This window comes from Prosopis cineraria, unplaced genomic scaffold (genome assembly GCF_029017545.1).
Source record: "Prosopis cineraria cultivar Desert tree isolate PC_DT_omini unplaced genomic scaffold, ASM2901754v1 PC1, whole genome shotgun sequence".
Classification (NCBI taxonomy): Eukaryota; Viridiplantae; Streptophyta; class Magnoliopsida; order Fabales; family Fabaceae; genus Prosopis; species Prosopis cineraria.
The window spans coordinates 9,111,436-9,183,451 of NW_026555332.1; the positions used below are offsets into that span (position 1 = coordinate 9,111,436).

Below are 72,016 nucleotides of genomic sequence, written 5' to 3' on the forward strand. Positions count from 1 at the left end.
GTTAAATAAAAATTTGATACACTAAAGTTTTCTACATTTTGAGGGAAAATTTAAGAGTTTCTTAATATTTTATTGTATTGATTAATTTTTTTAATCTAATATAATATAATCAGACCAACATAAAATCAGAAAAACTACATGAATATTTATTAATATAATTTTTGTTTTAAAAAATCATTATCTATAAACATCAGAGGAATAAAAAAGGTTGAATGGAGATGGATAAAAAAGAAAGGGAAAGGAGTAGTATGATAAAATAAAAAAAATTAGATATACATTTAACTCTATTATTTAATACCCAAATTTAAATCTAAGTTTTAAAAATTTCTAAAGTTACATCGTCAAAATTCACATTCACCCATTTTTAGGAAACATATTCAAAAAATTCATTTTTTTTTATTAAAACATATCCAAAGAACTTTTTATATCCTAAAAATGCAAAAATATTTTTAAACTGTAAAAAGTTAACAAACCAAACGAACCCTAATTTTGTTTATAGGGATGTTGCTAGCATTGTACGTACCCTAAATAGAAAAGCTCACTTTATTAAAGATTTTTTTTTTTTTTGCATATTTGATCATTCACTACCTTGGTTAGCTAAAAGGGGTGAATGATGAATGATTTTTGGCTCTCCTTTGCAGTTTGTTGTTTTATTTTGATTATGAATGTATTTCAGTTTTCACTGAAAAAAAAACTTACTCTTAAATTTTACTATCCAAATAAAATTTTATTTATCAAACTGACTTTTAAAATAAAATTATCTAAACATAAATCATGTTAATGTTACTGATTTTTATTTTAACTTCATTTTGCAAACTTAAATTTCGTTCTAACTTTAATTTTACAATTTTGAACACAAGCAAATTGCTTGCCCCATGAACGCCCAGCAGGAAGCAGGGTGGCATTGGTTTGATTAATTCTAAAACCAAACAAGTCAACATTTGAAAGTATCTGACTTTCAAATATCGAACCGAGCCAAAATTACTCATAAAATCGAGTTTAACCAAACTCAAATAATTCTTGGCCCAAAAAACTTAGATAATTCAATCTGATACGGTTTCGTTAAGTTTGATTTTGCGCCAATTGGGATTTTTTCATTAATAAAAATACATTTTTACTTATTTTTTACAATTATTTCTTGGGCCAAAAAAACCCATTATTAAATTCAAATCAATAACATCTTAAAAAAAATAGGTTCAAATGGTAAAAAAATTCATTTTTAAAAAAATCAAACATAGAGCAATCCCAATAAATGAGAACAATAAAACATTCAACTTTGGAGTTGTCTGATTTTGTTTTTATTTTATTTTTGAAAACACTTTTGTAAACCACGTTTTACAAATTGTTTGTCAAAATAAAACAAAGGCAAAAAAATTATCCAAAAAAAACAAAAGAAAAAAATATTTAATTATCTTAATTTAAAAATAATTTTAACATTTTAAAATGATCGATGGTAATGGTCAACAATAATTAATAATAATAATAATTTATTATAGCAGTTGATTGTGATAACAGTGATTATTAGTCAAACGGGCCAACAAGTAATTGACATTATTGATGATGATAGTTGGAATTGTCAACAATGATGGCTAATGATGATGGGTGAGGATGATACTTAATAATGATGGCTATTGATGGTAATTAATCTTGACAATGATGGTCAATAGTCAATAATTATTAGTTAATAACAATTAATGATGATGACGATCAATGATAATGGTTAACAATAACAATTAATGGTAATAGTTTGTCATGATTAACAATGACCATTAATAATGACTAGCAATAGAAATTAGCGATGGTGTGCGATAATTGTGAGGATTGGTGACAGTCAAAAGCTTTGGATAGCTAAATGTAATATTTTCTAAAAGCAAAGATAAGTAATAATAATAATTTTAACATTTTTCTATTTTCTTATTTTTAAAAAAATAAAAACAATTTTAGAAATCACTTAAATGCATGGAAAATGCTATTTTTGTTTACAAAAAGTCGAAAACACAATTCTATTTATATAGAAGTAGAGCATATGTAATTTATGGAAACGTAAAATGACATCTAAAACAGAATTCCAATGAACATTGCCTATCAACTTCAACATGTCTTGCATTTCAAAAAATACACATTTATGTAAACTCGGTTCAGTTCAATTTATTTAATTTTTTAATCTAAAAAACCGAACCGAGCCATTTTAATTGAATTATAATAAAAAATGATTAAATTTAAAGACAAAATAAAGTAATAAACTGAACCAAATAAATCTAATTTAATTTAGTTTGATTTTGATTCAATTTTCCTCACCCCTATGGCGTCACATCTGAGTCCACAATTAGCTAATATAAGTCATTTACATCATTTATGAAATGATAAAGGAAAAATATAGTTGTTCATTCTTATATTTTAATGTGTTTTAATATTAGTCTTGTACTTTTTTCATTCCCCAAAGACTCTAAAGTTTCATTGTTTACAATGTTACTTCTTATAATTTTTGTAATGTATGCATAATTTTGTTAATTTTATTGTTAAGATGGTAAAATAATGATGACTTGGATATTATATGAGCAAAATAAAAATAGAGAAAACTTAAAAGACTAAGAATATTAAAATATATATAAAATTTAATATTAAAACGCACTAAAATACACGCACCAACAATTATATTTTCTCAATAATAAACAAATTAGAGACCAAACTTGGCCAGGTCCTCCCAAATTTCAATGCCAGTCTTGGAGACCCAGTAACATTTTTGTTAATCCACAAGCCCATCTTTGTTAAACCCAACAAAAATTTCTGGGTCATACAACACCATTTTATTTCTACTGTTGAAGATCAAGCCCATCTTTATTGATAAAAATTTGCAACAAATAATGAATCTATGAGTGGAAGCCATTAATTGTCATCAACAGATTGAGAAACTATTTATTCTTCGGAAATAAAACTTGCAGTAACTCCTTTTCTATGATCAATTTTTTTTAAACTTTTTTTCACCCCTAACTTAGCCCTTTCTCATATAAAAGGAAGACACACTTATACCTACGTGTGCACACAGACATGTCAATGTTGAGTTTGAACCCAGTATCTCTTTCAAAAAAGGAAGGTGACATTACTACTAGAATAATTAAACGTTTACTTACCTCTTTTTTTGCTTCAAGTTAAAAGTTAACATCACTTAATACACATGATAAACACACATTCTAAGGAGTTGTTTGGTTGTTGAAAATAATAAAAATAAAATGGATTTAAAAAGATTTAATCTGAAGCTAATATCTTGGAAAGCAACATTGGCTTCTCCTATACTCAATAGATAATCGACGACATAACACCTTAATCCAACTCCAACCATTTAAGCAAAAGAGATAACATATATGAAAGTAAATGGAGCCCTCTTAAACCTAGATGGATTAGACTCAACATTGACAGCTTAGTTAGTACTAATGGCGGTGCTGCTTGTGGAGGCATCATTATAAATAACAAGGGTAATTGGATTAAAAGATTTTTTAAATATTTTGACTATCACCCTGCATAGCAACCTAGCTCTTAAGAATCTTGAAAGGTCTCAATCTTTATTAGAATGATAAATTATCCAACATTAACGTCTACCCTGATTTCATAGAGGTTTTATTACTTATTAATTGCAACTACTACGAAAGCCATAATCTCTATGTGATTATTAAGAAAATTAAAAATCTCCTCTGAGAGATTGGGTTATCACTTTTAACCATGTTTATAGAGAAGTCAATAAATGTGCTGATTTATTGGACTATAAAATATCACGTGAAAATTTTGATATTTTTATCTTTGATAATCCACCCTCAATTGTAAAAGCCTCATAACTTTAGACATAACTTAATTTTAGTCTCTTTGCACAATTTTCCTATGACCTTGTATTAAAAAAAGGATTAAAAAATAAAATCAAATGATAAAAATTTAAAGGAATGATAGATCAACTGTGTTCATAAGGGTTTAGGGGAATGCATAATTTAGTTCACAAAGTTAAAAGTCAAAATTCATAAGGTTTTGGCAACTGTGATGATTCTTATAATTGTGATATTGGGTTTTTCCACAAGAAAAGATGATACCAATATAAATATGCAATTATATTACCATGCTAAAATGCATACTTTATTTTTATTTTTATTCTTCAATTCATTTCATTTCTATTTTTTCAAGAACTAAACGGCTCTCAAGACTTTGAAGTGAAGAAAATGATATCATTGACTCTCATTTCTTTAATAAATTCAAGACAAAATTTGCTTTGCGGGTCATGAATATGCACTAATAGAAGTCATTTTTGTGGCAATATCCCATGCAAATTATTGGTCATTTGTACTTAGAAATCATGGAAATGTTAAAATTTAAAAAAATAAAGGGAGCATTGGCCATTCTAATACTCCTTCAGTCTCGACACCCACAATCTTCACCTCACCCCACTCATACTATTGCATAATCCCATCGTCAAATGTGATTTTGCAATAATGGAAGGTGGTCTCCCCATATTTGAGTGCGGTAAATGCTACTCGTCTGGTTAATCGAGGTATGGTATGTTGCGAAAGCTTGATCATAGTTGTTGAACATCATTTTGGCAAGCACCATTGGAGTTCACAAGAAGTAGATTTTGCATTGAACTACGAGTTGGGCTCATTCAAGTTGTGCATTGCGATTTACTTTCATTATGGTAGAATCAGTTTAGCTCATTGATTTCAACCTTTGTTGTTGTTGTGTTTGTATTGTGAGTTATATGTTGTTTCTTTATTTGTAAATTGTTGCATTTTTGCCTATGAAGAATTTAAAATATTGACAAGTGCCAAAACCATAATAATCATAGCTCTAGTGTATAATCAGTAATCACTGATCTACAATTGATATTTTAAGGAATAAAAGCAAACTTATGCTATAAGTGCAAAAAAAAAATTAAGAATAGCATTGAGATTGATATAGCTTTGGATTTAATTTTAAATTTAAAACCTCACATTTAAAATTTATGTATTTAAAATTATTTTTGGAATCGTGTAGAAAATTTTAAAAGAAGAACAGAAAAAAATTAAAATTCAAAACGAGAATAAAATATTGAAAGTGAAAAATTTATCTCTACTTTTCAATCAACGAGATATGAATAAACATAACAAAGGTAGTAAAAGCAAAAAGAAACTAGAGGTTAAAGTCACTGGCTCACTAAGTTTGGAATCAAATAAAATTATGATTGTAATGTTCTTTTGAACCTCCTCTAAAGCTCTTACAATAATTGCATCGAGATGTTGAAGGCTTTCATAGCCTAGCATTATTGCTAGTTGAATAATATAATTTGGGCATGAGCATTGTAAGGTTACCCTTATCAATCTACAACTTAAATATATCTCATTAGATAATTATGGGACTAACCAAATAGATTATCCACCTATGGTTAACCATTTCGAAAACATTTTCAAATCAAGTTGTATTTTTTCTTAAAGTGAGATCCTAAGTTTAAAACCATTCAAAATTATTTAAAAGACATTAATAAGTCCAAACAAGTTTATGATAATTACGAAAGTATAGGATACCATTTGGTAGTCAAAAGATTCAAAATTAGTTGAAAAACAAGTAGGACTATATAGAAGAATGCATTGTGGCATGTCATTTGTTGTGCCTCGAGGTGACTTAGATGTCTACAAAAAACTATTTTTATATACTAGCTAGTAGCACACGTTTTACTCTCAAATAATTTCACACAAAAGAGTTAAACATTCAAACCTATCTTCACACTTTCACAATACATAAGGTGTCCAGAACCTAATACTTATGCCAAAAGCCATAACTATCACTTAGAACACACTCAATGAACCCTAAGACTACCTCTGAAACATACCATGTGCACTATATAACTCTCATACATCATTTTCAACTCTCAACTCCTTTAATATCAAAATTGATAAGGGAGATCTAACATTACATAAAACATGATATTCATGCTCAAATAGTAATTTTAATTTATTTTAACACTTGCACTAAAATTTGGGCCATATAAAAAGTTACTCAATATTGTGCAATAACTTCAAGGCTCCAAAATGCAATAAATTAGTCATGTAAATTACAAAGTGCAAGTAAAGGTCAAAACATGATCCTAGCTTGCAATATCATCATAAATTACATATTATAATATAAAGTAGGATGATTTACAATAGGAACAAGATTCCTAAACTTTTGAAGCTTTTCCCTTTTTAAAGCCCAAGCTAGAGCTTGAAAATGTTAAGAAAGAAGAGTGAATACAACCACTCAGTAACCAAAGCTCATCTACCCTATGCAATTGCATATTAATTGAAATTTTTGAAATAAAGCATATATGAGGTATATCAACTATTTAACGATTTCACAAATATCTCTGGTTGTGTTTGCATAAATCATCATATTATCATAATATCCTCATTTTCCACAAGACATATCATAAGACACATTGTCACAATATTAACAACCATGCGACAATAGCACAAATCAAAAACAACAATATACATTGCCATAATAATAGCAACCATGTAACAATAACATAATTAAATATCACGATTTATCACAAACTTAACAACTATATGACACATTAGATAATATGCATGATCAACTAACCTTATATCTCCTTTATACATTATAATTGAAACCATGAGCTATAAATTAAATAGGGCTCCGTTTATGTAAATGGATCATCCAAGCTCACCAATTGTGAGGAACTACTCAGTCAAAGATCTATACTCTTACTTTTAACCATGGCTTTTTCTATTATTAAATTTCTAGATGTTATAAACCTAAGTTAGTCTCCTTAGGGAACAAGTAGAGACAAGTTAAGTTTAAGTCCCTCAACAAATAATGGGACAATTCCTCAATAAAAAGTGAGTTAGTGGTTACTCCTCAATTCCAATAAGTGGTAACCAAGCTAGCTTTCAATTCCAATAATAAATAGCCAATACCATGTGAATTTTATCACTATTCCTCCCCTTAAGTGAATTCCCACTAATACGATCATGTAATGGCTCGTGCTTATATATTTTCATATATGTACATGTAAATATCCAACAAGCTACAACTTGTGAGCATTATGTACAAATCCACACTATTCCACCATAATGATCAACACATATCTCCACATATCTCCATATATCATCATTTCATCATAAATATAAACTATCACAACGTTCCATGCATCACAAATTTATTTCTCATTTTATCATGTTCACACACTATTGAATCTTCTAATCAATACATAATCTTAGATTTTGCATCATCACATCAATACACGTAGTCATGGATATTTTATCATTCCTTTCAAAATTAAAGAATTATCGAAGTCCCATTTGTTCCTTTCAAAAATTGTTTCATAAAAAACATTGTGAAATTTCATCATTCAATTGAAATGCATAATAATTTAGAAATCCAAATCAATTAACACACAATTACATGAAATAGGTTTTGACTAGTTATCTTAAATTTTTGAGTGGTCAAAGATTTATCCCTCAACAATTACTTCCAAAGCTTGCTCCCAAGTCAAATTGTTATACTAGACGATTAATCTACAATCAATCAAGTCCAAAATCATCAATATCACCTTTCTCAAACTCTTAACTTCTGTTTCAACACTTAAACTACACCATAATATCAACCTCTTGAAATTACTCATAACCAATAGGTACATTAGCTTCAATTAACTACAATTAACTCATATAAGCTTAAGTAATATTGATCACAATATCCAACAACCCAAATCATCATCCATATGTCTAAGGTTATCTAAAATTCAAGACCTAACTTATCAATCTTATAGAAACTTTAAAACTAAAGATGGAAAGCTTGAATAACTCTCTTTGGTTCTAACTATCATCAATAAATTTATTAAACTCCATTAATGGTGTCCAACCTTCCTCACAAAAAAATAAATATCATTTTTGTTCATAATAAGGAACCCAAATTCAATGATGCTCAAAATCATTAATACTAAGTTTAGATAACTCAAACAACAACTATCATTAATTCCATTTAAGTCAATGAATTTGGACTCATAGCTCTAAAGATATGAAAATCACTTCTCTAACTCAAACCCCTTACTCAAAAATTTGTCAAAATGAAAGAGAAAGGAAGAATGGAGCTTAGAAAACTTACCTTAAGGGAAGAATGGAACTTAGAAAACTTACCTTAAGTGATTGCAAGCTTCAAAATGCTTCTAAATTTTCATAAAATTGAGCCTTATTAGAGCCCCAGGGTGTTCCCTATCTCCCTCTCTCTATCTTCCTCTTTCTCTCTAAGTTTTTAGTCTAATTTCATGATTTATTATTACCAAATTTTAGTCATGCATTGTGGTGCATGATGCACGTGCTATGGTGTGTGGCATAGAGAAGTCCTCCTTTCATTCCTGGCTTGATTTACCATTGCACATGACACATAGTCATACTTCTTTGGTTTCTTTCCTATTTTTGGAACTATATGGTCCGATTTTGCTCTAGACTCGATCCTAAATGTAATGACCTAAATTTTAAATTAAATAAATTTACTCAATTAATATTTTATTTATTTGTTTTAACTTTATAGCAAGAAAAGAGTAGTAGTTTATTAAAACTTGTAATATTCTTGAGGGTCCATAGTTTGAATTCTACTGAATAAAAGTCTAGTTTTATTTTGTTTAAAATTTTAAGAAAATTTTGTGCCCCTTGTTATAATTTTTTTTGGCCCTCCTTTGTAAGTATCCATATGCTGTTTCTTGTAATTTTCTCATTTATTCTTTCCTTCTATAAAAAACAGAGCATTCCATTTCTCTTTCTTCCTTCACCAACCTAGACATGCTTTCCTTCTCTCCTCCTTGTCTAATTTCTCTTCTTACTGATGAGCTTCTCCTTTCACCAACAGCTTCTCTCCTCACCGTTAACCTTCTCCTCTACTCACCGAAGATGCTGTCGTTGGGAGTGGTAGATGCTGAATGATTTTTTCTATCTTCCTTAGTTGCTACCGTGCAAGTTCAATAGGTGTGTATATTTATTGTTCTTCATTTCTTTCATTATTGTTGGTTGCCGAGTTGAGACCTTCGAACCCCTTCATTTTTTATTTAGTATTTATTTCCTTCAAATGCTGTTGAATTAGGGTCTGTTAGCTCTGTGTTCGTGGCTGCCATAAGAAATTCCTTGTATCCAACAACTTGTCTTCTTGCTTCTTCTTCCTTAGCTACTGGAAGTAAGACATTTGTGTATAGTAAGCTTGATCTCTTTCCTCTTCGAGTCGATGGTTGTGCTTTTTTCTTTATTGTTGCTATTGCGATTTGTTTGTGAAATTGAGGTGTTGTTTTGCTTGATACTATACACCATTTTATCATGATATTAAGTTGAATATTGATGATAGAATTAATGTTGGTTGTTGGTTAAATTTGTTGAACACCTATTGTGAACTAAACTTTGATAAATGCATTGAAGATGTTCGTGAAAATGTTAAAAGATTGATATAAAATTTCCATAATATAGCTTGAAGGAATATGTGTAAGTAATGGCTTGAGTCATTGATGGGAATTTTAAAATACCAAATTAGGAGCAAGGATTACATAGGATCTTTGTATAGTACTTTATTAAGTTTAAAGGAAGCATAAGAATAATTGATATGGTTTATTATGATTTATGATTGAGGATGGGTTATAAGATATAAGGATGAATTAAGATTTGTTAAATAGTTTAGTTTAATTGACTCAAGTATATTTAGAACTTGAACGAAGACAGTACTATCATAAATATTACTTGCAAATTAATCATTGATATATTGTGTAGTATGAAATTGCTTATGATTTGATTTATATTACGTTTCAAGGTATTTGAACATGAAATTTGGAGGAGATATGATTATTTAATTTTATAGTAGAGCCTAGAAAAATTATAAATGCAGCTTGAGGAATTATATGCAATCATGTATCACCTAAAAGGAAATTGTTAAACTATTTGATACTTATGATTTTATTAAGTTTAGAATAAGGGTTGTGTTTGTGGTTGAAGTTGAATACTGCCAAGTATTGTTGAGCTTCTTGATAAAAATTATTGGAGGGTTCAATGAGAGTTTAAGAGATTAATGAGAAATTTAAAGAGTTATTGAAGAGCTTGAATGTTAATTTTGTTTGCTTATTATAAGAAGGAAAATCATTATGATAGAAGGATTGTTGGTTATGTGCTAGGACATATAGGCCATTATTGAAGTAAGCAAAAATTTAAAATAATCAAACTATAGAGATTTTAAAAACCCTCAGGTGAGTGAACAGTGTCTCAAATAATTTATTACAAAGTGTTTATAAAAATTTTTTATTTAAATTTTTATATTATTCCTTTATAAATTGTATAAATATTCTTGTTAATCCTATTTTATGACCTTGTTTTTATATTAATTGGTTTATTATAGAATCTGCTTTATTTTTATTAAGAATTATGTTATTGTTAAGGAATATTCAAATCTAGTGCATTATTAACTGATTATTTATTCTAAGCATTTATGTGGTTTAAATTTTATAATTTATATGACAGCAGTAAACACAGTGATTCATGCATGGAGAAAAATTAAAAATAAAATTTGATAGTTGAATATTATACTTTGAAATAAATGGTTTTAAATGAATGTTTTAACTCCTTGCATGCTTGATTTAATTTAGGAGATTGAGTTTAGAATACTGAATGCTAACGACAATTTTAATAGCCCTTACCGTGTCATGATACATTTAGCTAGCATGGTGCATTAAAGGTGATAGCCCCATGTGCCGGCCAACACATGTGGAATAAAGGATGTAGTTTCGTGAATATAATCCACACCTCTTATTCGTGAGCTTTATGCCTGTGTTTATTTTTGTGACTTCTTGCCATGCCGAATATGTTATTTACCCTCGTAGACTGTGTGTTGATACTAATTAATTATTCTGATTAAGTCTTGCTAAAGAAGAAATTTTGAAACTATTTTCTTTAAATTTGATTTCAAAAAGAAAACTACTATTTTTACTATATATGGACTTTATATTGAGCAATATATATATCCCAATATGTTTAAGTATGTGTAGAAATTTAATAATTTGAAATTTTAATAATTTCTTTTGTATTTATGTATTCAAGGTTTATATTATTTTTAATTGATTATTTTAGTCAATTTATGGTTGACTCATTGATTGCTTTCCATTATTCTCTTTAACTGTAAATTGGGACACTACTCACTAAAAAAATTATTATTTAATCTTAAATGTTGTAGCTAATACTATGCCTCTTATTGATCATTGACAGGTGCTTTTTGGACATTGAGCATTTATTTTGATGTAATTATGCATTATATCATACAATAGTAATTCAGTGCTCTTTATATACCATAGTTAGATCCTAATATTATTTTGTTCATGCATAATTTGCTGATGTGGAGCTAATCTCCTTGGCTAGATAGGCTGACAAGTTTAGTGTTGTAGAAATTTCAGAGAATTCAAATTACAAAGAAAACTTTACTAAAATTTCTACAAAGTATTTAATACTTTACAAACTAAATAATTATATATTAATATTTCAGTTTAATTTATGGTTAATTAAGGTTTATGGAGAGTTAATTTATCTCAAATTCTATGCCGATCATTTCTTGATACCAGGGTGTGACATTAGAATTAAATCCAAAGTCCAATATATTCATTAGCCATCTCAAACCATTCTCTAACCCAACTCCAGTTAGGTTTTTAACGTGATTATTCCTTGCTCAACTCAATTAAATTGGTTAATTGAAAGGTTAAATTTTAGAATGTCATAGGCGCAGCCCCGTAACTCATTAAAAAAAAAACTTAAAATGATAACAAATATAATAAAAAATGAATTTGAATTTAAATTCATAAATTTTCATATATTTAAATAAAAAAATTAACTTATATCTAAATTCAAACATCTATTAGTTCAAACAAAACAAGCAAAGGAATTCACATCCAACTCCTACTATTCTTAGCTTTTAAGTAGATCAGCAAGTTAACATAATTTATATTAAATTTTAATTAATATTAATTGATGGTTTATTAATATTTATAATCCACAAGGTCAGCAGCTAGTAGAGACAGTAGGTCATATTCAGCCATATAGGGAAGTTAGGGCAACGCTAGGTGATCCTTCCACAACTATGATTCATGCGTAACTGTGTCCTGCCCGTTTATTTATTTATTTATTTTGGACGTGTTTATTATTTATTTATTTATTTATTTTCGTGCTTATTTTGTTTGTTTGTTAATTATTTATATAGCTCATCACAGGCTGGCAAAAACCTGCTTTCTCATTTTCTTTTGCATTTTCGTCGTTTATTTGACCCTCTTTTTTTTCGGTGCAAACTCTTCTTTTTATTTTACATATTTTCTAAAGTCTATGAACTATGTAGGTTCTACAATTGTCTTTCAAAGTTTCCCCCTCTTTTACTGTATAAGAATGAATTGTCTTGGCAAAAAAATTCTTGATAAGAATCTCTAATTAGATCTGGTAATATTTACATCAAATTCAGTTAAATAGTCATATAAAAAAATTAAGAGATGTGAAATTTTTTATATTTTATTTAGGTATATAAAACACCTTTATTTATTAAGTGATATTACTACGTAAATATAATTTCTAACATAAAATTGTTGCTACAATTTTTTAAATAGAATTTTAAGCAATGATTAATTTCTCTCATTTTTTTTTTTTTAAGATTTTGGAAGCACGTAAATGAGCGATTAGCTCCTAATGTTTCGCCGGAGGAAGAGGCTCTAATATTATTAATTGAACGGACAAAGTCATATTATTGAAAACATACTCACAAGTCACAACATGCTTTAGTTTGAATGGCGGTGAGGGCTTTTTATATTAAATTAATGGTTGAGAAGTAATATATTTATCTGTAATTCGAAATAATTGAAAATGAAAAATAATCTATAAAAAATATCACTTCGTGTCCATATATTTTAATTCTGTTTTGTTTTTAATTTCTATAATTTATTTTTCATAATTTCTCATCCCTTTTATTTGTTCTATGCATGAAATGTTAGTTCTTTTATTTTAAAAAATATTTAAATTGACCACAAAATAGCCTAACAGGTATTAATTTTGCTGAGATACAATTTCCTACTTTTTTTTATGCCCTTCTTCATCTTACTTGCACCCTTTTCATTTTAAGAAAGTGAAATTTATTTTTTTGTTTTAAAATTTATATACATATTTTAATTTTTATTATCTTGACTATGTAACCAGTACTGTGATAGAGTGTTTTAATTAATTTTAACTAGAAATATTGAGTTGGGTGGGAAAATTGGATATTCTTTAAGATCTTTAATTTCAAACATGTTGGATATAAAATTTATTCCTAGAGAAGGAACTATTCCAATTGGGAGTTAACAATGTCAATTCAATTTAGGCAATAAATGGGTCACATGCATGTTTATATTGAGTGACTTATGATCATTTGTGGCTTTCTATATTCTTTATATTTCATACTAATTAATTTAATATTGATACTGACTATATATGCTATTATTATAATAGAAAATTTATGTTTATATGATTACTGTTTGTTGTATCATATATGTTTGATTGTGTAAATAGAGAAAATTAATCTGCTGGTCCTTTAGTTTTTCTTGATTTCAAATTAGATCTCTATAATTTATTTTATCTTAATCAAGCCCAAAAAGTTGATTGACTAAATATGTTACTCCATATTAGTTAAAATCCTTAAATTTTTTTTACAAAGTAAGTTCTTTTGTATTTTTAAGATTATATAACTTCATAATTAATTCCATATTTTTATAATTAAAAGTTTATATAATTGGGCTATATTTTCAAAATAACTTGTATATATAGAATTTTAATAAAAATAAAAAATGTAAATATTATTGTATTAAATTAATTTTTTGGCTAAAAGTATTAAACCATTTCTTATAAATTTTAAATTTTTTTATTTTGAAAAATTTAATGATTAATTAATAATTTTTAGACCTGGAGGAACTAGTATATTTAATTAATTAGTTTGATTAATTAAATAAATTAGTTCCTCCAGGTTTTCTTAGAAGGCTAAAATGGGAATTTTCTATGTATAGAAATTATAATATAAAATATTCATGATTTTTTCTTATTATTTAATTATTTCTTATGCTTTCATTTAGTTAATATAAACGTATTTTTCAAAATAACGTATTTTTATTCCATTTTATTTTTATTTTACTCATCAATTCGTAAATTGTTTTTTGGGTTCACGCTCTAAATTACAATCTTGACATCGCATGGACAAGGCAACGTGATCCCAGCACAAGAAGGCTAACACGCGCGCGGGGTTAAATTTTCACCAATGCGAGTGAAGAGGAACCATTATAAAAATTGTTAAATTAAATTTGATAATTTTTAAAATTATATATATTTGGTTTGAATTATTTAAATCTATAAAAAAATAAATAATAAAAAAAAGTAAAGAAAAGAAACCCACTCCACACACATGCAATTTAACGTGAATATAATATCATTTTTAATTTTTTTAGACTGTACGTATATAATTTTTTCATATATATGATTCAACGTTGAGTTGAAGGCTGTTATTGACTTTTCACTGCTGCCATGTGATGCTAGAAGGCAAACATTACCGGCCGTACAAACGTTTGTTGAGTATCTCAGACTCACCAATGGAGCGTCACTTCCACGCAAACATTTGGACCAAATTTTGCCTTTTTTCTTTTGCCATGCATGTTTGGACCAAATTTAAATTTGATGTATTAATGAAGATAGATCATCTCTTCGTATGAAAAAAAAAGAGAGAAGATACCTGCCACTAAAAAGTATTTTTTATAATTTTTTTAAAATTTAAAAAAATATCTCTTTTTATTATATTTTATTGTAAAAAATCATGTAGTCCCCTTAAAAATTAATTATCCAAATAACAATAAAAATCTTTTTAACTAAGTCTCATATCACCACTTAAATATAAACTAATTTAATTTTGTGATGTTTTCATCCTCTAATCTTTTATATGGGTGATCAGTATTATACATATATGAATTAATAAAAAAGCTTTTCCTATCTCATTTTCTCTTTATCCTGTTTTGGCATTTTTATTACAAAAATGATGCCTTAATTTAAAATATCAATTCATTTTTTAACAAAAATAAAATAATGATAATTTAAATACTAACTGCTAGATGACTACTCATATTATACTCGATTCATACCACCTAAATATTATGATCTCTGTATTTGTTAATGTTAATATATAATTAGCACTTCATAAATATATTTAATTTTTAAATAAAACTGATAACTAAACCCTTTTTATTTGCTTGCCTGGGCAATACTATTTTGTAAACAAGATAATTAAAATAAGCTATTATATGAATGAAGTAAAGTATAATAAAATATTTTATTTAATCTTATCTTGGTCACATTTAGATTATATTATATCACTACTTATATATATGAGCAGTGAGTTTTTCTTGTTTTCTGTCACAATTGAAACTTGAATTAAATAAATGTAAAAGTGTCAAATATGTAGACTGTAGTTCCATACGTGCTTGCTTTGAATACTTTAATTTAAACTCAATCTCATTTATTTATTTATTTATTATTTTTTAAAAATATAAATGAGTTAACTAGCAAGTTAACCTACTGTGGGTTCAACGCCCGTCCCGTATCTAATTGAACTAATTTTTTTTAATATAATCCATTGCTTTTTTGCAAGTTGAGCCCACCAGCTCTAGATAGAGGCTTATAAGTAGTGTAAGAACTTTCAAAAAAGATGAATTATTACTCATATTGATTATTAAATATCACATTATTTAAATTTTTATTTATTTATTTGAACGTAATTTTTATTTTTGAATACTATCAGTATTTTTTTGGAAAATATTGCCTTATAAATTAAGATAATTTATTTTGGTTTTAGGCCTTTTACTTAAAAAATAAGATGTGCTTTCATTAACCACATATCAGTTCTTATTGCATTAGTGAGCCCTAAGCTGACTTGTGTTATATTATTTATATTCTTTTTCAATTCATATAACTGGCAAAAGTGTAGAGTAAGAAATTATTTTGAAACGAAGAAAAATAATTGATCAATGTTAATTAATTAAGTTGCCATAGAGAATTTCAAATAGTCAAAGTAAAATGTTGAATTTAATTTAAAAAAAAAAAATAGGTTCAAATATTTTCGTATAGCTCTTTGTAAAAGTGACAAGGCAACTCTTTTTTTTTTTTGGCAAATAGTGACAAGTCAACTTTAAGTCTAAATGATATGACAGTTCATTGACAGTGAGTATTGAACATACAAGATGTCGTTTTGTAATGGTCTCTAAAGTGAATGCCCAATTGCTAGAAACTTGCTTTAAAATCACTTTGAAAATATTTCCTCTTATTTCAAATGAATTATCTGGGCAACAAACTTTGGTAAGTTTTAAGGCATATGGATATAATTTTTACTCCAAAAAATCTATTCAAAAAATTTCTAACAGTCCATTTGTCAAAAGCTAATTTATAACACTCTTTACAAGTTATAATCATTGGCGACAATGATCCTATATAATGAGAATTCAAATTAATTTGAACGAAAAGTGATAATATTTTTAGAATTCTTAAAATGACGGGTGATGGAATAAATTTTTTTTTCTGAATTTTAAAAATTGTTTGGATAATATTCTTTTATTCAGAAAATTCATTTAAAATGTTTCTGAAAATTCATTTGTCAGAGTTGATTTGGGTTTTACTCTCCAAAAATTACTCTCGACCTTTAAATAACTTCAATGTTAATTTTCAATGATACAAGTTACTACTTTTCAAACAATATTCAATTTATCAAACCTAGTACTTTTTAACAAATCTATTAAAATATAAATTTTTTTAAGAAAATACTAGAGCCTCCTAGGACCTTTGAATGTGGCGCGCGTGAAGGAAATGAGAAGTGATAAAATAACAAAAACTCTCAGGAGACACCACACTGTTACAGAGAGAAAAAGGACCATGAGAGCTGTGAATCGGTGTTGTGGTGTCACTCTGCATCCATTTCTCATGTATATGTGTGTGATCACGTTCCTCACTGCTTGATCCCCATCAGCGCCTCTCTCACAACTATACTCTTACCTGTCAGCCTCTCTGTCCTCTCCTTCTCTTTCCCTGTCTCTCTCTCCACCCTCTTTCCCACTTCTTATTTAATTCCCTCTTGACCATTCTCAATTTCTCATTCTCGTCCCCCCAACGTGCACGCTAATTCTCTACCTCTTGGATCCGTCGCTGATTCCCTTTGTTCATCGGAGAACAATGCCGGAGATGGTGGTGAATGCTGCTGCTAATTCCAGCTCCAACGGCGGTGCCGCCGTTGTTAATAATGGGCATCAGTTCGGTGACACCACGCTCACCAAAGTGTTTGTTGGAGGACTGGCTTGGGAGACTCCGAAGGACGCCATGAGAGAGCATTTTCAGAAGTACGGCGAGATCCTCGAGGCCGTCATTATCTCCGATAAGGCCACCGGCAGATCCAAGGGCTATGGCTTCGTAAGTTTTGATTTGTTTGTTGAATTTTAATTCGTTGATCCTGATCCATTTTTGACCATTCATTGGTGGTTCGATTTACTTCGATTTTGTTGCTTACTGTTTTCTTGATGGATGAATCTGTATTGTGTTGCTGTGGCATTGATATGCAGGTGACATTTAAGGAAGCTGAAGCTGCTAAGAAGGCCTGTGAGGATCCTACGCCGATCATCAATGGCCGCCGAGCCAACTGCAATCTGGCTTCGCTCGGCGCGCGACGCCCAAGGTCCACCAACACTTCGCCGCCTCGTCAACAAGGTATGCTTGATCACTCTGCTGGCTTCAGCTTTTTGAGAGAAAGCTGATCGGCATGGTGACAGAGAGTCATAGTTCATAGAGTAGAGTAGCAGACAAAACTGTTGTAAATTACGAGATATCTTATGGGATTACTAGTCATTTTACTGCCCCTTTTCTTTTTTTTTTAATCTGATTCATTATAATTATTTTTTCTATAATTTAATTCCCTTCCTCAGTTATTAAAATGTAGTGACAATCCTAAAACTTTGAAAATTTAGTAGTTACCAGCATTCAGTAATGTCTTTTTTGAGATAATACTATTCAGTAACGTTTAGCTAAACACATTATTGAATTTTGAATAAAAAATATTACCACGTCCAAATACTATTATTTATTTCTCATAAATAGGTTGGGAGGTGATAGTATAAAAATTATTTCGATAATTAAAAAGGTAAAATAAAATAGATTTTCTGTAAACAATTTGCTATCTGTTAATATTACGACTGTGCAATAATAAATAAAACCATTGTCTGTGGAATGCCATTTTTTATTTATCCTTCCAGCCAGTCGCTAAAAACAAAAATGGAAAAAATGAGATTAGATATTTAGATTAGTATTTTTCTTTCTTTTAGAAAGAAGGTATTTTTGTAATTATGGTCATCATGGAGGTCTGAAGTTGTGATGTTGACAACGAAGGATCGAACGGCGGAGGACAAAGGAACGCCCAGAGCGCCCCACCACCGCCAGCCAATCACGTCCAGTGGTATTATCCGGTGGGGTCACCTGCTTCACATTTCCACCATCACCACCCCCATCAGCCAGTTCCTCTCTATGGGTATACTTTAAATTAATTAAATTTAATTTTTTTTACAATTTTTTCTTTTTTCAAAACAACTAATTCTTTGATTCCTCAAATGATTAGTCTTGCTATTGAGTTAAAAAAAAAAAACAAATAATTCTTTGATTCTTTCATTATATATTGTATTTTACCAAAAAAATCATATTTCAATTTTATTTCCAGGTATACCCCAACGTACATTCCAACTGACATCAACTACAACCAGGTATGGTATATTTTGATATTTTTCATTTTAATATTTGAGACTATATTTAATTTGGAAAATTTTTATCCGGTGAGAAAATAAATTAATATAAATTTTCTTGGAATATTTTTTTAATATCAAACCTTATTATGCAATTTCACAATTAAAAAATTAGATGAGCACCCCTCACACATGGGTCTGGAGCACCATTTGGTGGTTTTGCAGTGTGCCCACATGGAGAGAGAATCCGTGTGTCAAGCTTAAAGTTTAAACCATATTACCTGTATTTAGTTGTTCTAATTCCAAGTGTACAATCTTTTCATTAAAAAAATAGTACAAATATCTGATAATTATTTTGTGTATATATAGAATGTTCTGATATTGAGATTTACTTGAGTACGGTGATCGTGTACAGAAGCTGAGCTACACTGGCGGTGGGCCCTATATGAATGGTTACTACTCTCCAATGTACCCGAGTCAGGCTATGGTGGGCGGTGGGAACACAATGATGCCCATGTACCCTGTTTATCAGTACCATCAAACGCACACGGTGGGACTATCTGCCCACATATTCCAACCAACCACGGCTGGGCACGTGGCCATCATGTCGAAGCCCGCGTCCATGACTCCTAACACAGGTGCGTCACATGCTAACATGCCCACCCCAACCCCAGTCAATGTCTGTAGGCAGCAATGCGAATCATTGTGGTCACGTGACCCTGTGATCGTGATTGAGCTCAGTTCATTTGCAACCATAGGACGGCCGTGTCACCCCCACGTGATCTGAAATGACCATATCAGCCCTCTCACAACTCACCAGCCAGATTTTTTTTTTTTTTGTTTTGAATAATAACCTCACCAGCCAGATTTATTCATATAGTTGTCAATCCATCCTCACCTGAATTACTACCCATTAAAGATAAAGATTAAATATCAATGGGCACACTACCACAATCACAACCAACTAGAACCCCTCACGCATTTATAGAATATAAAAAAAATTAATAAACAATAAATACTTCAGCTTATTTATAAAATAAAATTGTGTGCAACATATATGACTCCCTGATGCTAAATCTTTGCAGCAACTCATTCTACCTCATCTAGCTTTTTAAAAAAAAACGGAGAGATCCCCTCATTATAGTCCCATTTGTGAGAGGATGTAGGGAAAAATGTGGCAAACATTTAGATCCTAGACTAGCACAAGCTTATAAGACAAGTGATATTGTTTATAGAGTATGAATGGTACAATTTGTTATGTATTTTTATAGTTTGATTTTAGATTATAAAGAATAATTTGTAAAAAAAAATAAATTAATTTTTAATCCATGAACTTTTCTTTACTCAATGATTCAGATCTTGAATTTTGATTTAAAATAGCTTAATTCTTATGGTTTCTTGACTTGAAATAACATGGGCTTGATAAATTTTTGATTTAATAAAATATAAAGATTAAGTTGTATTGAATCAAAAGTTAAAGATTAAATTGGTGGTTGAGAAAAAATTTAAAGATTAAAAATTATATTATTCATTATTTACAATTGTGAAAAAGGGTAACTGATGTTGGGATGTTGACATGTATTTGAAATTATTGTCATGAATGGTTTGAATGATAAAAAAATGAACAGATGAACCAATAAAGAAATGAGAGTGGGAAGAGTAAGAAAGTGAATAAGATTAAAAGTTGGGAAATTGAAGACTGAAATTACAGAGACAGTTTGTTTGGGTGTGGAATAGGTATTGTTGGGAGAGGTGAAAGCTTGAAAAAGGTTGGCTGAGGAAAGGAGCACAGATACAGTGCATGCATAGTTGGCAAATAACTGAAGGGAGAGGAAGGTGGTGGGTGCACAGAGCAACATTATTATCTCATCTGTCTTGTCTCTACTCTCCAATTCTTTCTTTTCTTTTTCTTGTTAATCTTCTTTTTCTTCTTTAATTTATTTATGTATTGGTTCAAATTTTAATTCTTAATCTTAATCTTAATTAGGTATTTTGATTTATAAGATTCTTTCACTCTCCCCCCCCCCTCTCTCTAACATCTCAGCATGAGCTGTGAACTTTTTGAGACTAATCTGAATTGTTGTGCTGACGAAATGAATATTGTGTTCCAACTCATATTTGTTTTCTTTTAGTTTTTATAAATTCTCCAAAGAGTTAATGAAGAGGGTGCGACATCCACACTCAAGTGAATCTCATACTATATGTATGTATGTATGTATGAAAGTTTTTTTTTTTAAAAAAAAAACACATATGATGAAAACTCAGCTGTCCCAGGAGCAAAGTCACCTCTTTTATTGGAAGAGGTTCTAAGTTTAAATTAGTGTTAGCATGTTTGTTTTGGTGCATATGTTTTTTTTTTTTGACACATGGAAGAATTAGACCTGGGGCAATATATATATATATATATATATAAACCTTGCCTGTATGCTCCCATTTGTATGTTTCAGTCACCTCGTTCATTGTGGCTTTTTATTAGGCCTTTTCATTTGCCCTCTTTTATTTGACTACTTTTGCTTCATAAAACATTGGCATTTGTGTGTGTATTTATGTCCTTGTGTGTTATGGCATATTATCTTTGTTTATTTTGACGTAAAAATTGATAAGATAATTATTTATAGTAAAAAACTAAACTTAAAATCAGATCGTGTAACAAAATGTTGAGATATTGAAGAGTATTCAATTCTACAATAAGAAAATGACATTTCTTGTGAATATCTATAGAATAATAAGGTCTATGTCTTTATTTTTAAATATAATATCTTAATAACTATGAAGAAGATGTCTTCACAATCAACATAAAATACAAGGGAGATGGGTAGATTTTTTTTTTTTTTTTTAGATTTTTACAAATATAACCCATGTTATAAGATCATATCAAACAAATAACTTAATATTTATTATATTTTAATTTACATTATAACTGATTTATTGTATTTATCAACAATATATTGTTGTATATCATTGATAAACTTTTTATAATTTTTAAAATTTTTAATAATACATCAATAATAAATTATTTGTATATCAATGTGAATTAGCAATCATACTTATAAATTTTAAAAAATTTTGTCCATATTTTCTAGGTGCAGGAGTGTTTTTGTTTTTGTTTTTATTTTTTTTTTGCGATTAAGCCAATTTATCCTCTTCCTTTTTTACTGAAAAACTATAGTATATAGATAATCTTGTAACATGATCACATATACCTATGTATACGCACACTCTTTTTTTATTTTATTTTTTAAAAAATCGTGAAACACACGTAAGTTCATTGCCTAATTAATTTGAACATCAAAGGATCTTATTCGATGCACCATCATTCGTGGAAGAGCCTAAGTTCACGTTTGGCCGTTTGGGTAGCTTAAAGTGAAATGTGGATTTTGGACTCCTAAACTATGTTTAGGTAAATCTAAAAACAATAATCCAAACAAGCTCTGAAGCTTTCTGAAGAGTGGCATTATTATAAATATTGATCTTATAAAAAATAATACACATTCCCTTCTTATCTTTCTACTTGCATTTCATGCACTCGTTTGCTTGGAAGCAACATGCATCGTAAGGGAGAGTAAATTTTGATTCCATTCCTTCGAGTGCAATTTGTCTTGTATAATAGAATTAAATGAAATAAAGAAAAGCAAAAATTAATCCACTAATTTTTATAATTTTCTTCAATTTTAAATTAGATCTTTATAATTTATTTTATTTTAATCAAGTACTTATAATTTTATTAATTTCGTTAATGTTAAGGTTAAAATTATTAATGAATGATTAACTTTTAAAAAATTAATAAAATACGATAGTTAAATTTTGGACAAATTTTTGTACAAAATAAATTATAAATATTAATTTAAGTTTAAAACATATAAAATCCCCTTAAACTTTGAAATAGTTATATATAACTCCCATCATCTTTAAAAATTTAAAGTTAACTCCCCTAATCTTTAATTTTATTTTTTAAAACCCCATATTGTTAATTGTGTTATTTTTTTATAAGAGTTAAAATGTCATTCAAGTAAAAAATATCATTAAACAAGATATTATATTGTAGAACTATGGCTAATAATTTTTTATATTTTTAAATAGTTGAGATATTGATAATACTCAAAACAAATATTATTATCACTATATTAAAATTTAAATATTTACTTTTACGTTTGTTTTATCTATTTTTTATTATCAATGATGCATAGTTTTTTAGTATTAAAAGATAAATTATTCTAACTTGGTAATATTTAAAATTTTAAATATTTTAACCATATGCATTATAATCTAACATGAAAAGATAAATAAAAATTTATCTTTCAAAACAATAAAATCATGCACCATTAATGACAAAAAAAAAACATAGATAAAAATAATATAAATATAAATATTTAAAATTTTAGACAGTGATAATAATATTTTTTTGTTATTAATGCCTCAACTATTCAAAAAATATAAGAAATTTATTATAAATAGTTATACAATATAATATTTTTATTTAATAATATTTTTTAGTTGAATGATATTTTAACCCTTACAAAAAATAACATAATTAACAATAGTGAGCTTTAAAAAATAAAATTAAAGGTTATGGTGATTAATTTTAAACTTTTAAAGATGAAGGGGGTTGTTTGTAACTATCTCAAAATTCAAAGAGTTTTATACATTTTAACCTTAATTTAAAAAATTACAAATAAAAATTTTTGTTATAATTTAAGAGTTATATTTTATACTTATATATGTATTTGGAATTAAAACTCTTGAATTTGTAATTATCTAAATTGATTTTTTCAACTAATTTTTTTTAAAATTTGCTGGGGACTTAAATATCATTAATTCAGTATTTTGAGACTTAACTATCATTCTCCCTGAAAAAGAATTTTTATGGATTAATTACTTCAATAATTAGTAAGAGCCAAAATAAATATTTCATTTTTTGGCATGAGATATAATTAATATTTCACATCTCGCTTATTGCGTTATGGATGAAAAACTGAAAATTTAATATATTTTCAAGTTTTATTAATCACATTTGCATATTCTTTTATAGCATATATTATCAATTCTGGTTGATCCATGCCATTAATTTTTTTTCATAAACTATATGCAACTTGTTCACTAATAATTCCTTTAACAGGTGCCAGACTTGCCAGCCTGCACATTCAACTTTAACTTTAAAGCATGAAGGATACAAGTTGTATGGGACATGTTATTATGTTGTTAATGTGTCAAAAAATAAGTTAATTTTTTTATATAATTATTTCAATAGGCTATATTCGAATTTTATTGAGTCTAATTAGATATTATTTTAGTAAAAATGTTTTTTTTTTTGCATTCACATGAATTCCAACTTCAGATGTCATATTTAAACAAAGAATTATGGGCTATTCCACTAAGACCAACGTCCTAAAATAAGTTAACTTATAAATAAACAATTAACTTGTATGCTAAATTGAAATTGGTTTTTTTTAGAGGATAAGGTGAAATCTTGTTTTTCTTGAAAAAGTTGTTGGCATCTACTCCATCTGATCTCATTTATAAAATACATTTTAAAAGTTTTATTTAATCCCATTGATGAGTCACAGTGTAACTTTTTAAGTAATATTTAAAAGATATCTTCAAAACAAACATTCATGAGAAAGACAAATAACATAATATCACTTTTTAAATTATTATATGAAGATATATTTAAAATTTTATATACTTTTATTTTTTTTAATTTTTTTTGTATTGATACTGATGAGTAGTATAAAAAAAACTGAAAGAATAATATTATTGAAGAGGTGAATTTTCTAATTGTTACAGTTTCAATTTTGCCTTCCATTACAAGTTATCCTTGCAATAATACTTCAGTGGAATTTGCACATGAACCCCCAAAAAAGCACCCTTATATGCACGGTAATTTTATAGGAATAATGTTTTGTTTTAATCTTTTATATAATAGTACTTTATAAAAAGCTGCAGTATTAAAGCTATAAATAGTATTTTTTTTATTTTTTTACCTCAAGTAAAATATATATATATATATATATATAAAGCAAATATATTATTCTAGTGTGAACAGGATTATAAGGGATCTAATCTGACAAGTTGATTATCATGATAAAGCTGTTTGAAAATATGAAGAAGCCAAGTCAAAGAACAATACCAGCGTGGAAAATATTTATTGCACGAACTTCTTTTTTTTGGCCAAAAACAGAGTCAATTTTTATTGTACGAACTGAAAGACAAGCAAACCAAATAAATTTGGAATATAACTATGATAGGTAAAAGTATAATCTAATGCCTCGTCTCCAAAAGGACATTTGGTACTATTTTATGGAGGGTGTTGTTATAAAATCTCACCCAATCACATTGCTTAGAATTTAATTGGTAGTTTCATTTTTCAAAGGAAACTCCATAAAAGATGCTAAGATAAAGAATTATGAAACATGCTCTGATCAATTAACAATTTGAAGCCTTCATTAGCTCTCAGAAATCACCATGATTCAACCCATCCCAAATGATTTTATCTTCTGAATAAGCTAGGTAAATTAAATATATAAATTACCAACAAAAATTGGTCATGTTTATAAGAATTTAACCTATGACATACGAGGTAGTGATATCAAATCTCACTATCGATGTGAGAGCCTTGTTGATAAATGATTTATAAGTATTTTTTTTTAATATTTTTTGAACCTAAAGACATGTCTTAACCCTGATAAATTTTTAAGGCTCTAAACTTTTTGCTATAGAAAGATGAATAGATAAACTAAAAATGATATATGAGACTTGAGTTTAAATAATCATTGATGGGAGAATTAGACTTTCGAAGTCTAATTTTCCTAGTTTTGGCACGAAGCTTTTAATTTTTATATTTTAAACAATAATTTTTTTCAAAAAGGTGATAGAATTTTTTTTATCGTAGACTCTATATTTATTAAAAGAGAAAACATTATTTTTGATTTCTGCATTTTACTTATATTTTGTTATAGGTCCTAAACTTTGTTTTTGGTGTTTCAGGTTTTTGTATTATCCTCCGTTTGCAATATTAGTCCCTACATTTTCACAGGGGCATTGATATAGCACAAATGGTATTAATGATGTTGAAATATCAATTAACACTGTTAATTTTGTACTTGTGTGTCCAACTGATGCTGGCATGAAATTTTTCAATAAGAAAAAATTTAAAAAAAACCTACATCAAATGAAATAAAAAGGTTGACCTAAACTTTTAAATGATAAGCAAAATGCAAAAATTCCATATAGTTTTTTTTAAATTTTTGCTTTATTAAAAATTGTGTGTGAGCATAACGATGTTAATTAACATGTCAACATTATTAATACTGTTTGTATTACATCAATGTCTCTCTAAGAATGTAGGAATCAATGTTGCAAACAAAGAAAAGTAAAAAAAAAATAAAATTAAAATATGAGTAAAGTATAAGGATTAAAAATAATATTTTCTCTTATTAAAATAAATAATAGAACTATTCTATTTTTATCCTCTTAACTCTTCATTGTAAATAATATGCTTTTGTACCAAATGGATTAGGCCTAAACAAGAAATTCAATTTATTGGGCCTTTCAACACAACTAAATAAGACCTCAACGGCCCATAATCTGCACCCCAATCTTTGGGACACAAATCTACCCAATACCAATAAATTATAGTTTTTTTATTTAACCTTCAACATTTGTTATAGTTTGTTCTCAGCCAAATATATATATATATATATATATATATTAGTTTCATTTTTTGGGTTAAAAAATATTAGTTACAGTTTGACCGCAAGTGGGATGCATTAGTGTGACAGTTATATCTATCTTTTTCAGAAGGAAATAATTTTCTTTAAGAAGATTATATTTGACAATTTCAAATTTTCAGTATTAATAAAAAGTTAAAAACTAGATGTAAGCTTTTGAATATGGAAAAATGACAATTAAAGACTTCATAAGACCATTAATTATAATTAAAGATTCTGAATTATTAAAATCTCATTAATGAACTATGGTCCTTATTGAGAATTAAAAAGATATATAGGTTTAAAAAAATTTCTCTTGAGTAATCATAGAAAATAGTTTATCAAGTCTCACTTGAAAAAATAAAAAAAAAACTATTGAAATTACTATTATGAGTTAGAACTATTGTTAATCTTAGAAAAACTGATAGAAAAATCTATTTAAATTAGGTAAATGATCTATTAGTCTCACGAAATGGTATAATTTCTCTAGAGTCCCTTGAGATCTTTTTATCATTAGAGAATTAAAAGAAATGACACTTTTGCCCAAATATGCATTAGAGTTGAAAATTTGTAAATCTCCATTCACAACTTCGGTTCCAATATTAACAAATTTTATCTCTAAATTTGCAACAATTTATTAGTCATTCACAATCTTGATGTGTAAATCCAGATAAGTATCATAGTTGAAAATTTGCAAGTTTTTATTCATAACTTTGGTTCTTAGTTTAATAACTTTTGTCTTTAAATTCACAATAATTTATTAGTCATTCACAAGTCCTAGGTGTACAAGTCTAGACAAGTATTAGATTTGAAAATTTATAAGTCTCCATTCACAACTTTGATTCTAGGTTAATAACTTTTGTCCCTAAATTCACAACAATTTATTAGCCATTTGCAAGTTTTTATATGCAAGTCGAGACATACATCGAAGTTGAAAATTGGCAAGTTTCCATTCACAACTTTGATTCCAATATTAATAAGTTTTGTCCCTAAATTTGCAACTATGCAACAAGGAATTGTAATTTATCAGTAACCTTTTGAGTAAGCATCAGCACCTACATTTTTCAGCTTTAAATATGGAGATAAAATGAAGACTTCAATCATTTATGCACAATAATCTACATCAACTTCAATTATCACATATGGGAGAAAAAATTTCAAGGAGGAGAGGAAATTTATCCATATACAGCAGACACAACAAAGAAAGAATGTTTGTTTATATATACCCACGTACATCAGCCAAACAAAACAAACAACCCATGTACAGAAACTTAAAAAAAGGAACACGAGAATGAGAAGGAGAAGGAGAAGGAGAGGGAGAGGGAGACAGACCAGAAGAATACCATAAATTAAGGTGTGAATGGAGAATCTAAGAACCCAAGATAGGCAAGAAAAATTCACAAGTTTCTTCAGTGAGAATTGAGATTTTGTTTACTTTGAGGGCAATTTAGTCATTTCATTTGATTCTCTGATGACAAAAAGATCCCAAGGGATTTCAGGGAAATTATACCATTTTTTGAGACTAATTTGTCATTTACCTAACTTAAATGAATTTTTCTATCATTTTTCCTTAATTTTAGTTAAGAAATTCTTGATCCACATTTGAGAATGAGTTGTTTTTCAGCATAAAACTAAAATTCAGTCACCTCTCCCCTCTTCCAACAAAGCTTGACTCAACCCTCTATTCTTTCGGACCATATGAGAAATCAAATAATGGAATAACATGTTGACAAAAAATTCCTCTTAATCATCTAAATTTATATGAAGTTTAAATTTAATCATTTGATTTTACGAAGTCTATCCTTTCAATCCTCTTTCTATAACATCATTAATCTCAAATGATTACCTTTTATGCTGTCATTATTATTTTTTTTAAAAAAATAAAACTTAAAATGATCACATTTGAAATTATTTTGTCAATATTTAAAATTTCATGTTGACATTTTTTTAAATAAAAACCAGCAATGTTGGAATTGGAAGACTAAAAGGATGTTTTATAAAATTAAAAGACTCAAACGAAGCCTTGTAGTAAATTAAATGGAATAAATATTTTTTTATTAAAAAATATAAGATATTTTTAACTAAATTTTACCATAAATAAAGTAATTAATTATCTCCAAACTAATATCATCTTTTCATATTTATCTTTATTTAATATAATATTTACTTTAAAATAAATATAAAGTAATTTATTTATTACAAACACTTTTAAAAAAGCAAATTAATTGTACTTTAAAATACTAAAATTGCTTTATATTTTTTAACATTCACCTTTCAAAAAATACCTTATATTTCTTAACCTATGAGTATACTTTTTGCAATAATATGTTTGGAAGTATCAAAACTCAAATCATAGTTTTGAGAGAACTAAGAAGAAGGTAATTTCTGCCTATGCGTAATTTTAGCAAGGTTCAAACATGATTTGAAACAAACAACTAATACCTTAATTAAGCATATTTTAGTGTTTAAAGACCAAAATGACAACTTCTTTTATACACAAAAATAACTATTAATTAGGGCTAGCTCAACCATTGAAAGGTCAAGGCTTATACAAATCGGTCTTGTTAAGTTCAATTATAACATTAGGCCCCATTTTACAAATCTAGACCTTGGCCTTTTGGATTGACCCTGCAATCTTTGGCTCTATTTTTTTCTAATTTAAAAACCTAAAATAATATATTTATAAACTTAAAAAAAGTTATTATATATATGATTGAGTCAAGAAAATGAATTTAAGTCAATTCACACCATTACAAATTTAAATTTAATAAAAAATAGCAACAAAGTAAACCAAAATCCTCATTATTTGCAACAAACAATAAACCAAAATCATAATTTTAAGGTATTTAAAGTATGTAAAAATATTCAAAATAAACAAATAATAATAAGTTACTCTTCAACTTAAAATCATGTAGCCAATTACAAGTATAAATGATAATATCAACATTATTTAAAAGAAGAAAAACTCTAATACATTGTCAAAATATGTGAACTAATGCTAACAATTATTTCACTAACCATAGTAGCGATCAAGATAATGAGGGGTAGCCGGCTATGGTGAATGAATGAGGGATGAAGGAAAGGAATGAGTACAAGCTAGGGTTTAAGTTTGAATTATCATTTTTTACTTTAAAATAGTAGCCTAGTTTTAGCTATTTTTTAACTTAAAAGGACTGGTCCAATAGGCTTGGTTTTAATTAACAACTTTATATATAAGAGTCTTAAATTTATAAAATTATCCTGAAGGACAAAGGTAAAAAAAAAAAAAATGCACAACAACTTAAAATAATACGCATGACATAAATAATTTACCTCTCTAGTGATAAAACTTAACATGAAACCATAGTTTCAGGACTCGTGTTGGTCCGCCAGTGATGCCAAACCAGTCTCTATAGAGACTTTCATTCACTGCCCCATTCAGGCATAACGCTTTTTTATTTGGGAAAATTATTCATGAGACCAAAACGTTTAAATATTCTGACATCGGTCCCAAATTCAATCATGAATCGTGCAAAAGACCATAATCCATGAAGACAACATATTTTTCAGTGAAATTATTAAAATGCCTTTCCTTTTTCTGAATTTCAAGCGAGTTAGATACATAGTTTCTGTCAAAAAATTGAATCTTTTCATCCAAAAAGTAGAAAAAAAAGTCAACAGACTGAAACTGAAGTGTTAAATTAACAAGTAACAATCCTTTAATCAAAATCAATAGTCTAAAGAACTTCAACTTACATCACAGCCGAAACTTGACAATGACAGGCAAAGTAGCTCCTTAACCCTTCAAAATAATCTTGGGAAGTAAGTGTAATTAAAAAATAGAAAAGAGAAATTTATATGCTTAATCTTATTATTTATAATTAAATCAATTTGTGCGTATTTTTTTATATATTATTTATTTTATAACAATTTTTATTAATATTGTCAATAAGTTAAAATTCCCAATTTTGATTTGATTGAATAAAGAATAAAAGAAAAAATTGACGCATAAACTATAGGTCTATGAGTGTTTGGAATTTTAAATTTATTTTTAGTATAATATTTCTTTTTAATTTTTAAAAATAATGCAATCTAACTCTTATCGTTAATAAAAGTTAAATTTAATTGTAGTTGATAATAGAATGACAAAAATGACATTAAAAATTATATAAGAAGGATGAAATAATGACAGACAATGACCTAAAAAATTATAGAAAGGTATCAAGAAAAGTTTATTATTTTTTATAATTTTTGAAATATTTTAATTATTTTTTAATCAACTAAGAGTTAAAATTAACTTCATTAATAATAAATGTTAGATTATATCGCTCTCAAAAGTTGAGAGAGAATATTATATTAAAAATGAGTTTAAAATCCTTTATATTTGTGGACTTACAATTTAAGGACCAATTGTGTTTTTACTTTTGAATGAAAATATATTAAGTATACCAAGCTAATAAGTACATAACTTTTCTCTAATAATAAATCATACTATTTATTATAAATAAATATTAAAATACAATTCATTATTTATATTTTATATTATACACAAAACTCACATTAGTTCAACACTTCACATTTGGCAAGAGTATGAATACTTACATACTTTCAAGCGAGGGAAATGCATATTCTTGAATTAACTCGGTTATGTTTGGTTTCAACCCAAATTAAGGTTTGGGTTGGCTCCAAAAAATCAATTTATTGATTTTTTTAAAAAATTTAAAATGCAAATGACCTTTTAAAGGAAGATTTTTATAAACAAATATTCTTTTATAAATATTTTAGTTTTATAAATTTGAATCAAACATATACTAAAGTGTTGGTAACCTGGTTCTAGTAAAAGAGTTGATGATTGTTTAAATGTGAGTTTTAAGTTTATAAACTACTAGTAGAAACGAATATTAGATACGATATGGAAAAAATTTCAACCCAAAATTTTCCAAACTTTACCTTGTTTTATTTAATCATTTAATTTAGTTTTTTTTTTTTCACCTTTATATGAAAATAACAAAACCTTCTGAGGACTGACACGGATCGCAAAAGAGCTGAAAAGGACAAAAGCGCATTATAGTTTTTTTTGTTTTTTGAGGAACGACAAATTGGTCAAAGGCACCAATTAATTTAATTTAAATTTCAAATATTGAATTTTAGAGATTTGTGAGATTGACTTTTAATTTTAAATTTTTTTTATAATAAATTTATAATTTATAATTATAATTTTAATTTTAATATAATTAAATATTAAATAAAAATTAATAACTGAACTTATAAATTTTTAAAAATTAGCATTGAGGATTAAGTTGAATTAATTATGTTTCCTCTGCTTGTCATTTTCCCCCTTTTTCCCCCTCGCATCCCCGCAACCCCACCTTATGCCTCTACACGCGCGCGCATACTCTCTGCCCAGTCTTCTCTCTCTAAACTTCAAACAAATTTCTCTGCTTTCACTGCCTGAAGATCTAACCTGGTACTCTCTACTCTTCCATTCGTGTTTTCTTCTTCTTCTTTGTGTCATGTTTACGTTTCAATCCTTGGTTTTCTTCCCTCTCTTTCTCTTTGAATCTGTTTGGGGCACGGAAAATTTACGCAGTTTTTTGATTTAGGTTTTTGCTACTTTCTTCCTAAAATTGGCTAAAAGGAGGGTTCTTTTTTTCGTTTTCTTCGAACAGTTTTGCACTTTACTCAGATACGGTTTTTTATGGAAAAATCGAAGGAGGGGGTCTCTGTATGTAGAATTTCAGAATCCACTGTGACCCTCAATGAGCCCGGGGCTCGTGAAACCCTAGATGAGGTCTCTGTGCACTGTGTTAGTCAGGGTCAGATTGAAGGGTTGAGTAGTGAAGATGCTGGAGGGGGTAGCGAGAAGGACGTAATGGTGGAGGTATTGGGTTCTGATGTGTACATAGACGGTGTTTGCACTCGTGCTAATGAAACAGAGTTGATTGATGAAGGGGCTTGTGGCGGATCAGCTGACGGTGGTAATGATGCGAAACCTGCGGGCGGAGACCCTGGAGTGGGTAATGAGGCTGAGGCCGGGTTTGAGGCTTCACATTTGCAATCTTCAACAGCTAAGGGTGAGAATCCCACAACCCAGCATGATGGTGCTGCGTTGGACAAGGGGGAGGTTTCAAGTGGAACATTGAAGGATGGCAATGTAGAGAGAGGTGGAGCAGCTGCTCATTCTGATGAAATTGATGTGGAAAATGTGCAGGGAGCACCAGTTTTGAACAATGGAGCTGAGAAAGAAGAAATGGAAGCTGGAGTTAGTGACTCCTCGGCAGTTGTCAATTCCACACTTGAAGAAACAGAATCGCCCATGGCGGATGATGTCAGGCTTGAGCACAAGGATGCCCAGGAAGCTGCAGTTCCAGATGATAAGTTGACAAATCCTTCATGTGATAATGCTTTAGGAGGTTTGACAGCTGCTAGCTCGTTAAATGGAGAAAATGTGCATAGTGAATCAGCTGAAATGGATAATCAACAGCAGAGGAACTTGGTAGATCAAAGAGCAAGAGAAGAGGGAAATGATGTGACCTTGAAATCATGCGATCAACAGAAGAAAATTGCTAATGGAGAGGGTGATAAAATATTAAAGAAAGAAGCTCGTATCTCTGACAAAGACGAAAGTATGAAGATTAATGCTATTGATGAAAAGTTACAGTCTGCTGGAGAGCAGCCGATGGATATTGATAAAGTTGGTGAAAACTCAATTAGTCTGCCAAAAGTAGTTGCTGCAGTTGAAATTTCTGTGGACAAGGATCCTTTAAATTCTAGAGAAAAGTGTAGTAGGATTGAAAAATGCATGGAAAAGAAAATGATTCCTGATACTTCTCATGTTAGTTCAGATACAGGGCAGGGGATGGAGATTGACAAACACTCCCATTCAAAAAGCCCTACTTTACACGGTGGAGAACAAAATTCAGAAAATCACCAGACAGCTGTTTCAAGTATGGATACAGATGCTCAGGTTTGTAATGTTGGAGAAATTTCTTCGATTAAGAGAGATGGTGGGGTTACAGGGTGTGGCTTATCTGAAGGACCACAAAATTCTGAACATAGCTCAGAAATGGATACGGGTGGTAATCCTGCTTTGGTCACTTCTGGTTTGAGGGAACAAGAGAAATTAGGTGAAAATGTTTCTGATGCCAAACACGTTAGTTTGCATAAAGGGAAAGAGGAGGAAGCTGAAAATCAATTGGCACGGATGAACAGGGGGAGCTGCAATGCTAATATTCAAGGTAAAATACCAGTGATTCTGTAACTAGCGTTGTTCATTGGATTGGAGTGACCCTGCTCACCCTTTGGCATGGGTTACAATTTCTTCAACACAGCGTGGGGATTGGGCTGAAATTCGAACCCCCCTCCCAAAAAATGTCTTCCTAATAAGTTAAACATTGAGGCTTTTTAAATCTGCTCCCTTTTACCTACAGCTATAAAAATAATAAATTATTTTCTAATTATATTATATGTGTGTATGTTATATAAGTTGTGATTGAAGATGGAACATTTATTTTAAGGATAGAAGATTAGTTCTTTTTATGATGTTAACTATTTTTATTCATGCTTTAATTATTTTTATAAAAGATTGAATTTTAATTTTGAATGCTTTATTTTTGTTGACTTGAATATTTGTAATTTGTAGACTTTTGTTTTAAGCAATTATCTCAAATAGTTCCAACACGTGCCTGATCTGCACATCAATGAGCGTTTTGTGTTGAAAACTCCATCCTGAAACAACCCATGCATGAACATGGCTGGCTGTAATTGCAAATATTTCATCTTAACTGGTGGTTGAGACTGAAATTTCAGCCATAAATGAAAATATTCATGAGTTAAGATGATGAAGTTGTAATTCTGTTAATGCAGGCACATCAGTATCTTTTGATGTGGTTGAGAATAATTTAGAGGCTAATACAAACTCCAGGAGTGTAGAAAATAATCAAACTGCTGATGGGGGGATTTTCTCATCATGGGTACTGCAGAGGAAAATCCAATGACGAGGTACCATTGTCTGCAGATGATCAGAAGTTGATGTCCTTGAAGCATGTCAACCAGAACATGACAAGCAATGTTGATCAGGCCGAATCAAATGTTAGGCAAACCACTGAAGCACAACTGGGTGATATTTGTGAGCAAGCAGATTCACATGTAAGGCAAGAAATGGAAGCTAAAGAATATAATAGTGACGAACATCACAATTCAATGGATGAGAAAGCCATTAAGCACATATCTATGAAGCCTGGAAGTTCAGGAGGACTTTATCAGGCTAACTATATATTGCCACCTGAAAAAGAAGGTGACTTTTCTGTGTCAGATATGGTTTGGGGTAAGGTGAGAAGCCATCCATGGTGGCCTGGACAGATTTTTGATCCCTCAGATGCATCTGAGAAGGCTATGAAGCATTATAAAAAGGACTGCTTTTTGGTGGCATATTTCGGGGATAGAACATTTGCTTGGAATGAAGCATCTCAGCTGAAGTCCTTCAGGGCACATTTCTCCAATATTGAAAAGCAGAGCAATTCAGAATCATTCCACAATGCTGTAGATTGTGCTATAGATGAAGTCTTAAGACGAGTAGAATTTGGGCTAGCATGTTCCTGCGTGCCAAAAGATGCTTATGGCAAGATCAAATTCCAGAATGTTGAAAATGCTGGGATTCGAGAAGAAATAAGTTTAAGATATGGATTGGATGAATCTTTGAATGCAAACTCCTTTTCACCTGATAAATTATTAGAGTACTTGGAAGATTTATCTCAGTGCCCAACTGGTGGTTTTGATAGATTGGAGCTTGGGATTGCTAAGGCTCAGTTGCTTGCATTCTATCGTTTAAAGGGTTACTCTTGCTTGCCTGAATTCCAATATTGTGGAGGTCTGGACTGTGATATAGACAGATCAATTCAGGATGTTGAGAACAATGCCAGTGAGAGTATTCAGCATGAAACTTCTCTAAGTAAGGATGGTGATCAAGCTTCCACTGGTCATAGAGTTTCAAAAGGCCACATCAATTCTTACCACAAACGTAAACATAATTTGAAGGATGGTATGTATCCTAAAAAGAAAGAAAAAAGCTTGTCAGAACTAATTGGTGGGACTCTAGATCCCGCAGATGATTATTGGTTGGATGAGAAAGCCATGGATAGTCTTGTTTCCCCTACTGTTTCCAAAAAAAGGAGGACTGTTGATCCGTATGCCGATGACACTGGGATGCTAGATGGGAGAAAAACAATTTCCCTTGCAAAGGTTTCCAGTTCCACAAAGCCATCATTTAAAATTGGTGAATGTATTCGTAGGGTTGCTAGTCAACTTACTGGGTCTCCTACAGCGAGGAGTTCTGGTGACAGGTCCCAGAAGCCAGATGAAAACACTGATGTACTTTCTGGTGATGTATCTGATGACGCTTCTGTTCAAAATCTTGAGGAGGCTAAGAAGTCAAGCCTGGTTGATCCAACAGAATATTCATCACTCAATGATTTGCTATCTTTACTACATTGGGCGGCACAAGATCCATTAGAACATAGTAATTTCATGAGTGTTATTGTGAGTTTCTTCTCTGATTTCAGGAACTCAATAGTTGTAGGAAATTACTCTGAAAGAGAGATCACCCCTACAAATAAAGTTAGTGCCAAAAGGAAGAAACAGCCCATAGCTGGATCACCTGAAACATTTGAATTTGAGGATATGAGTGATACTTATTGGACAGATAGGGTCATTCAAAATGGTTCTGAAGAGCAGCCATCAAAAAGAAGCAGGAAAAAAGAGAATCAGTTAGTGCCTGCCGATCCAGATAAACCTGTCCAAGTGAGTCGTAGGCCCTACTCCAGGAAACGTTATTCAGATAACAACAATGTTGAGGCTTCTGAAAAGCCTTCTGGTTATATAGATGATAAGTCCCCTGCTGAACTTGTCATGAACTTCGCTGAGTTGGATTCTGTTCCCTCAGAGACAAACCTTAATAAGATGTTTAGGCGTTTTGGACCTCTTAAGGAATCTGAAACAGAAGTTGATACCGTGGGCAGCCGTGCCAGAGTGGTTTTCAAGAAGTGTGCTGATGCAGAGGTTGCTTTCAATAGTGCAAAAAAGTTCAACATATTTGGAGCGATACTTGTAAACTACCAGCTTAACTATACTCCAAGTGCACTGTTTAAGGCTTCGACTGTTGCCACAACGCACGACCAAGAGATGCATCTTGATCTCTCCAATTTCGAAGTTAATATGGTCTGAATTCTTTGGTAAGTGCCTTTGAACTGTTATATTCTATGCAATATTGGTAATGATTAATTAATTTCTGTGCTTGGACTAATGCCCGTGGTTGATGTTGTAGTAACTATGCTCCATTCACTTAGCTGAATTTGTGGCATTAATAGGTTGAAATTATACCACCTAGGGGGATAAGGCTTCTTGTTGTTGTATAACCTGTCTTTCAATTGGATATTGACTTGAAAATGTCAAGTAATATGGTTTTCAGCACGAAGACATAGGATTCTGTATTCCTTAGTTTGTCTATTTTGTTTGGATGTTTAATGCTCTTAATGTGACCAAGGTGTGATAATTGTTTTTCCTGGTTAAAACGGAAAACTATTTATGCCTTTTTGGAGTTCTTTTTTTTTTTTTTTGCAGTGATGTGTGAACTGTGCGTCTTGTATTTTGTCTGGCATTTCTAATTGCAATCTTCTATTAAGACATTTTCCATTTGCCATTCTCATTTTAGGGATGAACTATGAAGTCGTATATAAGCTGAAAGGGATTTGGCAGAATACATTTAACTGAAGGAACTTCTGAATGAGACTGTTAATTCCATCTGGTTGTCCACCAAAGGCTTCTGGAGGTAACCGGAGTGTTGATACATCTGGCCAACCGTTATTGTGTTCAGAATATTACCTTTGTTGGCAGCATGCCAGGGTGCACCATTTTGTTCCTTAATTTTTCTCTCTTGCTCGGTTTTCTGTACTCTATTTCAATAGCTGCCATCTCTAACTTGTGGATTTGTTATGAAATTCTGTATTCTTAGTCTTAGTCTGATCCTGTCATGTATGATTTTCCATGTTAAATATATGGTAGTCTTCGGTAGGTATGCATCTTTGTTGGAAGAATAGAAGTTAATGTTGCGCATACAAATCTCAGCCTTGGTGATCTAATGTCTGACTATTCCTTCTTTTCTGTTGTCTTTGTATTTCAGTGCTTGAGGAATATAAAAGGCCCAAACATGCTTTTATTATAACAGTTATAATATGGTTACTCGTTTAAGAGATGGCAGTGTTGCCTTTTTTTATTTTTAAAGATCTAATTTTGTTCCACGTGTTAGTCATACATTTCATCCGAAATTCAGCAGTTAACCGTCTGATGACTTGGATGCTGAACTTCATTGAGTTAATTTTGCTCGTAAATAAATAACCGTTTAACTATTAAGACTATTGAGTTTCATTTCAAGAAAAATTGGAGGGCAACACTGCACGCAGATGGAGAAGCTAGGTCCTGAAATAAATGAATGAATTGGTAAATTTGTTTCAGCAAAAAAAAAAAAAAAGTGGCCAATTTTGGATGACAATGTCAGGCCGAAAGCATTTTGTATGATAAAATGATAAATAAATCAATGTATTTTTTTTTTCGTTTCTAAGAATTTTATTTCTAATCTAACGCATTCTTATAGAAGTTTTTTTTTTTTCGTTTCTAAGAATTTTATTTCTAATCTAACGCATTCTTATAGAAGACATGCTCATCTATGCACACGCAATCTGCTCATCCTAAATCTCGAAACAGCAACTTCTTTTGAAGACATTTTGGTGTTATCGGGCTGGAAATCAGTCTCTGTAGCAGGAAATTTTGGTGTTACTGGGCCAAGAGGCCTTTGGCATCAGTGTTACTTTATAATAGCAGAGAAATAACACTTCAATTTTATGGTTTTGATTTTGAAACTAAGGAATAATGCGCAGAGAGAAATTTTTATTAGTTTTTATAAACCTCAATGACAAAACTTCAACACAATAGGTATAAAAAATTGAAGGGTAAATTACCCTAATTGAGACTTTAAACTTATTTTTAACATAATATTTATCTTCAATATTTAAAAATAGTACAATATCGCCTTATGATTAACAATTACAGGAAAGAGCTACAAAAAGACAGAAAAGGACAAAAAATTGCAGAAAAAGGCCTAAATAAATACCATATAAAAATTTATAATTTTTTGGTCATTTCTGTAATATTTGGGATTATTTTTGGTTAACTGACAACCAAAATTAATATTTATTAACAATATGGGTGATATCACAATGTTTTGAAATGTTGAAAAAAATATTATACAAAAAATAAGTTTAGGGTTCTAAATACTCTTAAATGTATAGTTAAAGTTGCCATTTAACTCAAAATTGAATTACCTGCCTCCCCCCTTGAAACTTGAATGTGGAAGAGCAAGCCGACAATTTTTGTTTCCAGAGATTCTTGAATCAAAGGAATTTCAGGGAATAGCTATTGATTCCACAATGCAGGCAGAAATAATATTTCAATAATGTCCAATGCACATTAGTGTTTGATAAATTTGGACTCCTAACATAAGAAAATTATGATCCTTTGTCAAACAACTAACTTTCCCCAGTAAGCCATAGGAGGCTTGTTCATTGTTGAAAATAGCGTGAGGTGTTGATGAAAATTGAAAATCCAAACTTCAACATTTTTTGTGGAAACCCAAAATTTTGGCTATCCAGAAATGCAGCCCCCCAGAATAATGCTCTACTATGCTTCTGAAGGCCCAATATAAAGAGAGAATAGATCTTCAATAAGGAAATTAATCATTCTCATTTACACATCAAACAATAATATTTACAAGTCAAATTGCTGTATTTACAAGTAGTTAGGACCTATGCATAATTAATTTTTTTTAATTTAAAATATGTATGTAATTCTCCCGAAAATATGCTTTCTCTTGAATGCAATCCACTGTATTTCATATCTCTTGCAACTGAGAAGCCAAACAAAATGTTACATAAGCACTACCTGGAATTTAATTATAATTACATACTATACATTATTTATAATTTGTTTATCAATTTAAATTATATAAGACATAATTCATTGTATTTAAAAATAATTGGATTAACTAATCTAATTGGTGAATTAATAAACTAATCCTACTTTAATCCAAATAATCTAATAATTCAGATCAAATCCTCTTCAAGAATATACTATATATAGGTCTCAATTCACAACAGTATATATTTCTGGAAAAAAAAAAAATCATAACAGTATATATTATACAGCGCAACTTTTATCCTTGAGTTCTCTGCAACAAATCAAGTTCTAACAAGAACATAATCAAAATGGAACTTACAATTCCATGGCTTCAAACGACCTTCTTTGTTATTTGTTTTAATTTCAATTCATCAATATTTTCTACTTAATATTCATTGAATTAAATTAAATTTTAAAAATACAAAATATATACTTAATTATCATTTGTTCAAACATGATTCAGTTATGATCAAAGATTCAAAGATCAAACTAACAAATTGTAAGCTAATATTATTGAAGATTCAATAAACGGTTCCTTTTCGTTTTGCCCAGGTCACAGGGTTTGACCAACACTCATCTCTTCCTCAACATATATCACTTGAGCTAATCCCAAGTAGCTTAGGCTTTAGATCATATTTTACAACTTCCATACTTTTAAACCATACATTTTCTAAGCAGGTTTCAACTAACAAATACAGCATCTAGAGTTTAGAATTAATCGTTAGCTAATCAACTGAGGCAAAAGTAGTTTACGAATTTACATGTACAAAAAGCACAGATAATGTATCAGATGTTTTACCACTTCTGGCGCTTCATCTTCCTTGGAACTGACGTGCACTTCAGAACCTTCCGCAACATTTTCTTACTCTTCTTCCTCATATTATCCACTTTGTTGCGTTTCCATCCTCGGTATTTCTCTCGGTTCTTCAACCACCTACGATAGTCTTTCCCTTTCTTACACTCAATGAAGTCCACAAGATCAGCATAATCAGATCTTTTGGAATTTTTCAAAATGCATTCAAGGAACATATCACCATTACATATTTCTTCTTCTAAGTCATAGGAGAAAGGATCTAGAATTGCCACTGTCCTTGTACCCTCGGCTTGATTGTCTTGGATTCCTTGTTGGAAGCAATTCTTCCTGTGGGAGTTACAAGGACGAAGAAAATTGGTTGGGGAGACAAGAAAGCAATTAAAGGATTATGGGGGAAAAAAAACAACAGTCATCAACTCACATTTTTATTTACGCATAAACCAAATATCCACCCTATAACATGTTTTTCTCGAGTAAAAATAAAGTTTCCATTTCAGTTCCAAGGTTTAAGATTATTTGACTGAATAATTTAGTTCTTACATGGTGCATATATTAAATATTTTACCCGATATTTATCACAGAAACAACTTACCAAAAATCAATGGGATTACTTTCATTCCATTTATTTGGGATATAGTTATTGCGTCTCTTTAAAAACAATTTAAGAGGAAATATGGTAACATAACAGACTTCCAAGCTATTGGCCCAAAAAAACAAAAGACTTCGAAGCTATCAATAGAATAAACCGTGCACCTCAACAATCACTTCTCACCTTCCCCAGAAGGATTTGTTACAGTAATCGTTATTCACAATGATAATATGTTATGTTGATCATTATTCACATTAATAATGCATGGGAAAGAAAGAAACTTTAATCATATGCTACATGTTGACCATGAAAATCAAATGACACTCAAACAAGTGGTTCGTAAAAAGCCACGCTACCGATCACTGATCAGATTGGACTCAAAAAATTCCAATTTCCAATCAATGAACTCATTGTTACATCCACCCCATGTGATCAAACCTGCTTCATGCGAGAATTATAACATGAGTGGATAGTGACTTAATTATGCTTAAGCAACGATATTAGTGATTTACTAAATCAGGCATCTTTGAACTGCCCTTAGCCTTAGAATACCTTGACTTGGCAAAGACCAATATTACTAAATCAGGCAGATCCTTTAAGCAAACCATGGCTCAACACCATAAAGAATTACTTGGCAACAATTGTTTTTATGTGGCTTTGATTATGATTCTTACTAGGATTACTTTGGCTTAAATTTTCTGTTATACATGACGGGTACTGTCTTCAGATCTTGAGGATTCATGAACATCAGCAAGATATAGGTAGAATTGGAAAAGACTGTATCAATTGAATACCATCAATTTGAGGGAATCCATTTAATTGTTGAAATATACAGGGAATTGGATGTAAAAGATATAAGCAATGGATAGCATAGGTGGTAGATTTTACAAGGAGTATGAGCGTTAAAATTCAGGATATATTATTTAGTATAAAAAAATTCAGCGTATGTTCATGACTGAAATGAACTTGTTAATTGTCACATGATTAAACGGACAATAAAAATCCAGTTACTGCGATAAAAAAAAAATTGAATTTGCATAATTTGGTAAAAGCATCATGTACCTGGAATAACGTGCCCAAATTTTATGAAACTCTGATGCAACTTTATAGCTAGTTTTATTTCCAGCAACCTGCAACAGTAACAAAGAGTTTAAGCATGACATACACACTCCATATCAAGTTCATGAAAACTGAAGGCAAACTTCACCTCTCTAGCTTTAGCCAATGGCATTCCAGATGGCAAAGATTGCAATGGCAGGTCCTTTAATGATCCTAATGCAATTAAATCCCCCTCTTCAAATATGAATAGATACATCAGTGCCATAATTACAGATATGCATGCCTTTGCCAAGATATCAAATCCATGGATAAAGCTTGAAGATAGCAAGCCCGAGAAGTGAAAAAGTATTGACTTGGAGTGTTTATGCCTTGCTTGGTAACTCTTCATCACATCAGACAACATGTTTTGAATGGGTAAACTCGTATTACACTGTTGGAAACAGTTAACCATGGTGATCAAGAAGTCATATCTTTTAGACAAAGTAGTGTTACCCAAGGTTTTCAGGCAACCTGAATTACTACCCTTACTTAGACACCAAGTGGCTTGGATTAATGAAATGCTCATTAACTTCAATATTGATGTAAGAAGGCATATATCCTGAGCGCTAGTATTTTTCTTTGTATAGAATTCATCTCCAGTAGCATTTTCAGAGAAAGTCCTGCAAATAATGCATTCTAAGACGGAAAAAATTGTGTTCCTGCATGAATCAGGAAACATGTGTTGGCTTTCTTTCATAAACGTAATATATTCAGTCAAAAGGTTGGCTCTGCTTTGGATGCCATTTTGCATTGATAAGAATCCCATGAACCATCCAGTTTTGATACAAGATAATTTAGTTTGTTCTTTGTCACTTGCTGAATGTAGGCTTCAAATGTTACCTGGCTTCTGCCAAGTAGATTGAGTCCCATGCAAGAACCATCCGTTTGAAAACTAGAAGCATACATTGAGTACATAATGATTGATCTTTCAAATGCTGTAAAGTAGCAGTCCGTAAAGCTATCTGAAACCAAGTTCTTTGAAGATGAGCAGTGACCAATGGCTTCAGAAACTAGTGAAATTACATGTGCCTGGAACATCTTTGGTGCAGAAAGCAAAATAGGGTTGAGCAGCAATGATATGGAAGCTTCCAAACTTAGTTCAAAACCTCTTGAATCCTTGCCACAAGGCAAAAGTAATCTACTGACGAAATTCTCAAGTGTTTGATCATCCGAAACTGACAACATAAAATGGGCAGATATCATCTCCAGGACACTTGCAATATAACCATGGTTCAAGTTAGATGTTGAATTCTTTTCACTGATAGAAGATGATTCCACATACATAATATACTTCCTTAAAGATGGATGCTTTAAACACTCATCTGCAAATACCTGAGATAACATGATCATATTTAGTTGTTTTCCAACTGCTATAACCAAAATTCATCATGCTACTAAATTATACTAATTAAAAACAACAGAAACAGACATAAATCGTTGGTAAGCCTTGTTATACTCCTAGAAGAGGGAATCTAAACCAGAAAAAGGAAGAGAAAATACAAGAAAAGGAAAATTTTACACATTTTACTACCTTAAGATACAAATAAAATTAAAGAGCAATGAAGAACAGACAAAAAGAAGGCTGAAAAGCTCCAAACTTTTCAGTAAAAATAGAAAATGTGCAGCCATTCATGCAGAACAAAAATAGGATGCTATAGCCCGTAAAAGCTTAACATTTTGTAACAAGGAAATCTTCTGAGGGATAAAATAAAAGTACAACTGGGGAAAATCTCTCTTCTAAAAAAAGGAGTATCTTTTCGTTCCTTTTTTAAAAGACAAAGGTTCTTTCATGGTGCACCTTGGATGATGATATTCAAAGCTGTTCTGGTTAGTTTTTTTTAAAAAAAATGAATCATGTAAGAAATCTTCAACATCTCAAAAAATTTTACTATGATCAAGGGGTCACTCAAACCCTAATGAGATAAAATTTTTAGCATCTATGGCAAAGCTGGTACATTTCACAAATAAGAAAGATTACAGGCCGCTGACTTCCTGGGTTTCCAATGAAAAATTAATTAATTAATTAAATAGAATCCAATTGCACTTACACACAAGCAACATGAATGTTAAAAGGATCAAAAGGTTCACGTAGTGATAAAATACAGCAGAAGGCGTTTACCGAAAAAAAAAAAACAGCAGAAGGCATCGTTGCACAAAAATCGGAAACAGGAAAAACGGCTAGTTATCTTTACCTCAAGCATTGAACACAGAAAGGGACGGCAAGGATCAGATAGTTCGCAAGAAGCAGATATGGAAGGTTCGACACTGGTAGGGTTTAATTCACAGGAGTCCAAGTTCTCAACTGTTATTTGGGTTCTTCCATTTCTCCCATCCATATCAATGGAACCGAAAATCTTCAAAATCTGACAAATATAGCGGCATTTTTTAAGTAGGGACTGCTGTTCAGACTCGAGCAATGTCAAAATAATCAGACAGGACCTGAGAATCAACGTTAGGTCTTTAACAATTTTCCACAATTTCGAATGCAATTCGGGCACTTGACGAGACCCGCTTTCGGATAAATCCCGCAAAGAAGAGAAGAAAACTTCAAATTTGACATGAAGATGCTTGAAGAGATCATCAGAGAGAAGACAAAGGTCTTTGGATTTCACTTTCAGACCACAGAGATCGAAGTCGTTGCTATTGTCAGCTCCTTCAGCATCAAAACGATGCAGGTGAAGCAATAAGTCGGGAAATTTTGACATGGCTTACAAGCTTTGCATTTCCTAAGGAGAGGATCGAGACCGTGGATTGGAGCTCCTTCGCGCCGAGAACGAGAGAAGAATGTGAACTTTGAAATCAGGATAGGGAAAATATCATCAAAGGCCACAAAAGGAACTTCATGGCAAAAATAAATAAAGGAATGTGAAGTTATGCGCAAAATAACAACAATACCCTTTACTTTTCTTCTTTTAAAGTCTTCTGAGGACAATTTTTTTTTATTACAAAGGCACAACAAAAGTGTGCAAGTAGACTGATATTATGTTTGGCTATTAGAAAAAAATGTAATGAAATAGATTAAAAAATAAAAGTAAAAATGAAATGATTAAAAGAAATAGTGAATTAAATTCATAAAGGAAAGGAGTAATTTAATTCATGGGGTTAGTAATCATGATTTATGAAATTTTTAGAAGGTGTGATGATTTTTACATTTATAGTATATATTAATGAGTTTTGTCATGTTTATCATGAGAAATGGGGTGATTTAGTTTATTTTTGTGTTGATTTTTTAATCTATTTCATTATATTCTTTTCTAATAGCCAAACGTGACTTAAGATCTAGTCATATCTAAAACCATGAGATTTCTACATTTATGTGGTGAAACATAAAAAATCATAATATTAAAGGTATCATGTAATGATTGGTGAGTTAAGAGATCAGCACATCTATTTGCTTCTTTATAAATATGGTCAAAGGGTGACTAGATCTTAAACTATCTAATCTCTCATAACAAGTTCTCTGATATTCTTGATAGTGTTAGATAAAGGGTGACTCTCAGAGTAAGTGCAATTAATGAGTGACAATGCCTTCATCAAATCAAAGTGGATATTTACTTTTGGTAATTTCGCATTCTAACCAAAGTTTTAGTCCCTTAAAGATTCCCTTAAGTTTTGCTACTGTGTTTGGTTGATATTTTAGGTACTTGAAAAATCTTTTAACCCAATTTTTCTTATTATCTTTCGTGATGTCTCCTTAAACTACGGTACCATTAGTGTTAATAGAGTCATTAGTATCAAGTCTAACCCATCTAGATTTAGGTAGACTCAATTTATGATCATTTATAGTCTCTTTTGCCCAAGCAGGTGATTTTAGATAGAAATTTCAAATCATTATTTATCTGTGCTAGAGAAGGCAATATCGTTATTCAGGATCTCATCTTTTGAGTATAATTTTTTGCATCTAGCTTTCTAAATATTTTAGCAAGCTTGTGCAAAAAATTTCTATCAAGGTGTTCTTCTTATTTTAAGCTGCCTGCTTCATTTTTTGCATTTTAGATTATCCAATTCTGCACATTAAGATAAAAGAAGGTGTCAAGCCTTGTAGGATTAACTAATCTTTTCCAGATCTCTTTAGCTTCCTCATAATCACGTAAAATATGAATTGAAGAGTAATGAGAGTTACAACTAGGTGGAAAGATATGTTAATGGGGAGTATTCCTAGTTGTTTACGTGTGATTGATCTAGAGACAATTTGAGGCATCTTTTCATAAAAAGTATTTTATTTTTTCATAAGTAAGCCACTTTCAAATTTTAGTCTATATATTAAAGTGGTGTTGGTCTTTATGAGATTCCATAACTTTATAAGCAAATTTGATGGAGAAGTTTCCATTAAAGGAGGGTCTCCAAATGAGAACATCTTCTTTACCTTGTTAGTTAGGAGGTTGCATAAGTAAGAATTGTTTAATTACATTAGAGTAGAGATAGTGACTTAAAAGATCAATATTCCATCCTCTTGTATTTCGGTGAAAGTCAAAGACCTTAGCATGGAGAATAGAATTAGCATTGAGAAACACATGCTTAACAAGAGAGTCAAGGAGTAAAGACCATTTATCATACGAAAAAGATATTTAATTTCCTTTCTCAACTTTGAACTTTCCAAACTTACATAAAACATGAATTTATCCCAAATTTTGCAAATGCTGCTCCAAGTATAAAAGTAGGTGTTATATTTAACTACATCAAAATTTTCGGTTTGTTGCATTTGCTTAATGACAGTTATACCTCAAATTTTGGCATATTATACTATAGTTCAGATTTTAATAAGAAAAAAATGCTAGAAAATCTCTACTTAAAAGAGAAATTGTTCTCGAAAACCAAACAAAATAGAAGGATCAAGTGCATTAAAATAATTAGAAAATAATTGCGTGAATGAACCAAAATGCTTCTTTGAACAAATACTTCACAGCTCTCTCTCTCTACGTGTCTCTCCTCTTTTGCACTTTGAACTCGTGAAGTCCAAAACATGATTATGGTAAAGCCATCTTCCTCCGTACTTCTTGTTTCTGGGTCACAGAATAAATTCAGAGTGCATTAGTTCTTAATTGAAAATTTCTCTAGTTTGGGGGCCTTAGGTGCAATTCTCTCAAATTTAAATTATTATTTTTTGTCAATAACTTATGAAAAATTGAAAATATAACTTTTTAATGTTTAAAGAACAAAATTAACACATTTAGATCGGATGAATCGTGTAAGTTTACTCATTTAATGAATATCTTATATGACATGATAATAATTATTTGATCTAATTGAATGAATTTAAGAGATTTTGTTATATAATATTAAAAAAAATAAAATCAAATCTCAAATTTTTTTAAAAAAACATCAATGTGAAAAGTGTTTTGATTTTAATGATTGGTTTGAATTTTTAAAACGAAATATAACTTGATAATTTTTAAGTATTAATAATATTTAATGATTATAATTAAAACAATTATAAAATTTAATGACTGTAATTAAAACAATTATTGAGTGAGTGTATGTAAACCACTCACTAAATTCAAATCTAACTTTACCAAAGAAGACATAAAAATTTGAATTATACCTTATAGTTGGATGGGTGGCCTTTTTTAATAAGCAAAAGGTATTTTTTTCATTTTGCAAGTAAACTTAATTTCATTTCAGATCTTTGATCCTATAGTTTAATTTCATATTCTTTTAATTGTTTTAATTGGTGCAATGTTTTGGGTTATCAGTATCAAAAGAAGGATCTAACAAAACTTGTTATAACTCAAAATTAGAACAATTACGTTGGACACTTCTAAGTCAAAATCTAAACTAGTTTATGTTATTCATATGCAAGTTTGAACAAATCTATATTTAAGTATATACAAGCTAAGAATTACTCAAAAACAATACAAAAGAAGTTTGAATTTCAAAAGAAAGTATATAAATGCCTTGGGTAATGTTAATTTTGCATCAAAACAACCTCAAGAAGATTCGAGAAGAACCTTTTGTCAAAATTCTAAAATATGACTCATTTTTAATAATAATAATAATAATTTGTTAGATTTGTTTTTCCTTTTAATTTGAACATTAATAACTTAAAAATATTGCACTAATAGAAAGTTTAGGATATTAATTACTTCTTTAAGAAAAAGCCTTTTGAGACAAAATTGCCCTTTAACCAACCAAAATTTTCAACCAACAATCAATATTGGTTAAATGTTATTATAGGGCAAAAATTCACCATTTTGTACACTTCCAAGATAATATTGTACCAATCAAAAATTAGGAATACCAGTTGCACTTGACAAAAATACTTCTAGAATCAATTTTCCCTTTAATCCTAAATTATATTATATTGCTTATGAATAATGAATATTATGGTTTAACATTTAGCAATGCACAAGAAGTCCAGCTAATTGAAGAGTTGCACAGTTGTCCACAGTAAAGCTGGAAGCTATATTGTAATTAAAAAAAAAAAAAACTGCTAGTTATATTAATTCTTTAAAATTAGTCAAATCCTTCTACAACATTTAATATATATATATATATATATATAGATAACAATTATTTTCTATCATTTTACTCTGGGGAGAATGACAATAAAGTCCAAAAACACTGAATCTGTGAAAACACCAAACATCAGTAAAGATGGTTTGCAACTTCACTTGTATCAGATAGAATGAGAAAAGATAGTAGTAGGAGCTTATAGAAAGGAAAAACCATCTGACTTGTAATCATTTATCAACCACTTCCAAAACAAACTACACAAACCAAATCAAAAGGACTCTAACTACCAGTACCTAATAATAACTAACATTATTCTTTTGAACAGCTCATCTTGCATTCTTAATACCATTAGAGACCACCAGCAGTTTGATTACACCCCTGCATAAAATTCCCTATGCACCAGCTTCCCACTTACTCTGGCCACTCGTGTCTCAGTCTCACACAACAAAAGATGGTGTTTTGTGAAACATAACAGCAGGAACAGTATAGGCAAGGTAGATTGGTTTCTCTAAAACTGTAATTATTTTTTGTTTAATTTTCAGTCCTTGTAAAAGTTACCGCTTGCATACCCTTCTTGTACTACCTTCTCCATGATCAGTTCCTGCCCAAAACACAAGGCAATTTGGTTTTGTAATTTCGCTGCTGTTAAATATAATTCAGAAAATGGAAGGCAAGTGAGGTATACATGATCATATCCTAGGTCATTGTGCATAAGTGTGTACCACTAATTAACAACATACAAGTCAAAACATAACAAAGCTCGTGCAAAGTGTTCAGGCATGACATCTGAAGCAAGAAAGTTGTTTTGCTTTTTGTTGTAGAACAAATTAAGTTACCTGAATTATAGTAGTGATCTTCCCAGGTCCAACCTGCAGTTACTTGAACTGTAAGAATCTTGCTAACAGCTTATTTGGGTACACAAGATGAAAAGAATCAAAGAAAATAGAATTAAAAAATAAGTTATTTTGTGGACATAATATAAGTATCTTGTCACCATTTTTTTAAAAAAGACAGAGAGAGAAGAAATGGAATTAAACAGACGCCATTTAATGATGATAACGAGAGTATAATTACCTAAGAATATATTATTATTTGAACAAGACAAATGAAATCAGTTTCCCAGACCATAACAAACAAGCCCCATAAGTGCACAAAATTTCAGTGCTGCTAAGAAGTTACCACCTGAAAGTTCTTCTTTTTCCATGATATATCCTTCCACGTTTTAGAATGGACTGATTGCCAAACCGTTGGAACCTGAACGCTATTCACATGCTGCAAAACCCTCAAGCTATCTGCAATATCATTTGGTCCAAAGTGAATTGCATTAGCGAATAGAGTCTGAAGTTCCACATTAATTTGTACAGAAATACATGATAAATAAAAACAATCAGAAAAAAGCAATTGTCATTGACTGGGATTCATTACCGAAGTAAAGAATTATTAAAAGGAAAATAATATATACTTGTGATGAATGCTTCCTCCCACATTTCACATTCTGACCATGATGGTGCAACTTCACGAAATGGGATTCCTTTGCTCCTACATGCTCTGTATACAAAGCAGATCAGTACTAAGATACAACAATTAAAATAGACAATGCTTCTTCGCTTCTTTCCTATACAAACAGGGTATTATCCTATCTTTCTTGGCCTGATGGCATTACCAGATCTTTGACAACGCAATTTTTCTAGTTTCATATAACCCTGAAATCATCACTTGAAAACAACCTTCGTGATTTGCTTTTACGGGAAAAAAGCAAGGGTTTGTTTGAAATTATTTTTATGTTATTGTTCTGAGAATTGATGTTTTATGGAACATGTTTTGAGGGGAAAAAAAAACAAGTGTTTTTCATATTGTCCTTTGTTCTCTAGAACAATAATCCTAGGTCATTTAAAAGATGTTTTTGTTTTTCTATTCTCCAAACTAATATTTGGTTTTTTTTTTTGTTCTCCAAAACACCATTTGAAAACAAGTTACCAAATGATTTTCTTTTCTTTTTTTTTGTTCAAGAGAAAAGGAAAATGCTCTCCAAACAAGTTGCTAAACAAGCTCTAAGGTTCCCTTTTATCTCTACTGGGGTTTAAGATCTACAAACCCAGGAAAAATGCCTCAAGCACTCTGATGATTACCACTTAATGATAAAGCCCTCAAATCTAGTATGTCAAGTGAATAGATCAGTTAAATTTAAATGCAAAGGCATAATCCATTTATGGCGGGAAGACATGGAAGATACATTAGTAAAGATATTAAAAGGTTCATAACACAAACATTCATACTCAATAACTACTTGACGTATAATTCCTGGCAGGACGCCATCGCTGATAGGAGCTGTCTGTACTTCAAAAGAGTGTCCATTTATGTGACTGTCATTACCTGCATCTGTATCCTATTAACATCACAAACAGGGGGGGGGGGGTCTCGTGAATTGAGATATAAAATAGGAAACGAATACCAAAAGTCATGCATGCATATTATCAACCATCATGTTTTTCAGACTCACTAACCTTGCGGCAAACAACAAAAAAGTTTGTTAGACAACCTTCAAGTACTCTATCACCATCATTTGACAGCAACAGTTCTGTCACTAAAGGTGGCCTGAGCTTTTCCAGACTCTGCCTCAACCTGCAATATAGACAAACTTATCCACGAAACAATTTCAAGGAACATAATCCCTGTAGGCGCAATAACCTAGGAACCAAATTGCCAACAGACAACTCCAATTAAAACAATATTCAGCAAATGATAAAACACAGACAAGAACTTCAACGTTACACATATTCATAATTTATTTCAACAAGATTTTTGACTTGATATGCAGGTGATACTTATAATCCTCCAGAAGGGAGAAGTCTAGAAAGCATGGACACAACCATGTGTATGATATCAACGTTGACATTGACACATCACACAAGACATGGTGAACTACAAAATTTGAAGCATCTGCATGTAATATAAGGTGTTGTGTAATGTCCAATATGAGTGTTTGACATGTATTGGGAATGGGCAATACTCCTTTTCAGAAGTGTCTGAGCTTTAGGCATGAACTGACCTTACCCAATCTGAATACTTTGCAGATGCGAGATTCCTCCCATGGCCCACCAAAGCCAAATTTACACCATTTTCCTTTACACCAAATGAAGGAGGAATATAAGTCTCAACGTGTACATGCACCTCAAGAATCTTGCTTAATCTTTCTTCATATTCCATAGTCTCCCGTGCATTCAGCGCGTCCAAATTACCACAAACAAGAGTTGTGATAGCCAGTTCTTCACAATCCTTTCTCTCTTTCAATGCAATTGGCAAGACCTTGCTGATTGAATCATTAACAAGCATCTGTACTGTGGGTTGCCATATCGGTAAGTTAACTGATGATGACAAACTAGTAGATTTGTCAGATTCAAATAGCAGTTGTGGAGCCAAGTTTGATAAAGTGTGTATGGATTGTGAAAGCCTTTTCATGTGTCTTTTCCAGAATAATAAGTAGGAACCAGAGTCGTGAGTACGTGAGGTTGTGTAAGCACCTGGGTTACAAGTAAACTACAAGATAAATAGTAATTAAAATAAATCAAACAAGAGAAAAATCAAGTGTTTAGTATAGAGTTCATGATTTAATTTTCACTCATTTGCATCTACCTGGATGAGCTTCAAGGAGGACTTTGGCCGGAGGAGCATCAGGGGAGTGCAAGAGGGTGCCGTTACTGAAGAGAAACCTTGAAACTGACATTTGTTTGTTCCCAAGAAAGTAAAAGATAAATTACGCGAAGCAATTTGTTGAAGGATGATATCCTCTCGAGTCTCCCTGTACTGAATGGCAACAAAAATTTATGTGCATTGGCACCTAACTATTATCTGCATTCCATGAGATGCGCCGTAGTTGAGAAGCTAATGCAAATAATTGTTAGGCATCTATGAAATTATAATAATATTTTGCTTCCAGCTGTCATGAAAGAATGCAACTGTAGAATCCAAAAGAATCCTATTCATATAAATAGAGATACACCATAAAATAATTAACTTAACAGAGTGAAACATGGAGGGCAAGAAAGGTCAACCAAATGATCCGCCCTGCTTAGCTCATAAAAAGAGTGGATTTACAGTTAATTACGCACTTGGAGACTGTTAAAGAAACACAAATTAGCACAAGGGAAAAAAAAGTTTATACCACGTGAGCCCATTTAAATTCATTGGGATGTCATTTTGTATATTAAGCAGTCGGTACTGTTTCCACTTATATAATACCATATAATCTAAACCTTTTTTTTTTTTTTGGGGGGGGGGAGTTGGGAGGGTCAAATAATCATGATCGAGTTAGATTTCAAGTTAGAATAATTATTACTTATTTTTCAATTCACAAGCAGTCCATTTGCAGTAAATTATGCATTTGGAAACTGTTCAAGAAGCTAATACAAGAACACAGATTCTGCACCGCATGGCCCACTTAAATCCATGGAACCATTTCTTTTTCGGTAGGCGGGCAATACGACTTAACACTACTCTTACATAATGCCATACAATCAAACTTGTTTTTTTCCCCCAGATAATAACGACCGACCTAGATTTCAAGCGATAATAATAATAATAAAATAATAATAATGACCGACCTAGATTTCAAGCAATAATAATAATAATAATAATAATAATAATAATAATAATACTGTAGCTCAATTTTCAATGCTTCAATATTCAGTTTCAGAACGGGGCAACGAGAATTTCCCATTAGAACACTTGCTGTGCAACTAAAACTCATAAAACAGAGAAAGCATAGTTATTCTCCATAAACAGGGAGGAAATCACCTGAGTGCTTGGAAGCTTTTCTCAGAACGAGCCCCCTGGTTCCTTGAATTTGCCTCAGTCAACCTCCATGCTTCTGATGAGTGCAAACTCAGCGTGCAGGCTCTGTAGCTCAACAACGATGATTGAAAAACAAAGCAAATATTAGAGATTAGATATCAACCAATGCGAGAAAAGGGCATGCCGATGGAGTTAATAGCGCATTAAGAATGAGTTTAGCACGTCGATTTTGAAAAGAGTGAAAATTTATTGAGATTATGACTGCACACAGAAATAGATTCTTCGGCTCCAGCCCCCGGTGTTGCAACAGTCAACAGATTCTGATTTTCTCTTCCTCAGCGTTGGTCCTCTTCTCCTGCCCTTCGAAAATTTGGGACAGTTAGATGGATGGTGATGCAGCTGATGCAGCCACTTGTGATGGATTCGTCAAAGGAAATCCTGGTCGTTGAAAGTCACAAATCCAGACCGTTGCGTTTTCGCTCCGCGTCGAAACGTAACGTTTCGAGCCCTTGCCGGCCGAACGTTAAGCAAATTCGTCCTACATGCAGGGATAGTTATTAACCTCTCACCTGCTTCTATCCGACCGGTTTAATCTCAATCATGTTGAAACGGATCTCTATCAATCCCAAAAAAAAAAAAAAAAAAGAATAGAATTTAACAAAACAAAATAAAAAGGGTTTGAGACGGGACATGGGGATTGTCTCAAGACATCCTCATCTCACCTCGCATTTGTTTGTATGTATGTGTATGTATATATATATATATATATATATTTTAAAATAAATATTAAATATATTAATTATATTAATACAATTTGATCTTATACTTAATTATATTAATAAAAGAATAAATTATACTCCTTCGTTAAAAAAATGTAAGGTATTTTTTGAGGAATTGGATGTTTAAAAATGTAAGACATTTTTAATCTTTCGAGTGTAATCATTATCTTTATTTCCAAAAGTGCCTTTATTGATAATAAACTTTATATTTATTATAGAGTATTTAATAGAGGTAAATATAAAAATATAGGGTTAGTTGAAAAGTAGATAACTACTTTATTGAGGGGTGAAATTCTATTATAAATGCCTTACATTTTTTGAATGGAGGGAATATTAATTATAATTTTAATATTTGCAATCTCTATCCCAAAACTAAAAAAGTCTTGATTTTTTTTTACTATATTAATTATATTAATATAATTTATGCATATATTTATTTATTTAATAATTTTTATTTATTTTATATTTCTTACTTTATTTTTTGGAAGAATCAATAGCTTAAAATATGCCAACTAAAGAAGAAGAATAATAACTTAATGTTATATCTGTCTTGCTTATTTTTGTTGCTCTTGTACCCTGTAGGTCACTTGTAGTTGTTGTCATGATGTATTATGACTTATGTGCACTTGACTTTAAGTTGTAGACTTATAGTTGTGATTAATGTAACTTAATAATTAACTTTAAGTGGTTGGGATTTATGTACTTGTGTTATTTTGATTTTGAATTTAGCAAGTTATATGATTTAATATTTTAATGAATGCTGCTATTTGGGTCTTTCTTTCACAATGTTCACTTTGCTAGGACATTTTAATCTCGTCCCAATCATAATAAAATGAGACAACTTTCGAGATAAGATATGACATTGAATAAAATTTAGTCCTAATTATTTTTTAAGATGGGAAGGGTATGGAAAAGCGAAGGATGTAGGAGAGGGAAGTTGACTCCAATAGAGTGAGGAGAGAGGACTTGAGTGAGATTAGGTAGGGTTTTCTTTTTTCTAAAGTTTCATGCGCTGTGTTTTAACCATAGGGAAGTTAAAAAAAAAAAGATAAACGAGCTTGGACAGTTGCTTGAACTTAAAATTGTTTTTTTCAAAGTTTATTAGGGTTAGACTCCAAAATTCATTTTTTTTTAAAAAAAATTGCTAACTTCTCAAACCGAATCCCTTATGAAAAAGATTTAAACGAGAAGTCCTTAGACTCATCTCATTTTCCTGACTTTAACTAATCGAGCTTGAAAAGCCTAAAATTACCACTTGATAGGCTTGACTTATGAATTATGAATTTATAAATTATGAATTTTAGTAAAAAAAAATAGATAACTATATAAAAAAATTAATATAAATTGCTCTTAAACTTAAAATCATGCAACTAAACCAATCACTAATGGATCCAAGAAAATTAGGTAATGGGAGCAAAATTTTTACTTAAAGTGAATATTGAATATTCTTAAAAAATATATAAGTTTGAATATTAAAAACGCTAGAGGTAACAAATTATTAAAATTAATTACTAAAAAATATGGCATAAAACATAAAATTATAATGATGAATTAAATAAAATTTTCTAAATATAAAATAAAATTTATTTACCTCTAGTGTATTAGAGGAATTTTTTGTAATAAAATTTTTATTTGAACAACTAAAGAAATTATTTTTTTTTAAAATTATTAGCTTCTCCATTCTCCAGCTATCATCATGTGAGATTACAACATATAGATTAGATTTGAGTTAAATAAGTTTTTAAGGGATAAGTGAGACATTTAAGTGGACAAATGATAATTTGTTTTCCTTTTGGAGGGGGCAATTGAAACTTTTTGGGGTATAAAAAATGTTTTGGGTCATTTTTTATAGTAATTATTTTTTTTAACCTTGTGGGGGCACTTGCCCTAGTAAGCCACCAAGTAGGTTCATGCCCACAACCAATTATAAAAATATAGCTTGAACATTATCTAACCAACACTAAATGATAATGACTGCACCTCATCAAGAGGTCAACTATGCAACTGTGTGGATAGTAAAATTAACTTGTTTTACTTGCTTATAGTGCATTATAATGTTAAATAGAGTATTTATGCATGACTAAACTTGTAAGTTTGATTGCTAATTAAGGGGAGGTACTTGTGCTTCTGTAAAGAGTCTAAGGACTCAAGTTGTCACATAATGTGCCAAGATCCTCAATTAGTATGAAAGTGTACGGTCAATGGTATTAGGAGTTGTATTGCTCATTTAATTACATGTGAAAGCTTGGCTCATTATCATAGGAGGACCAAGTGATTAATTACAAGGGTTGAAGGTTTAATCTACATACTATCATGGCTAGGTTGATAATGTAGAGCTCATCATGGAGAGTAACTCTTGTGGTTGTGATGAGTATGTATGGTTGTGTTGGTTGAGGAAGGTTGTTGGTTACGGCAAGGAGGCATCTACGCAATAGGTCGTGGTGTAAGTGACAATAGCCTCAAAGAGGGTGTTTAAATAGGGTTGGCCATGGTGAGCGTAATATCCACTGCAATGAGTAAGTACTTGTGCATAGGTAGCAATGAGAGTGTCTTGGCTAAAGTAAGCAAGTCAAAATGCAATTGGTCATGATAAAGGTACTCTTAGCCATGGTGAGCAAGGGCAGTATATCAAAATGACTTTTTTTTTCATCCTTTTTAGTCCTTTTGTTCCATGTAAGGTTTGATATTTCCATGCTTCCGCACCTATTTCAAACACCTTGACTTTAGAAAAATGTCCTATTTAAACTTTAATTATCTTGGGATCCCAATTTACAATTGTCGCTTAATAAATGTGTTAAATGTAAAAGCCATAGTTGATCCTTTCATTGAAAGTGTTGGTTAACTGAGGTCATTACAACATCTTATATCCCTTATAACTTTGTGCTTAGATCCAAATTACTTAGCTAAAGGTGGGTTGGTCTAAGCTAATAGCCACTCATTAGGTTCAATGAACACTTACCATGTGGTAGGATAACAACTCCAGACAAAATATCTAGATAATACATATCTTCCAAACAAACTCAACATGCCATGCTATCAAACAACTAAACAAAATATAACCAAATAATTTATATATACTTCCAAACAATATTCATATCCAAACAAAATATTCATATTAACATATGTAATAATAATCTCACCTTGAAATTATTTTTCTAACAATAAAAACATGCTTTTCTCAACACATTTACAGTCAAATAGAAACAAACACACATAACAAATCACAAAACACACACCTTCACACATTAATAGTGGTTTCCTCACTTTCTTGCAATTAAAGCTCCCTGTACAAGAACACCTTCACTTTCCTTGATGTTTTTACCACAATCTACATACCATACAATATTAACTATAGGTAATAAAGTGTTAATTAACACTAATTAAAGTGTTAGCACCCTAATCACACCCTAATCCTAGAGTTAGGTTAATTAACCTAGTTAACCTAAAGTTGTTATCACCATTTAAAATCTTAAATAAACTAATAATCATCATCATCATACCTTCTAATAACTTATTTAACCTCTACATACTCCAAATATCATTAAATTGCCTAAATAATCTAGGGTTTTCAAATTAAACTCTCATATTACCTTAATTTAAACAGCCTCAAAACAATTTAAACCAAGCTGATTTAATGTCAAGACACCTATATGATTTAAACCTAAGGGTTGGAATCCTAACCTATGGAAAGCCCTAACACCAAAACCATGGAAACCTAGCTAGAATAGATGACTAAAGGGTAAGAATGAGTTTATACAAGTTTATCTTAGTGGTTTAAGCCTCTAAAGTGTAAGAAAGTAATGGCTTCACTAAGCCCTAACAAAGGGAAATAATTTTGCACCTAACCCACTCCTCCCTTTCTTATGTTTTTTTTATCTATCGAACAAACAATTAAGTTTGTTTACATGTCATGTGCCGTTGTGGGCACATCTTATGTCGCAGCACATGATGCAGTGGTTGCCTTCCTCGTTTAACCTGCAACATTAGGCCCAGTCCAGTCCAATACCTATATTGGACTTTGTTTAATCTTAGAATATCAACCTAGCTCCAACTTAAATCATTCATCATAGTCTAATTATAAGATTAATCTCAATTAACCTTAATTTCAATTCATTTCACCACCAATCCTCACAGTAATGAAATCTTTAATTTATTTTTCATCAATCCAACCTCAATAATAACAAGGATTCTCAATTAATTTCCTCAATAAACCTTAATTTTCACTATTAATTTTAATTGAAAATTAGGATGTTACAAATCACTCCCAGTAAGGGTAGGAGTAGGCCATACATATAGCACCCTACAATCTAGTTTGGTTAGTGCCTACCCTTGCCTATTCATAAAGAGGCCAAGCCTATAGCCTTGAGGCTTATATACTTAAACAAGCCAGGCCTAAATTTTTATAGGCTAGCCTATAAGCATATAGGCCTAGTCTGTTTAGGTATATTTATGCATTTTTTACATTTATATGTGTGTGTTTGTTATATTATATTTAAATTTATATATTATAATATATTTAAAGCATTTAAGTATACTTAAATTATAAAAATATAGGCTTTGATAAGCTTGAATCCTACTTAAAAATATTGAGGCCTAAAGTCATAAGCCTTTTAAAAGGCCTACATATGAAGTAGGTCTTTAAAAAGGCTTTAGGCCAAGCTAAGCTTATCGTAGGCTTAGGCTTAAGGCATATGTTATAGGCTTGTCCTATTTAATTAAAGCCTAACTTGGCATATTCCTATTCCTAACTCTTAATATGAGTAGTGAGGAGTTACAAACCATTTTATAGAGAAAGAAGAAAGAAGAAAATTAGCATTATAACTATATGTGTTTATTCTACTCTATTAGCCAAGAGCTAAATAGAGGGCTTTAAAGTAAAGGCAAAAGAAATCCTAGAGGGACCATAGTTGACTCTTCATTTACCTTATTTGCTAATATTATATCGGTGTAGATAACATCATTTGAACATCAGGTCAGTCATTAAGGCCAATTCCAAGAAGAATGGTTGAACCAGAGGGCATCAAAAGGCAAGGATTCATGCAAAGAAGAAAAATAAAGAGTGCTATGTAAACAAACCATGTATAGCATCCTAATAAGGGGTACTTGTCCATTCGGCGGGATGTGCGACTGTAGTTGAACACTAAAATGTAACTGCCTGCTTCCTCTCTCTTTTGTTATTGTTAACAAAAGTCATGCCTCAACTTTAAGAATAATAGCAGCTTAGACAGAAGAGAAACTATAGGTTTCCTATAGGGTAGTAGGTAGAAGAAAATCGACAATAAGAAAGCGGGCATATGCTCTAGTACAGCCTGTTACTATTAGGGTGCCATGGAGATGCCATCGGTCATCTCCCTTAGTTTAAGTGAAGAGCTCGGCCTACGAATTAAAAGGAATGTAACATCTTGAATTTCAATATAGGAAAAACTAGTTGCTAGTTAGGGGTAAATAAGTAATTAGTGAATTGATTATGGTTTTGGATGTTGGACATGTGGTTATAGGATTGGATGGTAGAATGGCAATTCGAGACATAATGTGTGAGGAGTAGTGAGAAGCGTCTCACTGTGCCACGCGCCATGATGCATGGCATAGAATTTTACTTAAGAGTTAAGTCTGAAATCATGAAATCAAAATGAAGAGAGAAGGGAAACGTATTTGAAGGGTGAGGAAGGCTTAGCTCTGTTAAGGCATCAAATAACTAGAGTTTGGGAGTTTGCTTCGGCTAGTGACTTGTCGGATAAGTATTATACAACCTTACACTATATTTCAACCCTATTTTCTCTAAGTTTAGTTAGTAGAAAAATTGAATTAAGAAGTTTTAAGGAATTAAAATCTAAAGGAAAGTTAAAAAAGGCTTTTGAGTGTGAAACTAAGGTTTTGAGACTAATCTAGAGTTAAATGGTTGAATTGTAAGGATTTAGGCTTAAATTAGCCTAAAAGGGTTATGTTAAAAAGGGAAAATTGGTGAATCAAGGAGTTTAGGAGGGTGTATTGGTTATTTAAATAGCCTATAGGACCAACAACTATAAATAATCGACTTTATAAATTCAAAAGGTGTTAATTAAATTGCTTTATATATTGAGAAAATTTGGTTTAGCCAAATTAGTACCTATATAAGTACTATGAGTTGACTAAGGGATATTGTATTGTGTAGATTGAGCATTTATGACATTGCTCATGAGACTCTATACCTTTAGGAGCTTAATGTGATAGTTACCTTTGGTAAGAAGGGTAAAAAGGTAACTGGAGTAACCTTTTTACTTGTTCATTTGTAAAATTATTTACAAATATTTTGTAGAACTGTATACATTGTGATTTATGAATTGATAGAGTAGCAATATTGTTAAAAGAATATGCATGTAGATGTATGAGTTATGTATGAAACGAATGTGAAGAGATATATGCATAGACATGTGTACTGTATCCATGAGTATACCCTAGACTAGGGTACGGGATTGTAGCCCTACTTTATGCAAGGTTAGAAAGTCCTAAAGGTCTTGAGCGTAGAGCTTGACTTTGCTAGGAAGAACTTAGGATAATGATCCACGAGTATACCCTACTCTGTGTAAGGTTAAGAAGTTCTGATAGTTTAAGCATTGAGAATGCTCTGCCAGGTGGGACTCAGGACACCACCCATATGTGAAAAGGATATCTGATTTGAGATAGAGGTTTAGTGGGTCTTTTTTCATGTAAGACTGGAAGTCCTAATTCGACCGTAGAGCTAGCTTCACTAAGTAGAACTAAGAGTGCATGAGCATGAGCATGAGCATGATGGATGAGTGTATGAATTCATGTAGATGCATATTATACTATTTTATTGAAATATATGATACTTTATCTCTTGTTTATAATTTTTCTTACTAATAAGTATTTAGGTTATATTTGAGTTACTGGGATATATGTCTCACTCTATTACCTTTGTATATAGGTGAAGAGAGCATGAGAAGGCCGGAAAAGGAAGCAAGAAAAGAGTAGCTTCTGTTGGTAGTGGTATGACTACCCTTAGTGTAATGAATGTATAGTAAAGTTGTGAATATTTAAGTTGCCAACTAAGATGTATAAGTGTATTTAAATATGAATATGTGAGTATGTATATATTTTATAGTTAAAAACTTACTTGTATGCTTTGAGTTGCATCTCGCTGAGGGTATCACAGTAGTAGTACATAGGTAGGTCTAGATGTCAATCAAGCAAGTGTATGTTATTGTACAACTCGTTCCAATTGTATTCAATGTGGTGTTATGTGAAATTATGTGTATATGTAAGAACTTGACCTAAATTGTGAGGTTTGGCCCCATTTGAAGGAGTTGAGTATATTTATAATTTTTGATTTTATGGTGAGGCTTAGCCCCATATGAGGAATTCAAATGATTGAAGTGAAATAAGTATGTATGTGTATGTAGTTATATGTATTGTGCCTCATATAAGCCCATAAGTGTGTAATGTGGTGGTTAGAAGTTAAAATGAGTATTTGATATGATATATATTGTTTGATGTGTTAATCAAGTGTATGTAGTCTTTTTGAACTTAGTTCAAGACCCAAAGTAGTTTAATGAGATAAGGAATGGGAATTGAACAATTAGGGTGCGAATTTTTGAAAGAAAAAGTAGTTTTTTACACTCGAGTATCTAATTTTAGATCAGACTATTAGATTATATTCAAACTTATTTCATTAGATAGAATATGTTATAAGCTTTGTGTAAGAGCTTGAATTACTCCAATTGGACATCGGATGTGAAAATGGTGCGTGGTGAAAGTTTGCCTTATGAATTGAAATATGATAGCAAAATTTGCTATCATATGCGCCACGGCGCATTATGTGCCACACTGTGGCATATTGTACAAAGAGAAACAGAGCTCATGGCTTTGTACCATATGTCACGATGCATGGTGGTACAAGTCACGAGGCATAGTAGTACAAGCTGTGACGTATGAGACATTTCTAAAAAAAAATTGTGTTTTATTGAGTTATTGAATTATGTTACGCTTCTATTAGCCCTCTTATTTGAACATACTTTTTTAAAAAGCCAGAATCCCATATTTTGAAAATAAATAAAGGGCTATTACTCTGATATTGTAATGTTATTATTTAATGATTGTGTGTTTAGGAATGATAAAGTTTGGATTAATTGAGGGATTTTATAAGGATGGCTTTAATATGTGGTTGCCTTGTAATGATGGTGGCTCAAAATGAGAAGAAAATAAAGAGTAATAGAATGTCTTTTTTCTTTAGAATAGTAGGTTAGAGGAAAGCAGTCAAGGTCGTGTTCCATTCCTTCATAACATCATGAATATAGCCTTGGTCTAGAAAGGGAAAGGGTAATAATTTTTTTTTTGTAATGTTTTCCAGCAAAGATAAAAAAAAACCTTGCGACCCTCCTATCGCCTCACTACCCTCAGAGGGCAGCTTTGAACTCCATCTTCACTCTTTTTTAGGAGAATTAAGATGAGGATTTAGGGGCACTTGGGACTATTGCCTATGAGTCTTTTGGCTTGGGGATTTTGGTTTTTCTCTTTTAAATAATAAAGCCCTGACCTATTCAAAAACATACTTCTAATCTGATACTAAGGAACTCTAAAGAAATCAAACAGGCTATTGCTTCTTCCTAGTGGTGGACTGAAGCAAAGCATGGCCCTTGGAGGGGAGGGGGAAGAAGCAATATTACATATATAAGATCGGTGATCTCGAGCGTCACTTATGCTATTTAATTTCTCATTAGCTCTTTGTAACAAGAAATAAATGCAGTTAAATAGAGTTTGAGTTCCTTGATTAGAACACGTGTTAAAAATTATACTTTAGGGCCAATCATTGTATTTATTTAATGAATTTCTCTTTTGTTATCATATTAATTGAATATTCATTATGATAACTATATCCTTAAATAAACTATAGTGATTTTCTAAATGTCCCTAGTCGATCATCTATGATAGATCGTAGATGAAATAAGACTAGTATGACTTTGATCAATTATAGAGATATAAATCAAAGTCATAGGCACTTGAAAGGATATAAGGTGCCGGACCAACCTATTATGAGAAAGCTACATAGTACAATTCATAAGCCTTTCTTATATGTAATCACATCACTAAGTCCTTTGACTTGAGGTCATCATGGATTCCTACATGATGACTTTTGAACTTTGACCTAGTCAAAAGTCACCTTTAATTGGGTGATCATAAAGGTTATCATTGAGTTTAGTAATATTCATGCAGAGGAATATGAGTAGTCAAGATGAAATTTGTTCCTTACATTAATTGAGAGATATTACTAGGCCTTTCGGTAAGTTATGTTGAGAAAATGTATGGTCATACTACAATGAAAAAGGTTTTTCCATTACTCTAGTCAGTCCACTCTGAGATTGTGAAATTAATGGTCAGGTAAAGGAGAATGATAATTTCATATCTCACACTTGATCGAAATATTGCATGACAAAAGTGATGTGATATGTAAAATATTGCTCTACTAACTGTAATTAATAAATAAAACTCATGGTAATCAAAAGATTAACCATAAAGGTGATCACCAAGTTTTTAGTTCAAAATTAAGGGATCCCAAGTTTTCTTAATCAAAATAGGCTTAAATCTATCAAAATCTCTTATATCAAAGTAAAAATTAAGTTATGAAAGCATGAGATACCTCAGAGAAGTGAAAGAAGTTGAAAAATAACTTATTTATTGTGAAACAGGGCAATATGTTGCGGCTTGTGCACATTGCGCTGCGACATGTTGCTCTCTGTGCCATGTATCATGGTGTGTTATACGCAAATGACAACAGGTTGATAGTAGAATCGAGGAACTTTTAATGCGTCCTAGCTCTCCATTCGACATGACCTAGGTGTTTATGGAAAGCTCTTTCCATGAACTAGCTAATGACATGGGTTTCACTTCTAAAACAAGCCACACTAAGAAGTTGGACATCAAATACATTTTTACTAATTTTTACAACTTTAACACAAAAAGGGTATCCAAAACCCATAACAAGTACCAAAAGTCTTTCCTAACACCTGGACTGTATCCATTAAATCTAAGAATATTAATACAACACGTCACATATACTTAAATATTAATATAACATAAAATTACTCATCAATCCTTTTTTCACCAAAAACAGAAGGGGAAGGTAATTTTCATCGTATTACATCTAAATCAATCAAAACATATTCAAAACATCATTTTTACACTTGTATTAATATTTTGGCCCTATCAATGTACATATATCATCATACATAAATACTCGAGCAAAAAATATAACTCAGATATTTACAACAACAAAAATAGTACAAGCGTGATGGTATGTAACCTAGATTTGCAATCATGTGCTATTACACAAAAATAAATGTAAACTAGAGCCATACAGTAGGAATGAAATAATTTCTAGCCTCTTGAGCCTTCTTCCTCTCTGCACTAGAATTAGAGCCTGTAAAATGTTAAATGAAAGGGGTGAGTCTAACCACTTAGTAACTAACGTAAAACCTACCTTATGCAATTATATATCAATTGTAAATCAAACATAGGCATATGAAACCAAGAACTTAAAACATGATTTATTACATATCATAACTTATTAATCCAGTTAACACATTTTCATCTCATACATACTAGATATATAATCACAAGACACTCAAACATGTGATCATGACCTACCACAACACACGACTTGCCACAACTCAAAACATGTGACACGTCATACACTTACATAGGCAATGATCGACTACCCTTATACCCTCCTTATTTTCTCAAATTGAAGTCATGAGCTATAACACTGAATAGGCCTCTGTCTGTGTGATTGGACTACCCAAGCTCACTAATTATGAGGTGTAACTCGATTAAAGATCACATGCCTCACTCTCAAAATATGGCTTCCCCCACTCACGAATTTTTAAGTTTCTCATATACTAAGCTATTCTTCTCATTGAACTAATGAAAAAAGTTAGGTTTTAGTCCCTTGACAAATTATGAAACAGTCCCTCAACAAACTGTGTGACAAGGTTATACCCCTGTGCACTGGAAGGCAACTTAAAGACCATATGGACTTTTCCCCTACTCCCAATCCCTAGGTGAACTCCTGCCCACTGATCATGCCATAAACAATGCTCACTCATTTTCATATTTTCATTTACTCAATATCAGAGTCAACACATTGAGCTCATAGCAGAGCGCTTCCTAAGTGAGCATCAATTCTCATTTTCACTTATATCACATAAATACATCCTTTTCAATCTTAATTACTCATCTTTATTAAGTCTATTATCAACTAATCATTCAAAACACATTATAAACATACAATTCATCTTGAATACAACTTTTGCAACTTCCAAGCTTGAATTTCTAAGCTAAATAGTTGTCTAAGAGCTTAATCTATAATTTAGCAAGTTGACCTCCATCAATATTGCCAAACTCAAGCATTTAACTCTCTTTTCTCCACTTTTAAATTGCCCAATGCCCACTTTACATGAGTTTGAGCCTATCCATTGAGTTTATTAATTATCTTTATTCCCCATTAACATTATTGCCCGTTTGGTTCAATTCCATACATCAGGATTACAGGTAATCCTAATGCATTGGACCTCTTCCTAACGTTTGGTTGAGCTTTGTAATGTAAAGGGAATTACATCACGTAATCCTGATTCCCTCAAACTCCAGCATCTAGATTACATAGCTAAACCATATGAATGGGGATTACAGGATGAGGAAAAGACATTATTGCCCTTGAAAAAATACACCATCGACTTTCCCTGCTCTCAGACCCGTGCCAATGCTCTTTTGCCTTCTAGAATGATGTTCGACGCAAAGAAGGAGGAGGAAGAAGATGCCCTCAGATCTTGAATCCTTTCACCGCATCGTCCACCTCAGACCTCAAATTGCACCACTCCATTGTCCACATCATAGATCGTTGCATCAGCTTCTAAACATCACATGCAGTAGATTTGAACACCATCACCACCGTGGAATGATTGAGGGTTGCTGTAAATTAAAGATAAAGTAACCTAAGAAGACGAGCCAAGCACGAATCACAGTAATAGAGGACTCTGAGAGGAGTGGGTTTCAGTGTGCTGATTGTTGCTAATTAACCAAGCATGATTCACACAAGAACATCCCTCTTCTAGTCTTTTTGTCTAGGTTTTTGCTAATTAATGATTGTTTAATATTCTATTTTGGATTTTGATTTCATTTTTCCTGGGATATCAAGATGGAGATGAAGAAAGTTATTGGGTTGAAGATGGCTGTCGTGAGGTAGAGGAAGGTGAGAGGAGGAAATGAGTGAGTTTTTAAAGGGCATTTTTGTCTATTTATATTTTTATTTGTATTTAATTAAGTTTGAAAAATAGTTTCAATCCCATTATTCCCAGTGTCTAACCAAACAAATCCATGTAATCTTGATTATATTACATTCCATTACATTTTATTACATTCCATTACATTCCCTTTCATTCACTGAACCAAACGGGCACTTAATGAGTCATTAAATTACCATTAATGGTATAAAACTCTTCCAGCAATCTACATTAATGCAATTTTCATATATCTATGAACCCAATAACCCAAGACACCAAAATTCTTTATACCTAGGTTTAAATACTTTAATATACTCTTATTAACTCTATTTGAGTCAATTGATTTAGACTCATAACTTATATGGACTGAAAATCATCTTTCACTATCAAACCTAACCACAAACCTCATAATGTGGAAGAAAATGGGTGAATAAGAGGTATGATGTTTACCTTAGGTGTTTTTAGCTTACAAAACACTCCCAATGTCATCCAAGAACAAACCTTAGTAGAGCTTAGCATGCCTCTTCATTTTCTCCTTTCTCTCCTCTCTATTTCTATCTCAATTTCGTGACTGATAAATGCAGAAAATGACCATGTGCCATGGCGGATGCGTAATAAGAGGTCCCCATTCTCGCATATGAAGTGTCTGTGCATTATGGAAGATGCACTCCACATTGCGATATGTGGCATAGTAACATTAACTCTTTGTTTTCTTCTCTTTTTAATGCCCTAGTGGCCTAACTTGATACTGAACCCATAATTTAGGTTGAAACACAAACAATATGGTCATTAGAGCTCCCTGACCACACAACACCTCAACTTACTTAATTATCCTAGTAGGTTTAGTTAATCAGGAGATTAAATCTAGGATGTTACATGGTACAGTTATATGATAGGTTACATCAAATCATCGATCCTTATATGAATTGGATAGTTGCAATATCTTACTAGAGGCCACTTATGACTTATAGGTTACAAGGCCTATCGGGCACACACAAAAATAGCCCAACTTGAACAATGATGTTTAAGTTCATTGAATATAAAATGTATCTAGATTTAATAAATGTAATGTTTTGTCTAGGGTGAACGAATTATATATATATATATATATATATGTATGTATGTATTTGAATATTTATATGATAAATATTTATATATATTGTCGCACCCGAAAAAATGCGACGCGGACGGCGCGCGAGCGGAGGTCCCGGCCTTCGCGGCGGGAACGGATCGAACGAGGAGTCGCCACCAAGATTTTGAGGTAAATCTCGGGAAACCGATTAAAAGGAGGATAAGGGTGATCTGCGAAATCAGAGAACGGGTTCGGGAGTCGGTTGAGTGTGGGGAAGGTGTTAGGCACCCCACAACACCCGTTCGTGAGAACGGTTACCTGAAGTTTGTTGCGCTCTATTAATATAGTTTTATAATTATTTTAATTATCCCTTTTATATTCATGTGTTTGATATAAAAATGATAAGAATTAAGTGAGAAATGTTTATTTATTTACAAGGGAGGACGGACTTGACTCAGAATCTGACTCTGAGGCCTACGTACCCTGTGATGGGGATCAAAGTCCACATAGTTTAGGCTTAAGAGTTTGTCGGTAAAAATATTTTTTGAAGAGAAATTAATTAGAAATAACTCACCATTTTGCAAATAAAACAATTTCTGAAATTTTGATATGTGTGTTTTAAATTGCAAAAGGTAATTTAATTTTAATTATTTTCTCAATTTTTGAATTTTGAGTTAAAGAAAAGGAAATGGTTTAAAATCATTTTTTTTATCTCTTGTGATTGGGAATTTTAATTGCAATAACTACAGAACCTTATTGGTTCATGCGGTAATGCAATTGCTCTAAATATCTGCGGAGATTCTGAAATCTCACATGATAGAAGAGTTTGGCAATTTAATTTATTTATTTATATTCTTATGTACATTTTGAGTATCAAAAATGTATTTTAAGTATGTATATACATGTTTTGAAGAATTTTAATCATCATACCTGCAAAGCCTTATTGACTTATGCGGTAATATGATTATCCTAAATATCTACGGAGATTCTAAAATCTCACACGATACAGGAATTAAATTTAATTAATTGATTTAATTAATTATATAATATATATATATATATATATATGTTTTAAAAACTAAATCGTTATATCTGCAGAGTCTTATTGACTCACACGATAATACGATGATCTTAGAAGCCTACGGAGATTCAAAAATCTCACATGACTAAAAGATATAATTGATAAATATGGTTACAATTTAAATATATTAATTTGGTTAATTAAGTTTCTTAAATTGTATACTATATGATTATTTACAAAAATTATTTATTTATTATAAAGAATGGATGATCACTATATCTGCGAGGATTTATTATCCCATGCGATAATATGATTAATTCAAGTCCCTACAAAGATTCTCGTAATCCTACACGGAACTTAAATGGATTATTTAGATTATAAAAAGACAGTTGGTTTTAACGGTTGGTCATTGAAACCATTGATTGTACATATAAATTGGATCTCTATACCTGCAAAATCTTATTGATTTACACGGTATAAGATTACTTTAAATGCCTGCGAAAATTCTTAAAATCTCACACGGCAAGTTAATAAAGTACAAGAAACCTTCTCTTATTCATTTGTTTTTTTTTTGATGAGAATTGAATTCTCTCCTCTTAATCTTTTATACAATTGTACATGTGGATAGAAAGTGTCATATGGTATGGGTGTAACAATATTATTGACAAGTAAAGGACCTTAGAATTAATGGAGATAAGGAAATAATGCTCATACATGTTAATATACACACTTAAAGACCTTGCTTAATAATTACACTAATTCTCTATTTGAAGTGAAATTGTGCCTAATAATCAAATTTAGCTTAACTATGATAGGAAGCAAAAATTATTATTTGCAATTTCTTTATTTTTCTTTTTCAAGCTCTCTTTTCTTAAAAAAAAATATGACAATTGTAATGAAATCATTTGAGAACTAAAAAAATGTGTGGGACAGGTATTTAAACATGAAAAATAAATTTGAATCGAACGTGTGCCTTTCAAATTCAAAAGCAAGAAAGCAAGGCAAATCATACGCATAACATTCTGTTCACTCAATAATAAACCAGCGATCATTAAGAGGAAGAAGAAAGATGACTATACCGAATGACGTATTCCCCTCCTCTCTTCGTTTCTTCTTTCTCTCGGCCTTTGCTTTCTTTTCAGTGTTTTTCCATCGCCTCTGCTTTCTTGTTCAGCTTTGAGTTCCCTCACGTTTCAGCCTCTGTTTTTTTTGCCAGAAACACTTCTCGCCTCTTCTCGGTTTCTCTCCTTTTCTGGTCAGAACAGCCCCTTCTCCCTCAGCCTCTGTTTCACGTCTTTCGGTCTCTCCCTTTCTTCGTTTTCACGCTCTTATTTCTCCTTCTCCGTCACTCTTCTCTTCTCTTCTCTTCTCCTTCGGTTTTTCGTGCTCTGTTTTCTGTTTCTTCTGTCTGTCTGTTTCTCTCTCTTTTTTTCAGTCCAGAAAACCGTCCCCTCCCTCTGTTTTTCATTCAGTCTTATATAGGGGATGGAAGAGGTGAATCATTGCTTTCCTGCTCCGCTTTTCCTTTCTGCTGTGTTTTCTGTGTGCGCCGAAGTCTGCTCTGTTTTTCTGCGTTTCTGTCTCTATTTTTTGTGCTGTCCCGTCTGCTTTCTCTGCTGTGCCATTTCCTTCATGCATGCGTGCGTCCTTAGTTCTGTTTCTTTTCTCCTGCCAGCCGAAAGTATATGCGTACGTGTTCCGGTTGTTTACTGTTCTTTCTGCTCTGTTTTGCTTCTCCTGCGTTTCGTGTCTGTTGCCTCTGGTTCTTTCAGCGTCTGCAGCTCATGTGTTCGTGCGTTCTGCTGTTTCTGTCCTTTTTCCTGCTGCATGGCCGAAAGTGTATGCTTATTTTTGTTTCTGCGCCTCTGTGCCTGTGTTTCTTCGCTGTTTCTGCATTTCTTTGCTGTTTTTGCACTTCATGTTTGCTGTCTCTTTGCTTTTACTGCTGTCTGGCTGAGAGTGTATGCGTGTGTGTACGTGTGTTTCATGTATCTGTTCCTTCTTCTTCTTTTTCTCTTTTTTTTTATTCTTTAATGCCCTTTTTTTTTATTAATTAGATTGAGGGGGAGAAAGAAAAGTTTAATTTTAAAACATATATTTTTAAATGAAAAACAAAAGATTTAAGGAAAAAAAAAAATTTAAAAATAGTTGAGTCTCAAATATTGATTCCCAATATCTTTGAATTCTTTTTGAAAATATAATCCTAAAAAAAAAGGATTAAATTTTATTTTTGTATTTATTATATGTTTTGATTATTATTTTAAAAAAAGAGTCCGGACAAAATACAGTGTTCACATATATGAAATATAAATTCAATATATATATATATATATAATTGTGTGTGTGTGTGTATGATATATGCATATATATATTATATTCTAGTGTTAGTTTTAAATTTAGTTTTATGTGATAAATTAAATTTAATAACTAATATGATATGAGAGGATATCATATCAGTTCTATAATTTGAATTTATGAGATAAATTTAAATAAGATATGATATCATATAGTTAATTTATGAGATAAATTTAATTTTATTTTATTGCCTCTTCTTTTAGATTAAAATAAATAGTTTAAGTTGAACTGTTGGACATATTTAATATTAAACTAAATTTATTTTAGTTCAATATGAATTAATTGTTAAGATATGATTTTTGAATAATTGTGATTATTTTTGAAAATTCATATAGAAAAAAAACCCTAGTTTATATAGTATAGAGAGGGACGAGCTTCCTAAGAGAGACAGACTCTTGACAGCAAAATATTTTGAGAGCCATGGACATACCCTAGAGAAAGAAAAGGAACGTTTGACAAAGGCCATAAGATTAGATCTTTCAAGGCTTATGCACATATGGATAGACATTAGTTATTGGGAGTGCTAGCACACTGTTCATGTTGGAAAGATGTTCGTGTGGATATTAATAGAAGGAGCCAATCTGCATTGTCAGCTCCTAAGGTCTAAATGATTGAGGGAAGCTTGAAAAGTTTGACATTTAAAAGGTATTTCTTCTTTCACCTTGATTTAAACGAATTCGATCGGTCTACGATCGCGATTCTAGATTTTAATTTTAATCTTTCCACTGCGCCCTCCATCCAATAACGCATACTAACCTAAGGCCACAATCTTGATGTTAGGAAGGAATGGAGTACGGCCTCGACTACTTCTAGGTTAGGGTGCTACTCGCCTCCTAGGGAAAAGTACCCTACGAGGGTAGAAGTTAAATGAAATGACTTCCTTTTAAAGGCACATAGACATCACATAATTAAGAAAAGGAGTAGGGGTGGTTACATTGACATTTAAATAGGGAGATTCAAGGGAGGATCCTCCATTTTGATGATGTTAAATGAGTAAAGGGGATGATTTGGAGGCAGAGGGTTGTTGATATCATAGAAGAAGTTGTGCTCGTCAATGGGAAGGCGGTTGGGGTGATCGATGTTGGTAGCGAAAGATGGGTAAGATTGCTAGGGAAGTTAAAGTAAGGAAGCATGTTGTGGAGTGAGAAAGCAGCGCAGTAGTAGGAGGAGTAGTATCAATAGCAGGCCACATTCTTGGTCCAGGAGAGAAGAAGGAGAAGAGGGAGAGCAATGAAGCAAGAAATTATAATTGTTGTTCTGTTCTAGTCATTATAAAAAAAAAGTCAATACTTAAA

General features: G+C 31.2%; 4 protein-coding genes across 13 annotated transcripts; 2 read left to right on the forward strand and 2 right to left on the reverse strand.

The window, feature by feature from the left end:
* Window positions 1-17,044: 17,044 nt before the first annotated feature.
* LOC129290854 (probable RNA-binding protein ARP1) lies at window positions 17,045-20,902 on the forward strand. 2 transcript variants are annotated; one of them, XM_054927922.1, is made up of 6 exons: window positions 17,045-17,471; window positions 17,621-17,765; window positions 18,441-18,579; window positions 18,766-18,808; window positions 19,203-19,425; window positions 20,505-20,902. In XM_054927922.1, the coding sequence occupies exons 1-6, from the start codon at window positions 17,238-17,240 to the stop codon at window positions 20,522-20,524; spliced, it is 804 nt and encodes a 267-aa protein (XP_054783897.1). In that variant the 5' UTR covers window positions 17,045-17,237; the 3' UTR covers window positions 20,525-20,902. The 2 variants fall into 2 exon arrangements, with proteins under 2 accessions (XP_054783897.1, XP_054783889.1); XM_054927914.1 differs by having other exon boundaries at window positions 17,049-17,471; window positions 20,525-20,902.
* Window positions 20,903-31,830: 10,928 nt separating this feature from the next.
* LOC129315742 (PWWP domain-containing protein 5-like) lies at window positions 31,831-37,587 on the forward strand. Of its 3 annotated transcripts, none has more exons than XM_054959753.1 (3): window positions 31,831-31,939; window positions 32,142-33,710; window positions 34,339-34,608. In XM_054959753.1, the coding sequence occupies exons 2-3, from the start codon at window positions 32,171-32,173 to the stop codon at window positions 34,467-34,469; spliced, it is 1,671 nt and encodes a 556-aa protein (XP_054815728.1). In that variant the 5' UTR covers window positions 31,831-31,939; window positions 32,142-32,170; the 3' UTR covers window positions 34,470-34,608. The 3 variants fall into 3 exon arrangements, with proteins under 3 accessions (XP_054815728.1, XP_054815732.1, XP_054815718.1); XM_054959757.1 differs by having other exon boundaries at window positions 31,848-31,939; window positions 32,076-33,710; XM_054959743.1 differs by lacking the exon at window positions 31,831-31,939 and adding an exon at window positions 37,181-37,587 and having other exon boundaries at window positions 33,571-33,710; window positions 34,339-36,701.
* A 1,695-nt stretch (window positions 37,588-39,282) lies between these two features.
* On the reverse strand, window positions 39,283-44,787 carry LOC129295437 (uncharacterized). Its single transcript, XM_054933959.1, is given in 6 exon segments — window positions 39,283-39,427; window positions 40,277-40,618; window positions 41,943-42,010; window positions 42,088-42,720; window positions 42,723-43,310; window positions 44,171-44,787. Coding segments are annotated over 6 exon segments (2,220 nt in total). The 5' UTR covers window positions 44,684-44,787; the 3' UTR covers window positions 39,283-39,351.
* A 3,840-nt stretch (window positions 44,788-48,627) lies between these two features.
* Window positions 48,628-53,875, reverse strand: LOC129290971 (uncharacterized). 7 transcript variants are annotated; one of them, XM_054928073.1, is made up of 10 exons: window positions 53,492-53,871; window positions 53,226-53,327; window positions 52,065-52,230; window positions 51,481-51,952; window positions 50,936-51,053; window positions 50,708-50,817; window positions 49,894-49,979; window positions 49,614-49,723; window positions 49,268-49,300; window positions 48,628-49,032 (listed from the first exon to the last, which is right to left on the reverse strand). In XM_054928073.1, exons 3-10 carry the CDS (start codon window positions 52,153-52,155, stop codon window positions 48,970-48,972), a joined length of 1,083 nt encoding a protein of 360 aa, XP_054784048.1. In that variant the 5' UTR covers window positions 52,156-52,230; window positions 53,226-53,327; window positions 53,492-53,871; the 3' UTR covers window positions 48,628-48,969. The 7 variants fall into 7 exon arrangements, with proteins under 7 accessions (XP_054784048.1, XP_054784039.1, XP_054784033.1 ...); XM_054928064.1 differs by having other exon boundaries at window positions 52,065-52,235; window positions 53,492-53,870; XM_054928058.1 differs by having other exon boundaries at window positions 52,065-52,280; window positions 53,490-53,870.
* Window positions 53,876-72,016: the final 18,141 nt, after the last annotated feature.

What these genes read in the sequence shown, in the direction of transcription:
- LOC129290854 (XM_054927914.1), top strand. Translation starts at nt 17,238, where the DNA reads ATGCCGGAGATGGTGGTGAATGCTGCTGCTAATTCCAGCTCCAACGGC. An exon ending in TTCGCCGCCTCGTCAACAAG is followed by an intron (nt 17,766 to 18,440) that starts GTATGCTTGATC and finishes TTGACAACGAAG; the next exon opens with GATCGAACGGCGGAGGACAA. An exon ending in CTGACATCAACTACAACCAG is followed by an intron (nt 18,809 to 19,202) that starts GTATGGTATATT and finishes GATCGTGTACAG; the next exon opens with AAGCTGAGCTACACTGGCGG.
- LOC129290971 (XM_054928073.1), bottom strand. Translation starts at nt 52,155, where the DNA reads ATGTCAGTTTCAAGGTTTCTCTTCAGTAACGGCACCCTCTTGCACTCC. An exon ending in CCTCCTTGAAGCTCATCCAG is followed by an intron (nt 51,953 to 52,064) that starts GTAGATGCAAAT and finishes CTTGTAACCCAG; the next exon opens with GTGCTTACACAACCTCACGT. An exon ending in TTTTTGTTGTTTGCCGCAAG is followed by an intron (nt 50,818 to 50,935) that starts GTTAGTGAGTCT and finishes TGATGTTAATAG; the next exon opens with GATACAGATGCAGGTAATGA.
- LOC129315742 (XM_054959743.1), top strand. Translation starts at nt 34,423, where the DNA reads ATGGGGGGATTTTCTCATCATGGGTACTGCAGAGGAAAATCCAATGAC.